Below are 72,089 nucleotides of genomic sequence, written 5' to 3'. Positions count from 1 at the left end.
CATAATCTCACAGTTTTCCAGGGGACAAGTTCAAAATCAAGGTGTCCAAAGGTCATGCTTCTTCTAGTGCTTTGGGCTAAATACTTTCTTGCCTCTTTATACCTTGTGGTGATGACCATTGGTCATTAGCATTCCTTGGCTTGCAGCTGCAGCAATTCAATATGGGCCTCTCTTATCACATTATATTCTCTCTGTGCCTCTACATTTACATAGCCTTCTCCTCTTTTTTAAGAATACCAGTCATATTGGATTAAGACTCACTCTAATGACCTTTAAACTTGGTTGCATTTACAAAGACCTTATTCCTAAAATAAAGTTACATTAACAAGTGTCAGTGTTCGGGACTTCCATGTATCTTTTGGAGAGACACAATTCAACCCAAATACCTTCAGCTGCTCATGCCCATATAGTTTTTTAGTTAAAGATGCCCTAGTGTCTCAGCTTCAGAAGAAATAATAGGAACTGTGAACAATAATTGCTCTTGGCCCAGTCCAAAACCATCCACGGCACACATGTCAACCTTGGTCAAGGGAAGATGCACAGAGAAACCTATAACTGATATAGTAATGAGGAAGAAGATAGACCTATGAAAACATGTCCAGAAGGAAATTGAGAAATTAATGATTGACCCAAATTCTGTGCCTGTCATTGTTGAGGAAAACCAGCTTAATTTCAATCTGAAAATAAATGAAAATTAACTGGCTAATGTTTTACAGCTCATAAAAAATAAAGAAGAATTTGTATTTACTCAGATGTATACTGTGAGGTCAACATTGTTAATTTCAGTCTTTGCTACTGTTACTGTCTCTGAGGCTTGCTTGCCTTGACTTATATTTTAATATAAAATCACAATCTTTAGCTTCGGCGAATAGTTGAAAAAGAATGGGATCCTTCCTTGAGATACGATGGAAAGCTGCAGGGATACAATTTTCTCTTTGAAATTCTTGTGCTATTTTCCCAAAGTGATTTTTGTTTGTTTGTTTGTTTTTGGTACTAGGGATTGGACACAGGGGTGTCTAACCACGGAGCACCATCCCCAAAATATATATATATTTTTTTATTTTGAGATAGGGTCTTGCTAAGTTGCCTAGATTGGCCTTGTCCTTGCCATCCTCCTGTCTCAGCCTCACAAGATGCTGGGATTACAGGTGTGTACCACCATACCCAGCTCCAAAGGTGACTTCTTTATTCTTCTGCAATTGGATTGTGACTTCCTGGGGACAGGACCTTTTAATTCCTATACCTGACACACAGCTCAGTGCCTGAAATATAGACAACACTGAGTTGGCATTAACTGTATGACTAAAAGAACAAACAAATCATTAAATTATCTCTAAAGTTTTATCATGATTGAAAACAGATTGAGAGCCACAGTCAGGATGTTTCTCATGTTCCTATTCTTCCTATTATGGCTGTTCCCGGAATGGTCAGAATGTAATAGACAATAAAAAAAAATGATCTAATAAGGGATATAGTTGCCATAAAATATAAAAGTAGTACAATCATTCCTCTGTATTCATTGAAAATTTGTTAGCAGACCTCTTATGGATCCCCAACTTGGTGAATGCTCAAACTCCTTTTACAAAAATGGTGTAGTGTTTGCCTATAACCTATTTGCATTTTCTCTTGTACTTTAAATGATCTCTAGATTCCTTACAATATCTGATGCAATGTAAGTGTCGTATGTATAGTTGTTATACTGCATTTTTTTAGGGAATAATGTTGAGGCACAAAAAAGTCTGTACACATCTTGTAGAGACACATTTATTTTCAAGTATTTCCCATCTGCTGTTGGTAGAAGCTGCAAATATGGAACTGGGGTACAGAGGACTGAGTCATGAACTACAGAGACGAAGAGCAAGGCCTTGGAGACACAAATTGAATGTATTTGTTTCAAAGGGCACGAATGGGCTAGAAGCAGTTACCTCCATTGTGAAGCTCAACTAGACACAACGCCACGTTTCTCACACTTATTTGACCCACTTGTGTATTTATGATGCTACTTGCTCTTCCTTCACCAATTCCAGTGCAGGTGAACTAACTATGAAGAGGCACTGCCAGGTTATTAAGCGTTTCAGTGTTTCATTCTCTATCCCCAAAGCTCACGCTTGGAACCGAAATATGAGGATTTGACAGTTATTAAACTGCAGAAGAGGCTGTGCTGGCAGGGCACTGGAGGTCAGCTGCCCAGTGGACCTGGCATAGGGGCTCCAGAGTAGGAAAATCGATACACTTAAGAACAAGTGAAGTTAAATGGTTTGCTGTGACCTAGTCTAATACTCCACCAAGCTTTGCTCAAAAGATCATTTTTTCCCTTTCACCTGTCTTCTCTACTTATTTTTTAAAGTCAGTATCTGATATCAGCTTTCTTGGATGTTCATATAAGAAAGTTATACTGCTGGATCAGAGTCAGAGAGAATCATTGATATACTAGGAATATATTTTTCCATTTCTGTCTTCTGAAAGAACAGGTAAAAGAAGAAAAAGACATTACATGACGGAGGAAAGCCTGGGTTACCTGTCAGAGCTTGGAAGGGCAACTGATATTCATTAAATTGCATTAAAGTTGTTACTGCAATCAATTTTCACATCAGCTCCACAATGTAGATTTTGTGGTCTCCTATTTGAAAGCACATGCTCTGCCACAAAATGAGATATGTTTGAGCCTCCTTTTGATCTTGGTTTATTCACTCTGTGCCACGTCTAATGATCCATAGAAAAGCAGAAAGATTTGTGTGCTAAAATAAAAAAATAGTATTTGGTAACTCCTATGTGCATGCTAATTGTGGCTTGTGGGTAGCCTGAGAGTATAAACACATAATCTTTGAGAGGGATATTAGTCAACTTTCCATTACTGTAATAAAATACCTGAGGCAGACTATTTTATCAACAAAAGAGGTTTATTTAGCTTGCAGGTTAGGAGGCTAGAAATGCAAAAAGCATGGTGCAGGCTTTGGTCAGGGTTTCCTTTGATCATATCACTTCATGGTGGGAGTGTGTATATTTTGCATCTCTACAGTCTCTCCTCTTGTCCTTATAAAGCCACCAGGACTCAATTATGGAGGCTCTATACTAATGACCAAATCTCTTTACTTCACCAGAGGTTCCAACTCTAAACAATATAGAAGAATTAAGTTTCCACCCTCTTAATACTATTAGCATAACACTTTGGGGATATGCATTCAGAGGAAAAAAAAACATACTTCAACCACAGTAAATGGCTTTTTTACTTATTCTGGTACCTTCTATTGCTAGTAGAGTACCTGATACCCAATAGACACCTCATGTCAGGTAAACTTCTTGAAATAAAATAAAATAAAATAAATTTTATTTATAAATTAAAATTTATAAATAACATTTGTGAAAGCCCCAAAGAAACCCTTAGAGCTTATTATCCAAATAGGGATAGCATATCTAAATTACAATATTAATAAAGATTTGTCTTTTGAAAGAAAAAACAGTATAAACTAGAGGTTCATGGAAAGCAGTTTCTTCTGAATGAATGTAGGGAATGCTTCATGGAAAAAATGGAAATTAAACTGGCTTTGAAAGGTAAACATGCAATAGACAGAGTTAAAAGATTTGAGGGTAAATGTCTTCTAGACTTTCAACAATGAGGGGCTCATGGGTTTATATTTCCTATGATTCTCGCTGTATGATTGGAGTTGCAGATGTATATAATAAAGTATATCATAAAGTATATAACATATATGTATATAGTAATGAATGTAATGCTTTTCCAAGGGATCTGATTTCCTAAGTCTACTGTAAAAAAGTAATACACATTGGGTGGTTTGAAACAATAGAAATGTATTTTCTCACAATTCTGGAGGCTGGAAGTCCAAAGTCAAGTTGATTGTAGGACCGTCCTCTCTCTGAAGTTTCCACGGAGTAATCTTTTCCAGCTTCTTCCCAGGTTATATTTGTTGCCAGGAATCTTGGCATGACTTGGATTATAGATACATCACGCCAGTCTTTGCCTCCATGTTTGCATTTTTGCCTGGCTTTCCCTGCTGTGTGTCTGTCCCCAGTTTTCTTTTCTTATAAGGATGCTAGTCATTGGATTAGGGCTCGCCATAATCTAGTATAAAATCACTTTAACTTGATTACAGGTACAAAGACCCTATTTCCAAATCGCATGCACAGGTGCCAGATAAAGAGGAATTGGCAATATCCAAGCTAGTACAATCTCCATAGTCATTGGGATAGTAATAGAGAAAGGGTTGAAAGGAAGTCAGTGAGTACCTTTCATGGGGCCTATATGAATTGGGATGCCCGTGTCCTAAATAATTGCAATTTAAGGTCTGTTAAAACATGGCAATATTTTAGTTTTAGTCCTGTTGCTGTTTGGAAGTCACCTCAGCAGACATCTAGATGATCCTCTCTCCCAGTCTACCCTTCTGCTGTTCAGTTGCTCACAGGCTGCTTTAATGGATACTAAATCCTCCCTGCCCTGCAGTCACTAAATTGGGTTCTTAATAGCATCCTATTAATTGTACGAAATAAGAATTTGAAGCAAACCAGATAGTTTTTTTTTTTTTGCATTTTAATTAAATTCACATTGATTTGGAAAAAACAGATTTATTGAGACCTTAACAACCACACAACACACATAACTGAGTTGTTAAGTCTCAATAAATATTTTTGGAAAATCAATTGGCTTTTGATTAACAACATATATCTGTTTTCATAAATCTCAATGAAACAAGCTGTCGAGTATAGATGGACATTTTAATTAAGCTGGGATTCCTTATCCTTATATCTGGCTGCTTTGACCCAGAATTGCTTGCTGCAGCATTTTTATTTGGGAAAAAGGGGGGACAATGTCTATTCATTTGTTTGACAAGAATGAGTGAAGAAAGACATTGTTATTTTTGAATCTTCATGAAGACTGAATAGAAACCTCTTCTCTCTTCAGTCTGTTATGATGGTTGTCTTTTCAATGAAGCCTTCCATGACTACCCAGTGTAAAATACTTTATCATTTTAACCTATGTGATTTCTTCACATATTTCAAGCAATTTAAAATCCTGTCATTTAATTGCATGCTTTCATGTTTGATTCCAGACCACACCTCCAATTGTAAACTCAATCACTGAACCACATCCCCAGACCTTTTGATTTTTGACTTTGCGACAGGGTTTTGCTAAGTTGCTTAGGGCCTCACTAAGTTACTGAGGCTGGCATTGAACTTGCGATCTTCCTACCTCAGCCTCCCGAGCCACTGGGATTACAGGCATGCACCGCTGTGCCCAGCTAGCGAGCACCATGAATGTACCATCTTTGTATTTCTAGAACCAATAAACAGCACCTATCATGTAACTGCCCTTCTTCATCTGCTTTTTATAATATTGTCCTCTATTTAGCATTCAGTGCTGAAATTATTACCAGCTTCCAAGTTTATCTGATTCACTAAAGTATGAGTTAAGTGGTATTTGAATCATCCTGTATTCTATGCTATAGTTCAAGCCTTTAACAGTAGGTCTTGTGCCCAAGGCCAGGTAGGCATCAGTACATATTTGATGAATGGTATAACATGAGTATGAAACAATGGAGCAAAGTCTTTAGTCATAGATTCCCCCAGCTTCTGCCATTCAATCAGAAGGAGGTTCCTCTATCCTCTTGAAACCTGTTATACATACCCAAGTCCACCTTAAGAATACACAGTTATATTTCCTAAAAGCTTGATCTATATCCTTTTGTCTGATATTGATAAACTGTTGACACCTTGCTTTATTGGACATCTAAAAATAAATTGTGCCCAGCACACCATAAATTACTACCTTGGAGTCATTTGTACAATGTCAACACTCTGCAATATGCTGCAGCAATATCCATGAGAGAAGGAAAAAAAAAAGTTTAAAAGGGTTGAAGCCACTATATCTGCAAATCTCTTCTAGGAGACACTAGGCAGATATGAAGAGGAGGTTTGTTTTCATCCAATTTAATAGAGTATAATGTTTTCACTTACAGGGAGTGACTATGAGTTCTTATTTCAAAAGAGCAGAACTGCTCAATCTATAATCTGGTGACAACCTGAGCATGGATTACACTTCAGTTGTTATACTTGGAAACAATTTTATAGTATCTCATTATTTGTGTATAAAACTCTGGAATTAAATATTGTTAGCTTTCATTTACATTGAGCAAACTAAGATTCAAAGAGACAATAGTTCCTGTCTAAAATCACTCAAGGAGCAATGTCTTCAAGCATCCAGATTTGGGACATAGACCTTCTGGTTCTAAATAAAATTCCTTTTACTTTAAATCCTCCTGATGAATGTGATGATATAGTCTGGATTTGCAAATAGATCCTGAAACTGTTAGATATTTATACAGGTTGGTGAAGGTCAGTGCAGGAAGGACAAAGGTCTAGGCCAAGTAGTTGACATCTAGAAATTAATAGATCAAAAAGAAAATCCTCTGAGCTGAATTTATACCCTGTCAAGTAATGTCTGGTCCTCATTAAATAACTGGTATCCCAAGTGGTTAAGTGGATTGCTCAAGTTCATATAACTAATATACGGAAGACCTGGGGTCCAGTCTGGGAAAGACTGTTTAGAATTATCTCATAAGTGCTAGTCATTCATACCAAGAGGAATAGCCCATTTAGCTGAAATTCCAGTCTCCAGTCTCAGTCTCCTTTGGGTTGATAACTGGGCTTGTCATTTGGTTACACTTTTTCCTCTGACATTTCTTTCCCTCATTCCCTTATCTCCATCATCTTGTGATTGACAACCCTGAAAAGATTGTGGAAACGTCTCCCCTTGAGTTTGCTAGCACAATCTACTGCCTGCCTGATATATGTGTCTGTTCAAAATGTGGCACAAATGTTTGGTTAAAGATAATGACCCAGTCTGAAAATGACTGTGATAAAAATGTCATGTAATTTTCCAGGGTGCCTTTGAAGTAAGGCTTACCATATAAATGTGGGAGATTGAGAGAGCCAGCTATTATTTTCTTCCTTGATGAGCACTAAATTATTGTCTTCCTCAGTGCCAATGTAGTGGGCAGTCTCCATGTTGCTAATTTCTTTCCTCTTCTCCTGTGGCTGGGCTGAAGCAATGAGCAAGACCCTACCAAGGTAGCAATTCTCCAGAGCACAGATTTTTTTCATACCCCACTGCTTCAAATACCTGAAAGGACGGAGTTTCAAGTCAAGCAGAACTGTAGTGGAATAACAACTCTAGGCATCCTCATAAGAACTATTACAGCCCATTTGCTTTCCTATAAAAGAGATTCTATTGTAAGGATTACATAAAACAGAATTTACAAAATACCTACAGTATACAATAGTGCTTCTCAATTTAGTTTAAAGCACGATATTTGCAAAAACACGCATTGGGGCCTTGTCCACTGAGATTCTAATTTATTAAATCTGGATTGGTACCCAGGAGTCTATATTTCTAATAAATACTGTAGGTAATTCTATTATGGAGCTGGGATTTTCCGAGAAACTGAAGCAGTAGGAAGACCACCCCCCCACTTCAACCCTATCCTTGTGATCAAGGCAGACATGTCTCTCAAAGTAACAGGAATGAGCTTATTGAAGAGCGACAATGTGCCCCCCGCACTCCAGTTTTGTTGGGGATCCCAAAAGTTTACAGAGAGTATCACTAAGGTCCACCTCTTAACTTTTGACTGACAGCAGGATGACATCAGACTTTCAAATCCTCACTGTCATGGCAACTCTAGATCACCTTGGTCCGTGCTAACAAGTTCTAACTGGATTCTTAACTATACTATTTTTTTATTTTTCATATTTTTTGGTTAGGGTAACTATCCTTATCTCCCAGAGTTTCAGGATCTGGTCACAAAAATCTCCTCCTTTGGGGTAGTGGGTTTCTCTTATCAACATTATTTTGAGCCTGCACTGAACATGTATTTTGCTGAAGAATGTGACATATCCTTACCTCTGAGGCCAGGCGGAGTTGCAGGTAAATTGTTTCTTGGAAAAGAAAGCCTGAGGGGGTCAGCACAGTGGCCCAATTTTGTAGAATTATTCTCAGGTTCCCACCATTCCCATTGATCTGCCCTCTAACAATTCTAGTGCAGGTTAAATAGGACCATACTTCTAAAAACAGAAACATTGAAGGACATAATTATTATAGTGATGCAATGTTATCTGCTGTACTCGATGTGCAAGATGCTGTATGCTCCTGTACTCTGCTCTTGTCATCAGATGTGATACCATGTCCACTAGATGCTCCAGTTTTTCAATTCCCTGATCTTCCTTTCATTGGGCGTTTTCTGAATGTAGTAGAATCCCAGGAGAAAGGCAAGAAGGCCATGTGGGTCAGTGGGAGGAAGGAGAGCCGGCAGGTTTGAATTCATCATCCCACTGGAGATGAATCTTTTATTCTGGGCATTCCAGTAGCAGTTTTCCTCCCAAACTGTGCCTGGTCTTTAGAAGTTACCTGAACTGTCCACCTCAACTGTTAAGCAGCTTTTGCCAGGCAGCTCCAATACCAGCCCCGGGAGGAAGATGCTAGGCTAGAACTCTTCCTTGGTCCGGAAATCTTTTGGAGCCCCAAGTGGTTATAAATAATCCATTTTAGGTTTTATTCAAAAGCCAACTTTGAAGGAAGATAGAAGAAACTTACTGTTTCAAATTTCCTATCTTTAAAATCTCTGAAGGTGAGCAGAGATTTTGAAGAAGAGACAGAGAAGTCAGCCAATAGGCAGGAAGTGTGCACATGTAGATATAGTTAGCCTGTGCCACACAGGAATCAGGAGAGGGGCAAACTTCTCTCTCAGCTTCCTGCCAGCCTATCATGTGGGGGGCTGTAGCCTGTCATGTGGGGGGCCATAGCTCTTCAGCTTCCATTCTCAATGGTGTTCTTAATTCAAAGGGGACTGCCAAATTCAGTCTGTTTTATAGCCTAACCCCCAAGAACCTGTCATGGCTTGTCCAGTGTCTGATGTATTGCTCCCAACTACAGGATACCCACTGTCCTGGAAAAAAAGCTAACATTTTCTCCATGCCAGTCATACCCCTCTTATTTGGGCATCATACAAAACAGCTTCAACATTCTTCTGCTTGGGGTCACGTCTTATACAGGTTTCTGCTTTTTCTTAAACTTTCTGTAGCATTGCAACATTTGAGACCCCGTGTTTTCTTCTTTCCACACCTCAATTCTCTCATTTTCTAAAAAGATTGGTTGGTTTTGCTTAATATTGTTTTGGAAATCACAATGCAAAATTTAAAAACCAGAAAAAATGCCCATTAATATTAATATACTATTATAAACATGATGATTGTTTTTTTCTATCCTATTTGGACAAACAGGCCCAAATGAGTCAAGAATATTCACAGGTCACATTCTCTATATGAGCCTTTTGCTTTTCTTTCCTGGGATCTAATATTTGGTGGGAAATATGCATGGTCTGTTGAAGACAGTAACAATGTTCTCTCTGAAGGTCAAAACTTCTGACTAGTGGCTCAGTCTAATTAGGTTAAGCTTAAGGTGATAATGTGTGGATTGTCAGCAGCGAGAGCAGTCATTCTTATTATTTTTTTTTTCCTAAACTAGTGTCCTTGGAAACAGGCAATTAACATGCTGCAGAAAAGAGCATCCAGATAACTTGAGATTGAATTGAAAGGCTTTCCTTCCCCTGACAGAGCAGAAAGAGAGGTTTTGTACCTGACTTTCCCCTCAAAGTCAGTGATCCATGTAGCACTTCTGATTGGAAAGATGTGAACCTTTCCAATTCTTCATGTACATATAAATGGAGATGCTAAGGAAATTAGTCAGTCTAGCCAAGAAGAACTGAAGGAGAGAGAAATCTTAGCTGCTGTCCAAGGTACCCAGTTGTCTCTGAAGTGTTATAATTTTCACTTTGCTTACTTAGAATCCTGTTTAAAGCACTCAGCAAGATAATATCTAAAAATCAATGCTCTGTTGGTAAAAATTAAAAACTGAAATAATTCCTATTTATTTCATTTAAAATATGCTAAGTCAATCTTTAACATGGGCATCAAGAAACTTTGTCTACATTAAAAATTAATTGGGTCCCACATTCCTTATTTTTATATTTTTTAGTTAAATGATCACAGAAAGGCAAAAACATGGTAAGAATTTGTTAGGAATCAATAGCTATCCTAAAATACATAAGAAGTTTAAGGACTTAAAGTAAAAGAACTAAGCAAACATCATTGGACTTGGCAGCCTGGATTGGACTTTCTGACAAATCTCTCTACATCTCTGGACTTTGATTCTCTTATCAGTAAAACAAAGATGTGAACTAGAAGAATCTTAGATCCTTTATTGGAGTAGACTGAACATTCCCACACACCCCTCAAATTCTTTTTTTTTAATATTTTTTTATTGGTTGTTCAAAACATTACAAAGCTCATGATATATCATCTTTCATACATTTGACTCAATTGGGTTATGAACTCCCATTTTTACCCCAAATACAAATTGCAGAATCACATTGGTTACACACTCACATTTTTACATAATGGCATATTAGTGACTGTTGTATTCTGCTACCTTTCCTATCCCCTACTATCCCCCCTCCCCACCCCTCCCATCATCCCTCTCTACCTCATCTGCTGTTGTTCAATTCTCTCCCTTGTTTCCCCCCCGTTTCCCCTCACATCCTCTTCTATGTAATTTTGTGTAACATTGCACCCCTCAAATTCTTATGCTGAAACCTAATCTCCTATATGATTATTTTTAGAGATGGGGGCCCTTTGAGAAGTGATTAGGTCATGAGAATAGAACCCTCATCAATGGTATGCATACCCTTATTATTAAAGAGATCATAGAGAGCTACCTTACCCTACTTTCCTTGTGAACACCAAGAATTAGAAACTTAGCAGACACTGAATCAGCAGAAACTTTGATCTTAAACCTCTCAGCTTACAGAACTGTGAGAAATAAATTTCTGTTGTTTATAAACCATCCCATTTTTGTGTACTGAAGTGGCAACCCAAATGGACTAAGATACTGTGCACTTTATATGATTTAATAATTCAAAATGGTGCCAAATGAATGAATGTTGAGTGTTTAGTATGTCAGACCAATTAAAAGTACTGTCAGTATACTCATGGAATTTGGAGTCTACATGGGAAACCAGCAGAAAATTACAATATAATTATGAATGAGACAAACTGCCAAGAAAGAAAGGAACTAGTTCTGCGGAAGTATAAAACACAGTGGTCTATCCTATGTCTTAGGATACTGAGAAATTGGCAAAGGAAATGACATGTGAATATACTCAGGAGGTAACTGGGAAAGGCATAGAGGCAGCTGTGTATTTCAGGCAGAGTGAGTGCATTTTCAGGTAGGAAGACAGTATAGTTGATCACTGTTCAGAAGGCTGGAGTAGATGAATCACAAAGCACAACATAGGAAATGGTTGAAGGATGCATAAGCAGAATTTTAGAGTATATCTGTGAAGCATTAAAAAGGCATTAAAATGTTTCAAACTTGATGACCACAGCCATGATCACATTTGTATTTTGTGAAAATCTAGGGAGCTGATGTTTGGAGAATGTATTGGGGTAGGTCATATTGGACATGGAGGGTCCAGTAGGAGCTTATTGTGGTCATCCTGGTAAGAGGGGATGAAAGTTTAATCCCCAAATGATGAGTTCCTTGCTTCTTCTTTTCTTGAAAGAAAGATCTCAGTCTGGAGACACAGAATAAGAATTCATTTAGCAAAGTGAAAGTACACTCCAGAGAACATGGAGTGTTCCACCCCAAGAGAGAGGCAGTCTGGGATTTTCCACATGGCAGTATTTTACATTTTGTCTGAAAACCTCCCTCCTCTTGTACTATGTAATTGGGGAGATTGCCACATTTTCCACTATGAGTTAGCATAACTGTACTGATTTCACCATGTTGAAAAATTTCCCAGTGGTATCTAAGCAAAAAAAGATGGCAGGGGTGGTATCCAAACTGCAATGTGATTGATATTAAAATGAATCCAGAGTCGCCTAGAAGGTGCTCAGTGCTCTGCACATGCTCCAGAGTTGCAAACATCCTTAAGCTGGTTACACGGGATTCTTTCTGGTTTTAAGAAAGTAGTGTCTGGCTCTCCAGGAGGAGGTTTATGGGTAGTTTATGAGTCACCTGAAGTGGAGTGATCCTTCCTCCCTCCAGATAGAGAGAGTTCTAATTTCCCCTGTTTAATTACATACCTGCTCTAACAGTTTGAGAAGGAGGGTAAAAACAAATATAAAGAAAATTGTACAGAATAGAAACATATATAAGTAAAATCATGAGAGAAAGTGGGAATCTCTGATGAGATTTAATTAATTTCCTGGGAATCTTTGAAAGCAACTATTAAGAAGACAATGCTAAATGTTTGATAATACCTCCTCAACATAAAATTTAATGAAAAAGAAATGATAATTTATTGAGCCTCTATCCCTTTAATATGTATTTTGTGAAGGTCTTCTATGTTCATTTTCATGAGTAGATATTACTCAATAGCAAATATTCTTCAATACATACAACAAATGAGAAACGAGACTTTTCATATACACTCTTAAACATACAAATACTTTGACATTCATAACAGAACCTTTGTTAAAAAGCAAAATTTAATTATTTGTCTGATATTACATAAATATTGTATTTTCTTTGAGCTCACTTTCTTTATTGGACGAGGAGTGAAATAAACTAAATATTTGACTTTCCTGCCGCTACATCTCTGCTTTTAAGAATTTTGCCAATTTTCCTTCAAACTCCACACTTGGCCTCTGATTGTTGACCTAGTATAATCACATAGCATAGTAATTATCCATGTGCTTACAACCATCTCTTTTACATTCTGTAGTATTTCTGACTGATAGGCTCTGATCTCTCCAATCACTGAGTACTGAGGAGAGACCTTGATCGCCCTTAGATCCAGAGAAAACCAAAGCTGTTAAAGGGCATGGGCTTCATCTTTCTTTACCAAAGATCTCATTTTCTGAGACAAGCCTGGATCTGCATTTCAATCGGAAGCACACACACACCCATTAATCAGCCAACACAGGAGAATGAGCGCTGGGCTCAGACCATCTCTCTCTCTCTCTTTAGCACACATTACAGTATACCCCTCAGATTTATTTTTATCATTATTCTTTTGTAAAGGAACGTCAAAGCCTAATTTCTCTGTTAATATTGATGTGTTCAAGTTCTTGAAGCCAATTACTTTAGACAGTTAAAGTATTTAACCAATGCTTAGAAAATCTAACATTAGGCTCTGAAAGAGCCTGATGCATGGTGTAAGGCAACCTTTTCATTTAACAATTTTAAGGAGATGTATCATAAATTGTTATTGCAACACTTTGAATAAATTAATTCAGAAACTACCACTCGAGTTTTTATTGAATGAATACTGACAAACAGTTAAATATTATGTTTTCCTTTTCAAAGCAAGGAAATGGGATTAGGTCTATTTTGGTCCTGTGCAGCTCAGCTTCAAGTGTTATTCTAAATGTAACCCATTACTGAGTCCTTCTGACTTTACTTTATAACTATATCTTGGATCCATGCAACTCTTCCATCTCAATTGCCACAATCTTGATTCAACCTGGCATTACTTTCCACCTGACTCCAGCAATAACCTTGTAATTTATCTTTTTACTTTCAGTCTTGAACCTTCCTAACCATTCTCTACATAAAATCAAATCCTTTTCAACGTGCAAGATTCCCTTGCCTAGAATCTTCCGCCAGCTCTCCATTTTTACTAGGATAAAATCTGAGTTTGCCTGGGATCCATTATTTCATTCTCATCATGACATTGCCCACTGTGCATTCACCGTTCCATAGGACTCTGTTGTGCATAAATCCCAACACACAATGTGCCTCCTTGTACCAACAAATCTTTATATGAACTGCTCTATTTACATTTTGTGCAATGTAATAGTTTAAGTATAATGCAAAGCTATAGGGGTACGTTTCAGGCTTAGGAAGGAACTTGGATTCCTAAATAGCAGAACATCTTTAGTTCACAAGTAGAACCTTTGTAATGTTAAAGAATCATGATAGAAAACATGGGGAGTGAAACCAGAAACATGAATATGGACAGATAATAAATACTTTTAGAAGCCATATGAAGGAATAGGCAACAAACACTGGGATCACTGAAATGATTTACCTGAATTAACAACCCAGCTCAATACACCAGCTCCAAGAGAAGTCATATCATTATCAGAAATCTTCATGGTGTGCCTGACATCAGAAGAAGAGTGTCAGGTGTACATGGCTCTCAGAACTCTACCTTGAATCTCTGCAATAGAGGCAGACAGGCAAACTGAGCTATGCAATTTATACCTATGGAACTTGCCTTCATCTGTTGAACCACTCTTTCCTTAAATATAGTGATATAATTCATGCAATAGTATCATTTATCAAATCAATTCAACTAAACTTCCCTTGGAAAATCTTTAAAATCATCCACTATATGGGGTAATTTTTCATATTTTTTCCTAAAAATATTACCAGATATATGTGATCTGATATAATATTAAAGAAAATCCTTTAGCATGCATAACCTTTTACCCACATGCAATATGTGATCCAGCTTTGATACCCCAAAAGGATAGTTAGATTACACCCAATGATTGGGGGTGGGAGGAAATACAATCATTCTGAAGAAAATAGTAGGAATAGGTGTCATCAAGCAGCTCCCGAAAAAATTACCATGTGAGGAGCAGAGACAATAATTACAATAGGATTCAGAGAAGGGTCAGAGAAGGCTTTTAAGGGGATATGAAATTGGATCTGGACCTGAAAAAAACAAGAAAGACTTGAGTGGATGGAGAGCAAGAATCATTCTTGGAACGTGGGTTTGTGTACTGCAATTACCTTCTTAAGTAGATGATAAATTGTCTCTAATGCACAATGAGATTCTCTCTCAGACGAATTATGCAGCCAGCCCTACAGATGGGACTTGTGTAGCTGTCAGGGGGATTTCACAGTCTGAACAAATGATGGGCAGATTAGAATAGGCAGCAGTGAAAAATCTGTTTTCTTGCTAAACTCAAGAAAGGTATCAGACTGGAAAGCTTCGAAGGGAAGTTGAGATTAGAGTGGGAGCAAGTTGTACAGATGTTGTCTGCCCGATATTGATCATTTTACCCCCACATTCCTTCAGTATCCAGGAAAAACACTCTTGAGTAACCAACGTGTACCAAACATCCCCAGCCCTTTTTATTTTATTTTCGAGGAAACCTCTTGCTAAGTTGTAGATGCTAGCCTCAAACTTGTGATCCTCCTGCCTCAGTCTTCCTCGTCCTGGGTCCCTTGCTGCTCTTTCTATTATTTGTCCCCACAGTTTTTTAAAGTAGTGCACTATAGTTGTACATACTGACAGGGTTTTTTGTTAACATATTCACACAGTCATGATATACACAATATCATATTTGGTCAATATAACTTCCAAGTACTTTCTCCCCTCCCTCCTATCCTTCCACCTTTTGGTCCCTTTCCCCTACTGATATCCCTTTGACTTTCATAAGATTTTCCCCACCGCCATCTTTCCTTCCCTTTTCCATTTTAGCTTCCATATTTCTACCTGTGAGAGAAAACATACAAAAGCTGAGCATTCTGAGTTTGACTTATTTCACTTAACATAATGCTCTCTAGTCCCCTGGTATTCTTGATGCTGATCTTAGAGAATTTTCTTTTCATCACTTTTACAATGCAGGTTTTACCTCATGGTTAGCTGGTTACCGTGGGATGATGAATAGAGGCAAAGTCAGTTAATAAACCTCCACTTGAATCCGAGCCTCATCTCTTATTATCTACAACATCTCTTTCTATTTCCCTATCACCTCTGTGAATTTCAGTCTTCTCATCCGCAACATAGAAATAAGAAAATGTCTTCTGTCCATCACACCAGAAGTCAGGCTTCAAAACCTTGAGAGTGCATTGAAGAACCTGGAAAGGTCTTGTAGACTTGCCGTCTGTGCCTTATTTCCAGAGATTCTGAATCAATTCAGCCAATCAGCACTTTCCTCCTACTCCAGTAGTTGTAATTTGCTGCCAATTTGGTGGTTCCTCTCACTTTTTCTCCAGTTTTGATATGGTGACTGGGAAATAAGAGGTATTTCAAAATATTTGTCCCTCAAAGAATCATATAAACAACTTCCAAAACTTAGTAAGACAAACAACCCAAACAAAAAATGGTTGGAATATTTGAACAGATGTATAAATATGAAAAAAGAGAATGCATGAATGGAAAAGAAACATATGAAGAGACACATGATGTAAGTTTTCATGAGATAAATATAAATAAAAACCAGTATGCACAACCTGAGGTGGCTATGGTTTTAAAACAGTGACCATCCATACCAACTGTTGATGAGATTGTGGAAAAACTAGCCTTCCCACACATTGCTGGTTGGAATGTAAAATGGTACAACCACTTTGGGAAACATATTGTCTGTGTCTCAAATAGTTCAGTATTTTTCTACCATGTGACTCAGATATTTCAATACAAGGATTTACCCACGAGAGGAGAATATATGTGTTCTCATAGAGATTTTTATAGAGATGTTCAAAACAAATTTATCTATACTAGACAAACTTGAAGCAAGGTGTATTTCATTCACCAGGTGAATAAATAAACAAATTGTGGTATAGCCTTATAATAGGATCCGACTCACCAATTAAAGGAATTATTAACATACACAACAGTACAAATGGATCTAGAAATAATAATGCTAAATGAAAGATGAAAAAAGTACTATATAATCCCACATATAGGAAACCATATATAACAGAAGTTAATATCAATGGAATTTTAGTAGGCCATAAGGAAATTTGAGGGGAATAATTTATATGTTCCTTAGTAATTATGGTGATGGTTTTGCAGAAGTATTCATATGATGAGGGTGATCAAATTTTATAATTTAAATGCATAACACATTTGTATAGTAAGCAAACCTCAATCAACCTAGATTTTTTTTTTACAAGACAATGACAAAAATACATTTGTGAATGGAGAAATAGAGTCAAAATATAGGTGAAAAGGCTCATACATACCTGCTTATTACAAAGGTTTTCAAACAATTTTTTGAGCCTATCATTTTATCTTTATAAAGATATTATGCATAGGATGGTTTATTGAAGCAGGTATGAGTTGTCTATCACCTAGAAAATAACCTAAAATTTAAGTACAGAAAATGATAATATTAATTATCTCAGCTGAATAGTTGAGTCTGGAATCTTCACACCATGATAGTCCTGGAGTGCAAGGGGTCCTGCTCATTGAAGCTCTTGCTTGTAGAGATTGCTTAGACATATTTCTTAGAGACAAAGGGAAGTGCCCAGAGAGCCTGGCTGTTCCAGTTTGGGTCATCTGAGTCATTCTGGACTAGTAGCACACATATTGGTGAGCACGTCTTCTGAGGATTCTATCTCCAACCTTTGAGTTGCCCCAGTCCATGTCTAATGCAGCAAAAAAAGAGCTCTCTCTATCAATTCTTGTCCAAGTAATAGATTCTTAAGAAAAATAAATGTTGCTTTAAGCCACCACATCTTGTAGTGATGTGTTACACAACATAGATTACAAGAAGATATTTTGGTACCTGGAAGCAGAATGCTGTCATGAAAAAAATCCTAAAGTATATGGTTTGATAACTGGGTGTTCTATAGAAGCTGGAAGAACCTTAGGGACGCAGTTAGTAGAATGGCACAGGGCCTTTGATATGGTGACTGGGAAATAAGAGGTATCTCAAAATATTTATCCCTTAAAGAGTCATATAAACTTCCAAAACTCAATAAGACAAACAACCCAAACAAAAAAAATGGTTGGAATATTTGAACAGATGTATAAATATGAAAAAGAGAATGCATGAATGGAAAAGAAACATATGAAGAGACACATGATATAATTTTTCATGAGAGAAATATAAATAAAAACCAGTATGCACAACCTGAAGTGGCTATGGTTTTAAAACAGTGACCGTCCATACTAACTGTTGATGATATTGTTATATATTAGCAAAATCCTGTTATCAAAATCCTGAGGATCTTCTAGGGATGGTACAAAGGTGTACCCACTAGATAGAGTGCTGTCTGCTAGGTGGCAAGTCATGTGTCCTTTGATTTCAGATCAGATGAAATCAATAGGGCTTCATTAGCAATAGAAATTCTATTCTATGTACAATGTAAAGCCAAAAGCATGTTCAAACAATGGAGTGGAATGCTATAATTTGTGACCAAGGATGATTACTCTCTCTTATTGTGGTGGAGAAGGTTAGTTGTGATGATGCATTGATCTAAGGCATTATCAATGGGGACAGAGAGTATGGATAGGAGAATAGAGATAAAAGGAACAGTTAGGACTTGATGATAAGATGATTGTGTAGCAAAGATAAAAAGTTTCCACTTTTATCTGAGGGATCTTGGGAGACCCAAATAAAATGGTGGGTCTGTAAGTGCTATATAAATAACAAAGCTTTTAAAAAATCATCATGACATTTCATGTCTGCCAACATATCAAGAATTTGAAGCGGGTTTGCTTGACTCTGCTTCCAACTCTGTCCTCTACAGCACAATGCATCTTGTTAAATAGTCTTAATGCATACGTGAATACCCTTCACTGCAGTGCCTGCTTTATGGATGAACGCTGACTATATCTAAATGGTATCTATATTTCCTTTGAATACTGCAAACTGGTATTTGATCATTTCATTTTCCTACAGAAGATGAAACATTATGATTTTCAATAATCCATAAAGGCAGGCATTTGTTTCCTTTGTGAAACTGTACCCTTCAATGATTATTCTTCACATTAATCATCGTAAAAGCAATGCTTAAGGTAATCTCTTTCTTCCTGCAGATAATAAATGTCTGCTGTTGACAGAGAAAGTGTGGAGAGGTGAAATCCAGGGTGAGCTCTGTGTGTTTGTGAGATAAACAACTGTCATGTTCCTAAGAGTGCTATGATCATGCAAGGCCAAAGTTGCCTCTTTACCTAATGATGAAAATAAAACTAATTTTTCTCCAACTGATGATTCAAAAGATTTTGCTGAAGATATCTACCTAGTAATTTATGTTATGAAGCCTAACTTTATTAAATGCCCATGAATTCATAGTTCATGTTGTTAAACACTGAAAAAAGTAGCATCTGAAGTAGCATTGACAGATACTCGACTCTTTAAAATCATCAGTCACTTATTGAGGTATAAAATAGCCTACCTAGTTCTTTCCTATTCAGCAATTACTTGGAAAGCTGGGAATGGAGCCACCATTTGACCCAGCTATTCCCCTTCTTGGTCTATTCCCTAAAGACCTAAAAAGAGCATGCTACAGGGACACTGCTACATCGATGTTCATAGCAGCACAATTCACAATAGCAAGACTGTGGAACCAACCTAGATGCCCTTCAATAGACGAATGGATAAAAAAAATGTGGCATTTATACACAATGGAGTATTACTCTGCATTAAAAAATGACAAAATCATAGAATTTGCAGGGAAATGGATGGCATTAGAGCAGATTATGCTAAGTGAAGCTAGCCAATCCCTAAAAAACAAATGCCAAATGTCTTCTTTGATATAAGGAGAGTAACTAAGAACAGAGTAGGGACGAAGAGCATGAGAAGAAGATTAACATTAAACAGAGATGAGAGGTGGGAGGGAAAGGGAGAGAAAAGGGAAATTGCATGGAAATGGAAGGAGACCCTCAGGGTTATACAAAAGAACATACAAGAGGAAATGAGGGGAAAGGGAAAAATAATACAAGGGGGAGAAATGAAGGTCAGTAGAGGGGGTAGAGAGAGAAGAGGGGTGGGGAGGGGAGGGGAGGGGGGATAGTAGAGGATAGGAAAGGTAGCAGAACATGACAGGCACTAGTATTGCAATATGTAAATCAATGGATGTGTAATTGATGTGATTCTGCAATCTGTATATGGGCTAAAAATGGGAGTTCATAACCCACTTGAATCAAAGTGTGAAAGATGATATATCAAGAACTATGTAATGTTTTGAACAACCAACAATAAAAAAAAAAGAAAAAAAAAACAAATGTGAATCTTAAGGCTGAGTCTAATCTAGGATGTAAAAAAAAAATGCAATTGAACTGTAGATATAGTGAAGAAAAACAACTAACAGTATTACTCATTTTCTAGTACCATTGCTGGGGACATGCTGCAATGGGTGCCCAGCCCACTTGGCAAAGGCATCACAGGTGGCAAATGAGTCTCACTTAGCATTAGTTTTAAACAAAAAGGACAAAGGGGATGCCATATTATAATTTAATGCTCATTTTGATATTGACTTTATCAATGGTTTCTGTAGATTGCTTCATCTAATTCTGATGAAATCTAAGCTAGTTAGGGATCACTATAAATCCTTTTGTCAGAATTTTTAAAACTGAGGTTTAAATGGGATAAATGTGATTCATACATGTCATAAAATTTTCTCATTTTTATAAATATTTCCATCATAGAAGGCAGTTGTGTTTAGTTCCAAGCTCATGTTTTCTCTCTTATACCCAGCTAGAGCATGCATAATGATTTCAGTGAGTTTTTAAATGATATCTCAAAAAGGATTTTTTAGCAATTTTAATGCTAATGTTTTCTTCACAGTACCACACATGCCCCACAAAATTTCTAAGCTCCATGGCCATTTATGTATAATCCTTTTTAAAGAATATATTCCCTGTCTGAAAAACTCACACATTTGAGAAGCAGATTCCACGGCCTAGATCTTCTGGAAATATTTCCCTAATCTCCAGTAGAAGTTTATTGCTGTCCTACGCATATGCCCAGCACACACATGCTAAACATACTGCATCAAATTAACTAATTTTATGAAAAATTGTGTTTCTTCCCAAGCTTTTTTTGGAGATAATTCACAGAAGTGTCCATGTATTGTTTGACTTTGAATTATTAGTATTTAGTAGGATGTTTGGTACATAGTTGTCATTAAATTAGTATGCACTTAATTAATAAATGGATGAGCACAAATATATATAAATTATTAAATTATTTGTTATGTTTTTTATGTAAACATATTTGTACATTTTTTATATTTATATCTTCAGATTTATAGTAGACAAAGAAGATGACTCAACTACACAAAGAAAATGCTAATTTCCAAATAATTAACATAGTCAATAAGAAGTTCAGATACATTCTCCCTTTTATTAAAGTGGGATCATTAATATTGTGACTTAGAACATAATCTGGAAGTCAATACATGCATGCTGTACAAAGACATGAATGCATTTTGACGAAAATATGAGTAGATACATAGATAGGTGCATGAATAAATTAATAAAATTCTTTCATAAGGTAAGATATACAAGTTCTTATTAATCATTACAGATTTCAGACTTATTACACAAATTAATTCACTTTTTCCTTTTGAGAAGCTGAATAATATATAAGGGTCAATGTAGATGAAGAATTAAAATGTTCTTGAGTATTGATAGCAAGGAAATAGCCATGTTTCTTTTCCAACCTGTGGAATATTAAAACTGAAATATTCCAAAATTTGAGGTTCTTTTAGAAAATATGACAAATTAAATAAATACCACTCTGATAGTAAACTAAGTTTCGTGGGAGACCTAGATTAATTTAATGATTAATCATACATTCATCAAAATGTCACACTCCCTAAAAAGTGATCATTCCATTCTATCGACACCTTATTGGTAATTTACTGTATGGTCTATGGTTTTTACATGAGATAAGAATATTTTGTTATGTATTGTGGCACCTGCATATGAAGAAACAATTTGAGAGAAATTAAAAGATGGGCCTGTGACTGCAGAACTTGTAGATATAACAATAGATTCAAAAAGAGGTAAAGGAACAAGAGGGAGGCAGAATGTAACATGCATTATGAGGGTGTTCATAGTAGGCAGGGATTATTATGGCATGAACCTAGAGCATGGAATGAAGGTACCAGGCAAGACTGGGAGGGACATCAAGGCACAAGACTCAACCTATACAAAGCCATGGAGGGATGCACACAAGGGAGAGCTAAGAAACTTCTGGTGTTCTGTTATCTTGAGCACAGGGTGGGCTCATAAATGATCTGAGATGAAGATGGAGAGATACTGGAGACCAGGATTCAGAGCACCTTTTATACCATGGGAGACTTTCATGTTTTACTTTCTTATCAGGAGAAGTCATTGAAAGGCTGTGATCAAATCATATTGGATTTTTAGAAAGATTACTTTGATCGAATTGGTTTCCTGGGAGAAGGAGTAGTGGTAAATTAGACTGTAAGGGAATTGGCTACAAGATATTGTAAAAGGGCAGGTTTAAAAAAGAAAAAAAGAAAGCAGACTGCCAGGAGTAAATATTAAAGACCTGGACTAGGACAGTGGATGAAGGGAGGACAGATGGGACCTAGCTTTAGGAGGTAACTAATATATGAATTAAAATTTTCTTGCATGTTTTTGCAGGAAAAAAGAACTCTAGTATATACCATGGATGGCCACATAAATGGTAGTGAGAACTCTTATTTTAGTGCAAGAAAGGTGAGGGTCAAAAGATAAAGTATCCTACCATTCATTTCAAGATTATAAGCATAAATTTATCCTTTTAAATTAAAAACAATTAGACTATTTCAAAATATTTCTCAATAGTAATCAGATATCTCTGACTCTCCCAAAGGGAGATGATAAATCAAGAAATCTTCCTGTCTTATCTAGTCTTTAATTCTGAAACTCAAATATAATAATGCTTTTGGTATCATTTTTTTTCTAGGTGAATTTTTATGTTCCATCTTTACGAACTGGCCGTTTAAATTATGCACAAGACAGAGATGCCGTCTGTCTTCCATTATTGTTCTGGTGACTGTGCCATCCATTTCTAATCCACTCACTATCATCCTTTTCTCCTAATTTATCCCATCTTAATTTTTGAAACATTGTTTTCCTTCTATCAATTCCAGAAATGGATTCAAGTTCAGATACTAAGTACATATTTTTCAAAATAAATTTTAGTATTGAAAAGAAAACATTATGATTATCATTGAATACTTTGTAATGACAGCAGGAGATATGAAAAGAAAAATCTTGGCCTCCATAATTTCACAAAATAGCTACCAGCATGTTTTACCACATATATCAGTAGCTTTCTAATGTGACCTTACATTCTTTATTATATATCCACCAATAATCATTGACTTGGAAACAGTCACATTTGAGCACAATTATTTCCTTTTCTTCATATATGTGTGTATTTTCAATACTTTCAAGTGAACACAACCAGTTGCTTGATCAGAGTTTTTAGTAGAATTACTGCTTTGGATTTAGGGTGTTTGGCTTGTGTCCCTGCAATGAACAATTTGCTTGCAGAAGGACACCCTAAATTGTTAAGTTCTGTGCAACTTGATGGATAAAGATATGCAAGATAGCTTTAAACTGCCACACTTTATGTCATGCTTTATGAAACAGGCTAGGGCAGTAATTGAAAATCTAACTCATTACACTTCATTTTTTATAAAATGTACAAATGTTCTTTACAACTTTGACATTTTAGTAATCACTTAGGGAAAAAAAATCTTGGGCAAATCATACGGGAAGATAGTTATCTTCCATCCTTAACAAATCTGACTGCTTTGGAAATAATCAACTCATAAATATTTAGCTAATATACACCCAGAGCAATGGATTGTGCAAAATTAAATGCCTCATTGAAACAATTAATTTCAAATGCTATGATTTATTGAGCATACTTTACTGGAAATTTAATAGAAATATGGACTCAATGTAATTTGAGCAGAGGATGTTGCACTGTCTTTGATTTCTGGCCAACATATATTCTTTTCTTACCCTGCAGGTGAACCTCAAGAAAGAGCAAATTTCCAGGAAAGCTCTCTAATTGAATTTGTGGGTCAGAGTTTGATGAGAGGAGGTGATGACCACAGATTTTAAAAAGACTAAATAAATAAATAAACAAAATGAAGTAATCCTTTCATATTTCACAGACCTCCTGCAGTTATGCCCTCAGGGAAGAAAATACCACTTCAGTATAAAAGCTGTTGTCAACCTCAGTCCATTTCAAAAGAATACAGCTCATGCTTCTCAGAGCATCAATAACCAAACAGATCCTCCAGGCATTTCTGAAACATTCAGTTCCGGCAATTTCCCATAAGCGGGCTTGGGCCTGGGCTTGGGTTTTAAGCACAAGTTACATACAGCAGAGGAAGGCAGAATGAGTAGTAGTGAAGACTTGGGAGGGAAAGCTGACGGATGATGGGAATCAAGGAGCAGGAAATGGTGTTGGAGAAGTGCCTACTGAGTGCCTTGGGTTAATCCAATCTATTTGGATTTGCAGTAGAAAGAACACTCAAGGGGGACTCTGCAGACCTGGATTCTAGTTCCAATCAAACTGTTATTGACCTCAGGAAAGTCATTTTGGAGTTTTTTAAGACTCAATTTTCTCATCTATGAAATGAAATGGGACAGATGAGCAAGATAAACTCTTAAGAGTTCTTCCAATTCAGACACTCATTAACTCTAAATTTTTCTTTCTTCATTAAAAAAAAAAGTCATATATCTTCTAAAAAATTCAGACTTAAATACAGCTGACTTTTAATTTCCAAATACTTACTAATGAATGAAAAACCAGGTGCATCTTGTTTTGGGTATTTTTTTTCTTTTGTTTTCCTGATTCAAACACTTTTAAATCAAACCAAGCCCTCTGTCTGATTATAATTTCTGAAACATATTCATCAAAATTCTGAAAGAGTTTCATGTATCCAAAATATTTTAAATCATACTTTCAATCCTTAACCTTCCTCCTCTGGTGAATTTAAATTTTGTGGATATTTAGTATATTTTCCTCCCAATGATGCTCTATATGTGTAATACAAACCCTTTCCTGTCTCTAGAGACTGATAGTCTAAGCATGAGATGCAATCAGTGCCGATTGTATTCCAGAAAGATGCAAAATCCTGAATGTCATAATCCTAAATATTGACTTCCCAAAAGATCAAAATCCCCAGTCTAAAATCCTAAAGTCTGAGTTATCAATCTCGAAAGATTACATCCCATCTATTGAAATCTTAGGAATTCAAGACCCCCAAACCACAATTCTAACTGAAAAAAAAAAAAGCAAGCAAGCAAGAGAGCTAATATATAAAAGGGGTAGAAAGCTAAATTATGGGACAAGGATGAGTGTGTTTTCAGTTGTACGTAGGATTGTTGTATTATGTTAGGAAGAAAAAAATTCCTATAAATCTGGTGAAGCATTATTTGGGGGGTGTCTGTGAGGTGATTGCAGAACAGTTCATGCTTGGGGCAGATTCAGGCACCATCCTATCTACCACAGCTTCGAGAGAAAAAAATATGGAAGATGAGTTGGTGTGTCACTAAGAGGTGGGAGAGAGTTTTCTTCTGCTGTCTTGGACATCAGAACTCTAGGTTTGCTGGCATTTGGGCTCAAGGTCTTAAAACAAAGCCTCCATGATCCTCAGGCTTTCAGACTTGGACTGAGAGCAATAGCATCAACTCCCCTAGTTCTATGTTCTTATTACCTATTTTATTGTGAAATGTGGTCTCTGAGGTAGCTTACGCCACCAGGTCTGAATTCTAATGAGGTAGAAAGAAAAGAGCACTGCTTTCTTAGGCTGTTGGGTATTTTGGTTTTGGCTTTGGGCTTTGGGCTTTGTTGTCATTGTTGTTGTTTTGGTTTGTTTTATTTTTGCAAAATAAGTCATTTGAGCTTAAGAGTTTGGTTCAGTTAGACTATTATTTAAAAATTAGTTTGAAGGGACAACTGTGCAGGAAAAGTTAAACCCAGTCCAAATGCATATTATGATGAGGTCTACACTGTAGAGAAAGAGGGCTTAGATTTGAAGTGGAACCTCTGAGCTGCTGAGCAGAATATACCTCAGAATTGTTGGCCCAAAAGATGGAATTCAGGAATTTTACTCAGCAGTTGTTACTCATATCATTCAAAGGTTGTCTAAGGGCTATTTAAGTCTTTTGCATTTTCAGATCGCACAACAGCTCACAAAAGCCAAACTGGAACTAAAATTTCAGAGAGAGGATTTGAGGCAGGTGTATTACGTGTTCTATACACTGGATACATTAAATGGATTAAAGTAAGTGCTTAATAAGTATTTAGTTATTTTTATGTGCCAGAAATTACGCTATGAATTTTAGTGAAGCTCTGAGGACTGAATGTTCTCATTCAGTAGATAATGATCATGTGACATATAGAGAAGGAGGGCTAAGAAGAAGAGGAAAGAGGTTAGATGACTTGTCAATGTCAGAAGACTGGTAAGTAGTAGAGTCTGATGTAAGCAAACTCACTTAATAACTCAACTGCTTAAACTATTTAGTGTTGTGATTTAAGAGAGGTGGACTAAAGTAATGGAAAATAGCATAACTATTATTGTGTAAGGGGTGTGTGTGTGTGTGTTTGTGTGTGTGTGTGTGTGCGCGCCTGCACATATATTTTCATGCTCTATCATGGATAAGGCCAAAGTGTTAAACTAGAATGCATGTTCAGATTATTAATGCAGAACTTTTCTGTGGGTGTTTGATCAAGTCATATGAACTCTCTAAATATTAATCTCTTCATATGTCATATTCTTATCAAACCATCTTCTTCTGTTCTCAAAATATTCAATAAATATTGCCTTTATATTTATTTTGTGTAACATTTTATATTAGATCAAAGTTTCTCATATTCAGAACCAATGACATACTGAGACATCTAACCTCTTTCCTCTTCTTCTTCTTGTGGGGATGGGGGAATGTCCTGTGTATTGTAAGATGTTTCTCAACATCCCTGACTTCTGCATACCACATGCCAATAGAACATGACTTTCCAGTGTGAAAATCCAATGTATCTCTAGACATTGTCATATATCCACTTATCATGACCCTTTCATCACACTCAAGAACCACCAACATCGAGATAGATGATATTAAGACATCATTATGACTTACATGTGTTCTATGAAGCGTGCACTAAAGAAGTTAGTAGAGCTCTTTTGCTCTTAGGAAGCTAGTACAATTTTTTTTTTTATAGTTTATAGCCAAAGTTATGGACAAAAGGTTGTTTTGTAAAATATCAAAAATTAGATGGAGTCTCAAGAGGTTTCTTAATACTGAATATTTTTCTGCAAAGGTATTAAAACTTTCTCTAATGCATTCAGATCTTTGTCCCTTCATTATTTAATTTTTCCATCTAAAGTTGAATTAACTTGAATCTGTTGTTTCACTTCCATTATTGAGCAAATATGAAAATAATAACAGTTTTTTCAATGAACCATCATAATAAAACCCTGCAAATAAATGACTTCTGTGTTTAGCACACTCCTTAATAAATGGTGGCTATTATCACTCATAATCATTACATCTCTTGAGAGAACAAAATATGATTTTAAAAGCAAGGTCTTCGGCATAGGATTTTAGGTGTTTTCTATTTCTTTTTTTAACTGATGAGTTAGTTGCAGTGTGCTTTTATTCCAGACCAAACTCCAGGGAATTCAATTTGATTCAATACAACAAGTTATCATTAGTTACGTTCTGTTGTAAAGATTAAATGAGCTTGTGTCAGGCACAGTACTAAAGCTTTACATTCACTAAGTAAATCTTGACAAAATGGCAATCATCCTTTGCCTGCTCTTTTTTCTCATTCTGCTTCTATTACAGGCCAGATACTTTGGTAAGTGTTTTTGGAAATTCACAACTATATAAAACCTGGATTTTTACCCAGGGGAGCAACATCATACAAAAGCAATATTTCTCAAATTCTAAGTGGCATATGCATCTACTGAGATTGTGATAAAATGCAGATCCTGGTTTTGTAGGTCTGAGGTCATAGCTGATACTTAGCATTTCCATCAAGATTCATGTGATTCTGTGTCAAGAATGATCCTTGGGGGCTGGAGATGTGGTTCAAGCGGTAGTGCGCTCGCTTGACATGCGCCGGGCGCTGGGTTGGATTCTCAGCACCACATAAAAAAAAATAAAATAAAGATGTTGTGTCCACCGAAAACTAAATAATAAATATTTTAAAAATTCTCTCTCTCTCTCAAAAAAAAAAAAAATGATCCTTGGAGTTGCAAGGGAGTAGGAGACAGTAGGTTTGCCGTGAGGGAGAGGGTAGCAGCTTCTCTAGTTGGAGAGACCAAGAATGGTTTTATAATCTAATCTTCCTGAGGACATAGACCAAATTCAGCTTCTGAAATTTAGTAGGAACTCAATAAATATTCATCTAGTGTACAGATGAGTAAAAGCATTTTGCTGGGTTGAAATTGTGGATAAGGGGTTCAAAAGTATTTCAGATGGAGAGTCAGGGAGGTAACAGATATCAAGGTTCTCAGCATGAGGTCCTCTATATCACCAGCATCTTTTGGAAAAAAAAAAATGTTGGAAATGCAAATTAATCAATCCCACCCAAACCTCCTGAATAACAATTTCAGGGGAGATTGGGCCCAGGGATCTGTGTTTGTACAAGCTCTTCAGTTAAATTTGAGAACCATTGGCTTTTTAAAAAAATATATGACAGCAAAATAAATTACAATTCTTATTACATGTATAGAGCACATTTTTTTTTATATCTCTGGCTGTATAGAAAGTCTATTCACACCAATTCATATCTTTATACATGTACTTTGGACAATAATGATCATCATATTCCACCATCAAGAGAACCATTGGCTTTAAAGAGCAGATACTAATTCATGTTATCTGGAGCCTAGTATGTATGAAGAAGAATAAAGAAGATCTAAATGATCTCAGAGATGTGATTAATATTGCCAGCAGTCTGTTGATTCTTATCATAGGGCTGACAAGACAAAAGGTTATAACCATCCACCCCTGTTTTCAATATACAAAGGAATTAATGTATCCCACATAGATACACTGTTGCCTCAACACATGTGACCAAAATAAAGATACCTATTGAAATCCTGGGAATTTAGATTAGGGATAATTTAGACTTGAAAGCTGAGTACAGCAATATATAAACACTCAAGGCAAATGCTATAAACCAGACATGGCTGAGAGGTTGAAATACTGAATAAAGATTAAAAAAAAAATGTTTCTTTCAGGGATAAATTAAAACATGAAAATATTAGCTCAAATCTTAAAAAGCTGGAAGAGAAATAAAGACATATTGAAATAGGAGACACTGAAATTCTATAATTGTTGGAGTGGCCAGAGAGGATGCTTCCTGATCTTAAGTAGAACTTAAGTTAATGAGGAACACATTGAGCACTGTTCTTCCCCACTCAGATGCCAGGGTTTCCTCTTTATGACAAAGTTGTCAGCAAAGCACACAGTGGATCCTGTAGTAAGGGTCAACTAAGCACTAGCTGTCTCCTTATTAAGTATACGTAGGATTTTGCGGTTTTCTTGAGTTACAAATTCCTTTTTAAATCAAAGCTAAAACAGAATCAGTATTTACATTTCTAAAAATAAAATGTTTCTCAGACTCACAATATGGCTGGAATAGGTACTTTCCAAAGCAACTGGGAATGAGCAAGGGTGGGGTGGAAAACTCTCATATTAAGTCACGAACATCCAGAGTTGTAGTTTCAGTGGGGCTACTGTGTGCTGTAGAATGTTCCCCCCAAGGCCCATGTGTTCAAAACCTGTTCCCCAGCCTCAGGTACTATTTGGTGGTGGTGAAATATTTTAAGAGGTATGGTCTCATAGAAAGAAGTTAGGTCATCACGGGTGTGCCCATGGAGGGGATATCAAGACCCCGGCCTCTTCCTGTCTTTATTTTTTCTTCTCAGCTATCATGAAGTGAGCAGCTTTCTCCACCACATATTCCAGTCATGATGTACTTCCTTGCCACAGACCCAAAGGCCATAAGGCCTGCCAACTATAGCTTGAAACCTCCAAAACTCTTAAAAGAAACCTTTCCTCTTTCTAAGGTATCTTGTTCCTATAAGGGAAAGCTGAGTAACACAGTTGGTGATTTTTGTTGAGAGTTGTTTTCCTTCACTGTTAGCTTGAAATTCCTTACCTTCCTTTGAAGCATCAATGTCAAACATGATAATCCATAAGAAAGTTATTTAAGAGTGTAAATTGCAGTAGTATGGCAGGATTATGTTGAGAAAATTAGTCTAAAACCAATCTTGCCCTTTTCTTCTCTCCTAGACCTCCAGGACTCTGATCCCCTGAATTTTTGCAAAGATTCATAATTCATCCATATAAATATACATACTATAAAACATTACCATTGCTTTTGCAGCTATTTCCCTTGAAATATCTAACTATAAATTTCTTTAAAATGTTCAGGCTATCCGAAACACTAATATCATCCAATAAAAAATAAGTTCTCCATCAACCTGGGAGAAATGTATGATTTATTGATGAAATTGCAGGCTCTCAATTATTTACTTTTTTCTTGTTTATTTACATCTCCTATGCATTTGTTATTTATTGATGAGTAAATGAAAGAACCTGCAGAGTTAACTTTGTCATACACTGTTTGCCTTGGATGAAGACACTGAGCCTTTGTTTCATCGTCAACAATGCAAACAAATTATTTATCTTAATGAAAACTAATAACTATGAATACCTACTGTGTGCAAGTATTCAAGTTTATTAAAATAGAATGTTTTCCAAGCTCATCCTAGGTTAAGATAGGCACTTTTTAAAAAGCTTGTATAGCAGATCATCCAGGCACTTTAACTAAATTACTGGTTTGTTCCTCAATAGCACTGCTAAGTACTCTCCGCTCCCACTTTTGATACAGAGTTTAAGTTCAGAGCTATTGAGTAACTTGTCCAACATTATGCCTTTAGAGTCTTTATTTTTAACCACTACCCTGTGGTTTGCATGGAAATAATGTTATCAGGACACTTTTCATTTGTAGCTTTCTATTTCATGATGTATGTTTTCTCCAGCATAGAGCACACATAGTAGTAACTCAGTAAATGATTATTGAATGAATGTGTTAAACACATATGAGGCTGCCGTCTCTGGGTCCTAGGGGAATGCCAAATTAGGAAACGATTACTCCTGTGATAGAGGGGATTTTCCTAGGAGCACATTGAAGGGAAAAATGAAACCCCAGAGAGGAAGTGAAAGCATTCCATAATTTTTACAACCTATGTGCTGACAGTTACCTCCCCAAATAAAATGGAGTTTGTTCTTTATAACTCAAGATAACACAGATATATGCCCCTTCATTCAATCAACACACCCTTGGGTTGCGAAAGATGGATCAGAGTCAGCCAGGACAGGGAGGAAAAGTCTAAGCAGAGGTTCGGGTTCGGAAGCATCAGTGAATTCAAACTTTCTTATCAAAGTCTGGTTTTGCAAGTGATGGAAAGAAACTTGAAGGATAAGATGACAGATATAATCAAGAAAACGTTATTTGTGATTGGTCAAGAATTTGGAATATACTCTGAAGATAGGGCATTCCAAGACAGAGATGACAACCTCCTGAGTCAGATAGGTGAATAATCACTAAGACCAGAAGAAGTGTAAAGAGTCTATTAAAATGCTTTGAATGAGAGGTGATAGGCTCAGGATAAAGGCAGCATCATCATTAGGAATGGATGGAAATGGTGAGTGTAAAAGACATGAATATATGTTTCATTTTTAAAAAAATGTCTTATGCATAGAGGTGGAGAATAAGGAAATGGCTGATCAAACAGCAAGCTATGCCCCCCAAGATGAAGAGGAATCATGGTTTAATAGCAGACTACTTGGCGTGGTTCCAAATTTAATTTTGTATTCTTTCCTACTGCCTTATGAATCGTCCCTACTTTTTTTCTTGGCAGCATAAGGCAACATGAATTTCAAGCACTAAAATTCAAAACTCAGAAAGGTGGAAGAAATATCACTAACTAGAACTTCCATAAGTTTTAAACTCCTTATAAACATATTTAATTTAGTATTAATAAGATGGTGGTATGGAAATTAAATCCCCCATGATTGTCAGGGAAAAGCACCTATTGAGGTCTAAATATATGAAAGATAAATCTACTTGCAATGTAATTAATTCAAATTTGCAGAACCAATAAGTGTGTGACGACGTTCCTATTATTACATTCCACTCCTGAGGAATGCTCAGGAATTTAATTAGCATTTGCCCATATGACTAAAGAAAATGAGATATTAAGCATGCTATCTAATTAACTAGCTATAGATTTCTTGTTAAACAAATATTAAATGTATAAACACTTGAAACAGACTGGAAATGTGGTCCTAACTAGATATCCATTTACTCATGAGTCTTTAAAAAATAGTAGTTAATTTCAAGAACTAAAAATACAGAGAGGTTTTCAGTGGAATCTTTATACTTTATCCATGTGATCATTTTACTTTTTTTTTAAGTTCACTTAGACCTTTGCCTCCATCTCTCTGTCCAAAACTAGTCTAGATTTTGAACTATGAGATTACATGCATTACCCAAGCAAATCATCACTGTGCTCTGATCAGGTATATTAGGGTGGAAATATCCCCACTTAACAGATATGGCCACTGAAATGTGGACATGTCAATTTGCATAGTGCTACACAGAAAGAAAATGTAATTTGCTTTATCATTGGACCATTGTTAGATAGCTTGTGCACCTACAAAGTAGCCATAATCCATTGATGTAAATTGTATGTTGTTCCTCTATTCAAAACGCCCCAGTGTTTTCCTATACCAAGAAAAGCAAACACTTTAGTTTTTAAAGCTCTTCATTATGTGCCTATGTTAACCTTCCGGTCAATCTCAGAACCATTGCATGTCTTACCTCATCTTCTGCAACCCTCCATTTTATTTGATCTACCTCTGCTCCTGGTGATTTTACTGTTCCGGGTTCTTTCTAGGTAAGCTCCACTATCAGAGATTTTGTATATGTTGATTTTCCTCATTCTTCAGTTACTATCTATCTCTGCTCAAATATTTTCTTATCAGTGAAGACTTCCTTAATCCAGCTCCAATATAAAGCCCCCAAGGCCAGGTCTTCAGACTGTTTATTACTAGTTCTGTAGCATACAAACTAATGGTGCCTAGCACATTGAAAGGTGCTGGATGAACCTTCAATGAATGAATAAAAGAATATTCTGTCAAAATAGCACCTATTTTATGTATAACATAAACATATCACAGTGAATTCCACCTTTATGTATATCTATAAAGAACTAATTTAAAAATAAATAAGTAAATAGAAGGAAGACCAGTAGAAGAAGGAGAACTATGAGACAGAAGAGGGAACAGAAAGTGGAAGTACTGGGGATTAAGATGGAAAACATTATATTCCATGAATAGATGAATGTGTCAAAATGAACTCCACTGTTATGGATAACTATAATGTACTAATGAAAATATAAAAGTAGCATTTCTGCCACCCTAGAAGGTCCCACTTTACCACAATAATACCAATTTGTGCATTTTTCTAACTGGATGTGTTGGTACATAACTATAATCCCAGCAACTCAGGAAGCTGAGGCAGGAGAATTATCAGTTTGAGGCCAGTCTCATAACTTAGCAAGACCCTACATTTTTTTCAAATTTTATGTTGATCAGTATGATATAACACAAAGTTAGAAATAGATCTTCTCTTTGCTTAAATTTTCATTTGTTCATAGCATAACACTTGATGCATATTAATGATAAAATAAATGTCTTGAATCAAGTTACTGTATACTCTCCAAAAATATCTTAACCACATACCATACCTGTCATCTAATTTCTTTTTAAAATTTTTATATCATATTTCTCTAGTTCAAGAGAATTCCAACTTATCAATTTAGTTCAAATATTATCTGACATTATTTAAAAAGAAATTTAGTGAGTCTAAGAATCATTTCTCTATATATCACTAAGTTTTCCATCTGGAAATCAATACCATCCTTTTAGGATAGACTTCTGCATGTTTCATCAAAATGGGGAATCGAGATGTGTAATCACTTAAGACACTTCCAAGGAATGGGTAGGGGCTTCATGAACAATTATGTAGCTCCGCAGATGGTTCTAGAATATTGTCCATTATTTTTTTTTTACCCGTTATCATATTAATACTTTTTTCTTTCTTATAGAATGAAGGTGATTGATTCTCTATTAAAAAGAATGCCAATGTTATGGGAATACAATTTTTTTCTTTTGTATCTCATTGCTTTGCTAATTATCTTGGTATGATAAGGGTGGATAGCAGCTGAGTGGTAGAGAGGGCCAAGGAAAGGGTGTCCTGGATGTTAAGAAAGTGAAATCATTGTCATAAAAGGAATTCCTGATGTAAACTCATGGAAAGAGGAAATAGTAGGGACAATGTCTGTCACATCATCTGAAAGACTGTCTTGGTTAAGAAAGTTGGTTTTTTGTCTTACTTAAGTAAAATAACCCTGCATGTTGTTATATAATGTTTTAAATATAAAAACAGATGATGCTAGTAAGAACTTACATAATAGAGATAACAAGAAAAAATAAAACAGAATTATAGGTCTAACATCTTCTGAGAGCATAGGAAAACACACAGATGGAAACATAAAAATAATAAAAATAATTTGTAATCACATTGGAGAGTGAGCCATGAGAAAGTAAATCAAAATGTGAATATAAAGTTCATTCTAAGTAATTGTAACATGTAGGACCACAAGGCAGATAAAATGGAAGACAAAACATGTTTTAGTGAGCTTCACATATTCAAGTGAATAATGGATGATATTTCCTTGGGAGACTTTGAAAATGTCTGAAACAAAAGTGAAATAGAATCCTTGCAAATTTCCACTGAGCCCTGTTATTCAAGGATACTATAAGAATAATTAATTTGGAGAAATGATGAGTACTTGATATTTATTCTCTAAAGTTTAGTAATCAAATTTGAGTTATGAACACATGCACAGAAAGAGATAAATCAGACACAGAATGATGAGATGACAAAATTTTAATTAACATACATAGGTGAGAGTATATGAAAATTCACTACTTTATTCTCCCAAATTTTCTCTTGCAAAAGTTTCTTTAGAATTCATTCAAAATAACAAATGCATAATAAAAGAGTGGGTTCAAAGATGGTCTTCCTAACTAGTTAGAGAAGAGGACAAGCATTTGTTAATTGTCAATATATTTAATAAAAGTAAATCTAGTTTGGTAATTAATCTCTTTTGCTCTTAGAAATCATCAGGCAAATTTATTTTTCTTCTCTCAAAAATAGGGGATTTTTGCTTTAGTTCCACATGTATATTTTCCAAACTCTTTGAAATATCTATAATTCAGAATATTAGCAACAACCATATTTCCTTTTTTAGCTCATATTTAAATAATGAGCCATGTCAATATTGGTTGAAAAAACATAAAAATTTGATCAACTCAGAGTTTTGTCCTTGAAAACAAAACTATGGCAAAGAAAAGATAAATGACATAATTTGTTCTAACCACACATTGGGGGAGAGTTGGTTAGAACTTACTATAATTCCAGTGGGAATCAGCAAATTCTCTGAGCAATTAAACTACAAACAACAACAACAACAAACATACACACACACACACACACACATACACACACACAAAAAAAAACCCACAGGCAAAGACAGCAAAGGAGGATATTAAATCCAGATTTTTGATAGATGTCTTCTTTCCTTATCCCCTTGATCACCGATTCTATGTGTTTTAAGATTGGGCAAAAGAGAAACCTATATGAATTTTTTTTCTTATTTTTTTAAATAAACTTTTTATTTTTGAATATTTTTAGACATAGATAAACTACAAAGATATTATAGAAAATTTCTTTGCAGTTCTCACCTGAATTTCCCTAACATTATCATCTTATGTAATGGTACACATGTCAAAACTAAGAATGAATATTTGGTGCAATACTTTGAAGTAACTTTAAAACTATTTTTCCCATTATAGCTTTTTTTTTTTTTCCCCATACCAGGATCTCATCTTCACATCCAACATGCCATATTATACTTAATTGTGTCTCCTTAATCTCCCCCAATCTGTGATGGTTTCTCAATGTTTCTTGTTTTTCATGAAGTTAGCAGTTTTGTGGACCTGTAGTCAGGTGTTTTGGACAAAGTCTCTCATTATTCACCATTATTTCATCATTTTATCATTATTTGATTGGGATTGGGATTTTTAGCCTAAGAACCACTGAGGCAGGGTTCTTTTTTTACCATATTACAACAAGGTATATGCTGTTCATATGATTTACCGCTGATGTCCTCAGCCTTTGCAATTTGTTTAAGGGGGTTTGACAGGCTTTTTGCAATACTAAGTCATTCTTTTCCCCTTTTGATACTCTATACTTCATAAGTCACTGATCCCACACCACATTTAAAAGAGGAGGTAAATTAAAGCTCTACTTACCAGAAGGGAAAACATCTCAACATTTTTATCTGGAATTTTTTGGTAAGGATGACTTGCCTATTTCTCTAATTTATTAACTTATTTATTTAGTTAATTATTATCTGTATTCAAGCACAAGTATATATTTAATTTTGGAAGTCATAATACAATAGTACCATGACTTATTTAATTTGTTGAAGTCTTCAAAAATTCACCATGGCCAATGTGTTTAGGTATTGTTCCTCTATCTTTTTGAAAAGTATCAATCTTTCTGGTGGTGGTGTTTTTTTTTTTTTTTTTTTTTTTTTTTTTTACATTCATTGCTTTCTAGTTGTACAAGACTTTCCAGATTTATCCTACATCTTTCTTGTTGTCATTATAGAATCAGTCATTTTTCTAAGGACCACTTACTTGTTCTTTTTATTTCAGCATAGTTCACTTAGTTTTGAAGGCTAAAATGAATCAGTGGCCGTTATTCACTGAAGTTCATTTAGTCATATGCAATGATGGACAGGTAGAGGTGGCAGAGAGTTATAGCTTATCTTTGCTCTCCTCTGCTCTGATTTCCTTTCGGATGCAGTATCCTGTTGAATAGTAGTGGCAGCAGGTCAAGTGCCAGATACTTGTTTGTAGACTCACAGAGCCAACAAGTTCCAACAAATCTTCCAATAAGCTTTCCCTTTGCTATCCCAGAATCTCGACATAGCTAACAAGGGCTTCTCTGAGACTTTAAGTCTCCTTCTGGATGTTCACCTTCTCAGTTTCTTTCAAAATTGTAATGTCCCATTCCTATAGTACCCCCCTTACTCCATAATACACATACCGATTCTTTACCTTTGAGCAGTTTTCCTTTTTCTTTATTTTTATTTTATTTTATTTTATTTTATTTTTTTACCAGAAATGGCTCAGGATGGTGAGAAAAACTGGCCAGAAAGAATAACTGGAAATACTGCCACTGAATTGGCTGCATGAATCCAGTGAGGGTGATGGAGACCCAGAGTGGCAAGGCCTGAGTGGTGACCCCTACCTGTCAGAAACAAGGTGAATGTGATAATCATAATGAGTAGCAGACCAGCTCAAAGACTGGTGAACAGAAGTTTGAATTCAGTGACTGACATCCACCATCACAACTTCCCAAATAATTTCAAGATTTTAACCAGTTCACAAAACCAGAGACCTTTGATAGAAGAAGGGGAAGATGTATTATTTTACCACCAAAATATATATACTGAAAGTGTTACTTCTAGTTTTAACAAAAGTGTCTTATGACTAATTCCAAAGTTGAGTGTTCATTAGGGAAAGAAAAATAACATGATTTTCCAGAGATTTTTTGTTATTTTTAATTATTTTTAATTATTAAATTAATTATTAATTTTAAATTATTAATATTAAATTATTAATATTAAATTATTAATTATTAATTTTAAATATTATTTTTAATTATTTTTAATTATTACTCAATAATAAGAAACACAAAATGACACTGTAGTCTTATTTCAGTTCCTTTCCATGGGCAGAGGAGATGGAGGGACCCTACAAGATGACATGTCTGTTGTGTTCCAGAACTCCTTCCATAGGTATTATTATTTATTATTATTATTATTATTAGTTTTGAATGGATGGTTGAATATAGCTGGCATAATCTCCATATTAATGTCTCTGGAATGCAGGATACCATGGTTAGAAAATAGAAAGTGAAAGCCTCAGAGCTACTTTTTTATACCTTCATAGTAAAGTAGAAGCAGACCTACTTTTCTGAAGTGATTGAAGAGATTGGAAACCCAATTAAAAAAAAAATTCAAGAGTACACGGAATGTGATTCCAACTGCATCTGTTCAATGTTCACATTTGACTCATCCAGAACACAGAGGAATCTGAGACACTAACAATGGATGATCTTAAACCTTATCAGATGGTTACTTCAATTGCAGCTGTGGATTCTTTGCTGGAGTTCTTGTCACTCTAACTCTTAATATTTTGACCATGGTGCTGCTCTTTGTCTTTATGATACCAACTTCTCATTTCATATTTTTTTTTACTACCTGTTTACTACTTATAGAATGCTATACCTTTACTTGCTATATCGTTCTCAGCACAAAAGCTCTTCCCAGTTATACTTCTTTGTACCATCCAATATAACATCGTGACCTGTTTTTCACTCAGGACTGATTATTGAGTAACTATTAGAAAATAGTTGGAGTGCTAGGTTTTCTTACTCATTGTTGCACATACTCTTCCTCACTCTTCTTATCACTGAATTTCTGTTTCTGAACTTACCTATAAAACTGGTGTTGGTCATTAATTTAGCAACAAAATAAATGTAAGACACTTGTTGACACTGAATTCTGTCACAGACAAGGCCATGTAATATCATCTCAATCTCAGACCAACCCTTTGGGGTAAGCATCACTAGTACCCCTCAATTGGCAAGGATACTGTGGAGCCAGGAACTTAAATGACTTGAACAAAAGTGACAGATGCAGATGAGTCTGACCCCAGGGGCTTGCACCCCTGCCTCATTTCCTCTTTAGTAATTTTGGTAAGTTATCCAGCCTTTGGATTCATAAAATACTTCTCGCAAACATTTTCACCTTGGGTTATCACATTTTAGTCTGAAAATTAGGCTGAATACTGAAGAGATTAAATAAATCCTCCTTTAAAGCACACCAACAGGATGGAAAAAAAAAAGAAGGAATAGAATTTCAATTTTTCTCACTGCTGAAACCATCATTTTTGAAGAGGGAATAAATCTATATATAAGAATTGTAGAAAAAGTAGACTAGATATTTAATCCATGTATCCTTGGCCACCACAATCTGGTCAAAACCCTGAATCATACTGAGTCAGGACTCTTGACTCTTCTGGTCTTACAGCTTGGAATCCAGCAGGACCTGGGGAAGTGAGGGCTCTTAAGAACTGCCTCTTTCCTGCCAGCAAGAGAACACCACCAACTCCTTCCCCATCTGAAGGCAGGATTAAAAGAAAAATATACTTTGTCAGAAAGACAGTTCTGAAATATGAAATTTAAAAATTTTTCTACAGTGGAAGATATCTCCTCATGATGGATTCATGAAAAAAAAAATCACATAGGATACACCCAGCCACCCTCCATCCACCTCTATCACCCCCTGCCCTGCCCACTTTAAAATTTTAATTACTTTCTTTGGAGTAATAATCTCCCAACACACACACACACACACACACACACACACACACACACAGATCTCTTGTGTCATGGGGGTGAGGTCTTTTGTTTTGGGTTAATGGCCAACATGGTGGAGCTACTGAAAAGTCAAAGAGGGAAGGCTTTCCCATCACTATTAATTATTACGGACCCTTAATTGCATTCAGTTTGAACCCACTGATGTTTGTGCCCTTACTTGGTCAATGTGTCTTGGAACCATCCACGCTGCACCAAAATTACTGATGGTATATTTATTTTTCATGGATATATGTCCCCCTTTGTTCAATATGGATGGAGCATCTACTATGTAAGGCTTTAGTTGTGCTATGTGTTTGCCATTCCTAATCTCACTTAACTATGGCCTTTAATCCCCAGAATATACAGGTTAGTTTAATTATCACCATTTTGATTATGTTTGTACTTTGGGCCAAACATACTGAACACCTCACTCAGGACTGATTATTGAGTAACTATTAGAAAATTCCAGCCTGACCTGTTTGTGCTTATAATTATTGCCCTCCTTTCCTGTGACTATACTTGATCCCCTGAGGAATAATTGCTAATTCCCTCCTCACAGCTGCCTTAATTCTTTTATACACATCTGTCTTAACAATGTTATTATGAAGATCCCCTACTAGACTGAGAGTTGAAGCAGATTATTTGCTCACTCCTGTATATTCTGCACCTAGTGAAATGTCTGAAACAGTGAATAGAGTGAGTAGTAAAAGCTTCTATTTATTTGGAAGAATTACATATAAAGAATACCTAGTGCTCAGATGTCTAGAGATGACATAAGAGTGATTAATCTTCACTTGTTGCTGGACAAACTGAGGAAAGCTTTTTAAAGCTGGTGGCATTGGAAATTAGCCTTGAAGAATGGATAATGGCAATAACAACCATCTGTAATACTCAGGAAGGTGAGGAAATAAAATAGAGGTAGCCTGTCTTTGAAAGGGCATTTCAGTGCCCTTGTAAAGCAAAAATAAATAAATAAATAATCTTTTTTTTTTTCACAATGCTGAATTTACCAGTGTGTTTGTCCTTGACTTCAGGACTTTGCACATTAGTGTTTATAAAGTGAAATGTTGAAAATCAGAGAGCTGTCAGGAGTGAGGTAGAGAAACAGTGACACCTCTCCTGACCCAGCCTAAACTAGAACACACAGATGGAGAAAAGGACATGCCAATTGTTGGCTCGAATGGTGTGCAATGAACCAGAGAAGATGATCTGGTGCGACAGCTTGGAATGTGTCTGAGTGGATTAGGGACAGAGGTCAAAGGTGGCCACAGAGTGCTTTACCAGCTGACAGTTCCAGAGAGTAGGTCTCCAGCAGAGAGTCCCAGAAGATGCAGGGAAAGGCCATGGGCTCTGCGGGGTAGCCTGTGCCTGCCTCAGGCAGATGGGAAGCCAGGCAGTGGAATCCCAAATATGCTTAATATCTTTGCCTTAGGGCATAATACTTTCAAGTCAAGGCTTTTCTATGGAGAGAAGGGGAGATATCACACCTTTAAATTAGCTAAAGGTATTTACATTTCCACACTATGAAGTAAGAATCTTTATAAAGAAAGCCTAGTGTTTTTCAGTTGCATTTTAAAAAGATGTTGATCTTTTCAAATACTAATCATCTTACCTTCTACAACCTAAGGAACTTATATAAAAAAAATGCTAGTGGAGGAGGACATGAATTTTTAGCAAATTCTGGGGGCAGCAAGTGGTGAATACTTCTATTTGAATGCTATCACAGCAACCTGTCTACTTTTGGCTCCTGTTCAATGATTTATCTTCAACTTTGTGCTTGCACTGAAGTGAAAAATGCTTCCTTCCTTCTCTGCAGTATCCATAGGAACTGTGATTGTTCCATCTCATGCAAATGCTTCAGGATTTAGGAATACATTCCTTTCCATGTGAATAAGTGAAAAAAGTGAAGAAAAAATAAACAAGCAAAAACACACAAACAATAAAAAAACAGGAACAGAGCAACAAACAAACAAAAACACAAAAGTAGAGTAGAGTGGATCATGCATCCTCACACAAGAGGCCTGAACCCTGGATCCGGAGGCTGTGTACAGACGCAGATGCAGGCAAAAAGTCAGGGGCTGCCCTTCCTTTTCAATTCAGTAGACTCACAGTAGCAGCCACTTCAGAAGAATTTGTATTGGTAGTTTATATTTTTGTAAAGTGTATATTTTTTGCTTGCCTCACTGTTTAAAAGAGGGAGGAAAGAAAACAGTCAATCTGAAGATTAACTCTTGAATTCCTATTAATTGTTATGGAAATGCTCTGAAAGCCATTTGAATTCAGTCTTCTGTAATATAACACAGGAGAGTCATCTAGTGCCTCTCTGCTGATTAATTAGTATTGTAAACTGCAATATAGAACATTTATGGGTTTGTGAAAGGACTCAATACATATATGTGTGCTTTAATTTAAAGTTATAGATAACTTTACAAAGTTTGGTGAGCTAACTTTTTCACCCTTCATGTCAGGCATTTGGTTCATTTGCTTTACTAATCATCTGTTTTAGGATTAAAATAGAATGCAGAAGTTTTCTTTAAGCAATTACTATGTTGAATCCAAGATACTTTTGTGAACTAATAGCCTTAAATTAAAAATTCGAAGCTTTCAAAGCATGGATTTGGGATTTATCATGATGTGTAGCTAAAAAAAAAAAAAAAAATGATCCCAAGATTAGTATTTGTGGAAGCCGGAAGAGAGACAGGGAAGAGGAGGGTAGAGCATCATTCAATTCTCTCATTTGATTGATGTCTCCTGTGCTCTCACCATGTTACCTCCTCTTCATGTTCACAATGCCTCCTTTTTAATATATTTCTTATATGCAAGGATTCTGGACCATGGCCGTTCAAAACACTGGCAGAGGAAGAACACTTAATTATACAGCAAAACAAACAACAACAACAACAACAAAAACACAGAAGTAGTGTGGAATATGCATCCTCACACAGTAGAACTTAACCCTGAGTTAGGAGGCTATGTTCTTCAAGCTCACACTGATTCTAAATTACTGGTGCAGACAGTAATTTGCTAGTGATCACACACAGAGTTTTCAGGTAACTGGAATTCAAATCCCCCCTTTTATGGTCCCATCAGCAATCATGTGATGTTTAATGTCTGCCATTTTTGTAATCATTGGAAAGTACTTGGGATGGAGAATTGGTTCCCATTCTCAAGTATCTCTATATTTAGCAGAAGTGAAAAAGCAGCATGATGTTAACAGCATGTGTTCGCACACACCTTTATTTTTCAATGAAAAATCAGATAATATAATAATTTCGTTGAGAGAAGAAGTACAGAAAGAGGAAATGGAACTGGGAAGGAAGGACGTGAAAAGAAAGCATTGCCAAGGACAGAAATGATAGTCTTCTGCCTTGGCTGCGGAATAAATATTTGTAAGAATTTTCGAGCCCCGAAGAGATGGCTACAGAGTTCTTTTTCTCACTTCTGTTGGCAACTCTTCTTTCTCATTCTGCCAAACTCTAACATAGTAATTAAGCCCACAGAGCCCTTCCGTGTGTTACATATGCACCCCTTCCAATAGAGAGTAAAGAAAGCTGCATACCAGGGAGCCCTAGTTCATAACTCAAGGAAACATGTCTCTGTTGTGTTGTCTTGTGCTGGGCATTTCCCTTTTTTTTTTTTTTTTTTGACATTTGCTGGAACAGAGTAAGCCCTGGTGTATAATGGATTTTGTTACATATATCAAATTATGAAATGCACAATTCTTTTTAAATTTCTCTAAAGGGTGCCCTCTCATCATTTTTTATGCATTCTAGGGTTATCATTTGAAATTCAAATGGTTATAGTTACAAAGCTGCTGACTCGTAAAAACAGGAAATCTAGCATATATCAGGAACTGAACACAATGCATGATTTGCTGAACTTTTATGATAATTTCAATAAATTATTGAATTAGCTGTATAGTTTTACAAATATGCTCGAAAAATGTTGAAATGGATATAGCAACGAATAACACTTGTTTTTGGTCTTTTGCCCTACTTGAAAAATAAATTTTTGCTGACAAGCAAGTTTGAGGCAAAGATAGTCATCAAAGAACAATAAAATTTGATTATTTAAATTTTTGCAAGGTCTACTAGAAAAACTAACTTATACTCTTGTTACCAATCTGGATTTCACTCCTTTTCAATATTTGAAATGTGTATTGACCAGCATTTTTTCCATGAGAAATCTTTAAGATTAAATCTAAATTATATGATTCTGCAATCTGTGTATGGGGTGAAGGTGGGAGTTCATAACCCACTTGAATCAAAATGTGGAATATGATATGTCAAGAAATTTGTAATGTTTTGAACAACCAACAATAAAAAAATTAAGAATATAAAAAAAAATCTAAATTATATGCAAAGTAGTTCAGATTGATAGCCTTTTAAAGGATTTCATTTGAACATTAGAAATTGGAATTGGAATAAGACCCAAGATTATCCAATTAGAACTGAGATAGAAATGCATATCAAAGACTATTTAATATTTTGCTGACATCTGTACCATCATTGATTCTATTTATGTAAATATGGACTAATTGAATCATCAAACAAAATTGAGTTGAATCTATCTGTTCCTTCTCATCTAGATATCTGAGCAATTTGCTAGGGGTTGCTATCAATTTGAAGTGTAGATTACTCAGGATCTCAGATTGAGTTTCTTCTCTCCACCTTATCATTTCTCCCCCAACAGGTTTTAAAAGAGACAAAGAGTTAATTTAGCATTATCAGGATAGGGAACCACATTTTCCCTTGGTCTGTGGTCTTGAACTTAATAGACAACTTCTAATACCCACACCCACACCATTGAATAGGAATCTTCCCCTGTATCTTTTAGTTAATGCAGTTCTTCTTTCACCAATATAATACCTCCCAAAATAAACCCAAGACAGCCCCTCTTCTATGCAAGGAACTTTATTCAGTAGTGGAGGTACTTAGAAAAAAACAGAACCACACCTTACCCCAACTAGAATTTGCCATGCATGAAGGGTGAGCATCCTTCTAATCCAATTTATATCTTCATAAATGCAGCTAATCATAATAGGTAAGTGAGCAATATAGAAACATTTATCTAAATTAAGTGGAAGGTTATGTTATATCAGAAGGAAAAAGAATGTCAGAGTCAAGGGTAATAATTATTTAAAGTATTATTTAATGTTATATAATAATAGATTTATTTAAATAAGATCAAATTTGTTGACAGAGCCCTTGACACAAATGGAAGCAGTTGATACAGCTTTTCCATTCATTTTCTTAGGCAATTCTCTCAACAAGTCTGTGAGTTAGGCAAGGAATTATTATTTAGCTACATTTAGTTGAAAATATTTGGGGTCAGGAATTATTCCAAACTCACCTTTAGCAAATGAAAATGGAGGAGCCTATTTAAATTTGAAATTAAAATAAAAAAAAATGAAAAATAACTTCACATAAGCATGTCCCATGCCATATTTTATATAAATATAAAATATGATTCAATTTTGATTTCAAACCCAGAATACTTTCTACCAGGCCACACTGGCTTAAAATGATGACCTTAGACTGTACCAAAGTCTAGCCACAAGGTTATATATAACAAATCAATATGCATAATTTATATAATTAGCAAAGCAAAAGCCATTTTTAAAGTTTGAAAACCAGTGCTCTCTATGTCCAGTGCAGAATTAAAGGTACAGAATAGACCATCTTTCAAAGTGCTCTCTTCAAATCATGATTTCATTACGTGTTTCACTTCTAGTTATGTCAGGTGTTTATGCTCCCCTGCTGTTAACTAATGTAGTTGATTGAAGTAATATAGAATTCGACTGGACAGTATATTAATCACATTTCACACATTTTATTTTTTAAAAGCTTATTTTCAGGAAAACTGAAAATTCTGTTCATAGCACACATTTTGAGTATGTAATACAGGCTCGTATTCACATTTGATACAAGTTTCTCGTCTTTCCTATGTCATTTGCTTTAACATAAAGATCTACATATTGTATCTTACATATTGTACCTTGATGAGAAAGATAAGCTTTGGAGAAAGCAGTATTGTTTAGTGATTGGGATTATAACCAAGGAGTCAGATTAATTACCAAGCCTGACTCCCTCTGATTTCTTATTATGTGCTTTTGGTTTTTTCTTTTTCTTTTTTTTTTTAGCTTCTCTAAGCCTTATATGTTTTGAGTATAAAATAGACATAAAGACAATACTTAGTACAGATTATTTCTTAAAATCCTGTAACAATCCTAAAGGCAAAGTCCCTGGTACACAGGGAGCACTTGAATATGATTACAACTGCCTCTATTTGGTGGAGTAGGTATATTCTTTTTTCTGGAACTTCTCTGTTAAATTCATTCTGCAACATTTTATGTATTTATTTATCCTTTCACTTTATTGGAGTATTTTCCTCCTGGATTCAAGTACTCATTAAATTTTTGGAATACTTCCTCCATTCTGAATTCTCCTTATTTTTAATGCTATTGATAATAGCCAGATAGACTAAAGAGAGCTTTGTGTTTGGGAGCAGGAAACAATAACATTTTTTTTTATGTCCTAAGTTTACTACTGATTATGCATGGCCTTGGGACATTTATCTAAGTCCTCATTTTCATTTTACAGCCTGAGAAACTGCACATGCTATCTTGAAGAACTGATGTGAGTATAAAGGGTAAATTATCTCAGATACGAAGAGTGCCCCATAACAGCAGGTAATATACAACTGAAAGAGAAGAAAGGAAAGGCTAGGGAATGCAACCCTTCCACTAATTTTTCTTGGCCCTCACCATCACTAACAGTCATTTACAAGCTTTGTCTGATAGGAATCAAATAAGCTAACTAATGTATCCTAAGTACCAAATACATAAAAGACACATCTGAATGCCAGTTCCAGCCTTACCCTTTCCTTTCAACTATGGATGCTTTCTCAAAACTTACCTAGCTCAATCTGCATGGCATTACTTCCCCCTGAAGAGTGCACACATCTCAATCTAGGAAAAGGGTTCACTTTTAGAATGTGTCATAGCACATTGTGTTTTCAGTAAGCAGAGGCAAAGCACAGAAGTACTGTGGATGCCTAAGGTGTGGCTGTGACAACAACAATCACTCCAGCAGTGGCATTCAGACCAAGAAAGTGCTTGTCAAGATCAAAATGCTAATCACAGCTTGCTGGGAAAGTTAGCTGTTTCCAGCTGCAGCCAAAGCAGCAGGTTGCTGGAAACAGTGCCACCATATATTAACACCTACTTTTAACCAGATTTTCTGTGCAAGAGATCAGAAAATGGTCAGAAATAAAATCCAGGAAGCAGACTTTGCCTAAATGTGGGAATTGCCACAATTAGCCTTCGAAAATCAATTCTTAGAAGATACTCAAGTGTAATGGAAAGAATTAGGAAAGAGCCAGGCAGAATGGAGTTCAAGCTTCAATAACAGTTTTGCCTCTGTGGGTCTCAGTAACTTCTGTTAAATGAGGATCTTAATATCTGTAACAAATATTTAAAACAAGCTAAGGCATGCATATTGAAGAATTTACTGCTACATAACAAATTGTTCGGATATTAGCACTTTAAAACTACAACCATTTGTTCTTTCATATACTCAGCTCCAATGACGCTGCTTTTTCTTGAAATAAATAACAACATAAAGAGCATTGTCAAGGTACAGATCCCCGGTACTGCCCTCTGGAGAGGCTCTTTTCCAATCCCATAACTTTCACAATGGAAAACATGTTGTATAGACTCTTCCATTTAGGTTTAAATCTTAAAATTGCAGCGTTTAATAAATGTCACTATTTGTATGGATAAAAGAACCTGTGTTGGGAGGTGAAAATTTACTTGTAGATTAAAAACAATAAATAAATGCCCCAAACACTAAATTAAAAGGGGAATTATTAAGGTTAAGAGATGTAGGTAATCTATAGATATAATTTAGTAAATAAGTATTTGTAGAATATATACTTTCAATTGGAAATCTCAATGGAGATTAATGGAATACCCAAAAATATTATGTGTATGTGTGTATTTGCATGCATGTATGTACAAGTTTATTGGCATGTGAGAGGTATTTAGCAAAGAATTCTATAGCTACATGAAAGTCATATTTAAGAGGATATAGCGGATGATCAATATGAAGCATAATTTTTTTTTCTTTAAAAACACAAGAAGATGAGGAAATTATTTCCTTTCAGATGACTTAATTGCAAACATCATTTTTGGAGACCAATGGAAAAAGAAACTTGAAGTCATTTCAGTGCTTTCTAAGAATTTGTATAGCAATCACATGATATGCTTCTTTGGAATGCTCATTTTATGAACTTCAAATATCTATTATCTTTACAATGTCTTTATTGAAAATTCCACAGATATTCTGATGTTCTTCAATGTATGCTAATGACTTGTCTATAGAGAATTAGTCAATACCAAACTGACAAATCATGCAGATTGTTTATTTGATAAACATTCTGCTTCTAATATATTTGTGGAATGGCATTAGAAGCCATGGGCAACACCAAAAAAAAAAAAATTATATGTCTCTCTGACCTTTAGAAGCTTGTAAGCTCCTGTAGGTAAAGTAGATTACTCACTAGTGTCGTAAGGCTTAATATTATATTAAACAGAGGCTTTCATTAACTTCCATATGTTAATGAAGTACTAGAATAGAACTGTCATCATGCTACTATAGAAAACTAGAGAAAATTTTCCTACTTTAAATGTTGTGAACAGAAGACTTATCTATATCTATAGCTATAGTAATTCCTATATACAACTATATTTACAAATAAATCTACATATGAAATATAGCTAAAGTCTTTGTATTTGTATCTTTTCCATTCAGGAACCTGGAGACATATAGTCCGGTAAATCAAGCTACTAGAAAGTAACCTAATCTTGTCATATGGATGGGAAAATATATTCTGTAAAGAAGGTGGCCTTAGAACTATGCCCTCTTGTCTAATCAAGCCATTAACCTGCTCATCCATCCATAAACTGTCTGGCAAACACTATCACCTCCCTCTCTCACTTCCTGAGGAGACTCTCATGCAGATCAAAGTCCTCCCGAAGACCTCAGCCCCTCCTACCCCACAGCAATGCCCAATTTTGGCCAGGTACTGAAATCAATTTGCCTTTGCCTAAACCTCCAGGGGAGATGTCACACAGTGAGTCATTTTCCTGATGCCTGAAATTTTTCCAAATGTGTGACACAGATTCAATATTTCCAAAAACGAAGCATGTGTTTTGGCCATAGTTTTCAGTGAGTTTGAGCTATACAATTTTTGTCAAGAAGTGCCCTTGGGTCCCTTCAGGCTGAAGAATCACTTTGAAGCTGATGGATCATGTTTTCGTTTATTCAATAAACATCGAGTTCCTAAGATGTTTGTGGAATGGCACTTAGAAGCTGTGGGCAACAACACCAAAAAATGTTGTGTAAGATCTGCTCTATAACCTTAAGAAGCTTATAACTCCCGTGGGTAAAATAGGTTCCCTACTAGTATTATGAGGCTTAATAGCATATTAACCTAGCAGAGAGTAGGCATTCAATAACTATTGCAAACATTAATGAAGTACTAGAAGAGAACTGTCATTGCAGTACTATAGAAAGCTAGAGAGAAAGGCATAATAACTTAAATGTTGTGAACAGAAAATATCCTTCTTTTCCATTTCTCTAGTTATTGAAATTCAACAGACCTTCAAGGCTCACCTTAACCGTAAATGTGCAAATGATAAATTCAAGCAGAAGATTCTTTTGCTTGAGTAAAGTAGAAAAGTGGAAAAGGGTGTGATATTTTGGGGACATGATGAACAGATTGTGGGATTAGGGGTGTGGGGGATATCAGGCTGTGTTGGGCCAAATATAGAATTATGAGATAAAGACAGATTGAGAGGCTAGTGTGTGACAATTAAATAACACATTTTCTAACTAAAAAAAAATCATTGAAAACATAGAATGTTATTTCCTTTTGATGACAGTACACTATCAGAGAGAGAGGGAGAGTAGAGATTAAAAGAAATGGAAGCAATCCAGTCTCTTAATTCTCTAAAGGATGGAGTCTAAGGCAGCCCTGGGAGATCTGTCATCATAGTCGTCATGGATTTTCTTCATCTGCACTTGGTCCTCTGTTTGAATAGTTAGGTGGATATTGTCCTTAAAAAATGTATGCCTAATTGAAAAATAAAATACTAGTCTGTAATTGAAATCATTTTATGCAGGTTTTCTTTTCACTTTGTAATTGCTGTGCTTAACAAAAAATTTTTAAAAGCTCTGGGCTCTATCTCTGAGACAGGAGTCCAATCTAAGATCTACCACCTAATATTTCTATGACTTGAGGGAGATCACTTTCGTTAGCTGAGATTCCTTTTTAGGTGAAAGTTGGTGAACTGACATCCAAAGTTTCCTTGGAATATATCTTCTATTCATCTATGATGAATCATTTGATACATTTATCAATTTCTAAAGAAAAAAAAAAAAAAACAAAGACCAGTCTCTTAATTTCTTTTCTAGTATGTTTTTCTCACAATCACTGTTGACTTACATATTTCACAGTCTGTGGGTCTTATGTATTTTATAGAGTTTGAGGAACTATCTGGTAATCTTATACAGTTAATGCTCCTCTAGGAGTATATAGAGTATGTAATGGTTAGTGTAAATTGTCAAATTGATTGGATTAAGAGATGCCAATGATTAAGGGGCTTATGGGTGTGTCAATGAGCGTGTGTCTGAACATGACTGGCATGTGGGATGGCCAACTGACATAGAGACCCTCCCTAAGCATGGGCAGCAGTGTCCAATAGGATGATGGCTTGGATGGAATAAAAGTATGAGCTTGCTTCTTCTTGAATGCATTCATGATTGCTGCTGCAATGGTGTGAGGATATCAGACTCTTCTTTCTTCACTCTTCCAAAGTGGACTCTTCATTCTTCCAGAAGCCTTTGGTCTCAGACTAAGGTTACAGGGTTCATTGATCCTTCTTGTTCTGGGGCTTCAGCCCATTGGACTGTGCAGCCACTGGTTCTTCTAGCTCTCCAGCCTGCAGATGGCCATTGTGGACTACCCAGCTTCTGGTTGGGTAAGCCAACCTAATAAATTCCCCTTTTATAATTATACTTCCTGTTGATTCAGTTATTCTAGAGAACCCTGACTAATACAGACAAAAGTTAGATCCATCACTCATTAATCTTCAGTATAGTATGTCTTGCTCTTAGACTTTCTGGGTTCTTCTTGCTGCTTTCCATACATGAAGAGTCAAACATGGAGCATTTTGGTATTGAAAATACTCATTTGTTTCCCATAGACTGTAGGAGGGTTTTGGCTACCTCGTAGTTATGCACACAAGTTAATGCCCACACTGATTTTAATGGATCAAAGAGTTAAAGTAAAATACTTACTCTGATATAGTGATCTAGTAATCACAGTATATAGGTCTAATTGCACAGCATTGGAAGCTTATAAGAAGAGATTCCTTTGTAGAATTTAATCCAACTTCTTGCCTCTTGCTGTTATTCCTGTAGAGTTATCTGTTAGATAGCACTGATTTAAACTTAAATTTGCAATTTTCTCTTGTGAATTGGCCCCAAGATCAACTTAGCTGGTCCTGAACTTTAAAACCCTGGTCCAGTCTGGGGCAGATATATGACCTTAGGACATATCTGTATAGATAAAGATGTAAATATAGATATATCGATAGACATCTAACTATATGAGATGAGTCAGAAGAGTGATCAATTCATAGTACGGAGATGTTAATAATGTAACTTCTAACATTCATTGTATTTCTGCCTCCTTATCAGCTGCCAGACCTAGTTTCACAAAGTTTCTTATAGCTATATTAGATTAATTGTCCAGGCAAATTTTTATGTGCTGCCATTAATTAAAATTATAAGTGCTCAGTAGTAGTATTGATGAGTATGGATCATACCGTATCTATTTTTAGTTTCTTGAAGATCATCCATCCTATTTTCCATAATGGCTGTACAACTTTATATCCCCCCCCCCATCAGTGCGTAAGGGTTCCCTTTCACTCACAACCTCTCTTCATTTGAACATTACACAATGTATTCATGTATTGACATATCACATAGTACCCCATAAATGTGTACAATAATTATGTCCATTAGATACTTAAAAACCTAAAACTTTGGAAAAAATCATAAATGGTGCTAAGTGTTGCCTAAATATTTCCCATACTTAGAAAATAAATATTTTTTATTAGTATTTTTCTCAGAAAAAATTATGAAGATTAAATAAACTAATGCATCTGAATTTTCGGTGGTTCCATAGGCAAAAATCATGCCCAGTTTTGTCTCTCCAGTTTAAAATTATGTAACGTGCTTCTGCCTTTGTCAGGCAATTTGTGAAGCACTGAAAGTACAGTTCAACATAAAAATAAAAGACACAATAAACCTACTTTCATGAATGTTATAATATTGTAGATAAAGATAATAAATAAGAAAACATGTAAGCAACCAAAATTAACAGGTAATAGTAATAGTTAAATAAACTAACATGATAGAATATAGACAAGTGGTCATACAAGGTCTTCCAGGGGAAATAGAACTTAGTTTGAGATTTGATTGAACTGAAGAGGTAATTCATATGATAATAAAATATAAATACATTTCAAGTAATAGATAGTTTCCCCAAATCATAAGGGAAAACTACACTTGGAGCATTCGAAGACAATAAAGGAGCCATTGTGGCCTAAAAGTAGTAAGAGAAGATAGGGGCTGTGGATAAGATATGGACTGGTAGAATATGAGGTAAGAAAGAGAGGAGGTATTTATGTAAAGTATTTTGGGCAATAATAATAATCCTGGATTTTACTCTAACATGTAAAAAGTAGTGATGAATGAAGATGTCACAGTCTGCTTATATTTTAAAAAGGTGTCAATGGTTCCTAAGAGAAATTACAGGAGATCAAAAACAGAAGAAAGGTGGCTTTTGCTCTAGCACTGGTGGCTTATGGAGATGAATGGAGCTAGAATGTCTGCCATGGAAATGAGAATGACTACCCCAGAACAGCACTATTCAGTAGAACTTGCTGTGAGGATGGAAATGCTCTATATCTGAGGACTCGAAATGTAACCAGCATGACTATGGAATTCACTTTTTAAATTTAATTTGATTTTAATTAACTTAAATTTAATCATGCATGACCAGTGCTTTCCCCATTGATCCGTGCAGCTCTAGAAAGTGACAGATTGAATCCAACTGACATGTCTTCAAAAGTCCATGTTCTTAACCGTAGCCCTGAAGTGCATCACTTAAAAGATGTGAAAGGGTAACTTTTGAGAGGTTTCCTTTATAACTCGTCCCAGCTCCCTGTTCCACTTCAGACACAGAAGAGGTAATCAGCAACACAGAGGGTTCAAATATTACCCCCACAACACTTGCCCACTGTTCATGTTCTTAAGAAGCTCAGGCTGTTTGGCAATTCCTCTCTTGACCATAACATGTAGTATGAAGTGAGAAGGAGGAACATTTTTTCTTTTTAGGGAAAAAAAACAAAAACACTTAGCTGTCCTGGTAATAGGTTTAGTACCAAAGATCTGCTTTAAATTGTGAGGATGTTGCATTGTAAACTGTCTCCTTCCAGTTGATTGATAATTTATGGCATCATTCTAAGTGACAACAAATAGCTTCTCTGGAACAGTAGAAATGCAATTAATTTGTTATAGACTGTCAGTAGTTGTATTGGGGTGTAATCTTTAATGCACTCTTCACGTAAGCCTCTACTGCTAATAATAATAATACAATAGGAACGGAACTTGTCCTTTTTCTCTTAAGGAACAGAATTCATTTGAGTTACATTCTCCTATACTCAGAGTGGGAGTCGCTGCAAGGAAGGCACAGTAAATATCATGGACCTCAAGATTTTCTTTGCTTAGTGCCTGCATCTAGTAAGAACTCAATAAATACTTTAAGAGAAAAATAAAGAAAGAAAGAACAAAATAAGCCCTTTAAAAAATAAAACTTCAGAGTGAATATATTAAAGAGGAGCCTTTTTGTCGAGTCATCTTATTGGTTATTGGATAATCATTCCCATATTTTTCTTAAACATGTTTAAAACACATTTTGAAAAATTTCTACTCTCTCCTAGATGGTTAGTTAATCAGCAATGCAGAGGGTATGAATATTGCCCCCCAACACTTGCCCAATCTTGGTGTTCCTGAGCAACTCAGGCTGTTTGGCAATTCCTCTCTTAACCATAACATGTAGTATGAAGTGAGAAGTAGACACAGTTGGTGGCTCAGCGTAGGTTTTTAGAAAAGCTGTGCAAACTTAGAATATTAGTACGGAAAGAGTGAATGTCCATGTGGGACAAACCTCTCCCCTGTACAAGTAAACAAATTGAGTGTAACAGTTTTGCATGCAACATTGAACCTTTGACTTATTTGAATAATTATTTCTCATGACCAAAAGTTACCTTCATGATCTTTGGAAAAGAGCAAAATTCCAGTTGCAGTATATAGGCAAGAAGCATGATCATTGATCAATTTGGGAGATATCTTTCTTTGATAAAAAATGCAAAATAACTCTAAACATATACAACAAGCTCATAAAATGGATTGCAAAGGAAATTTTCCAACCTACTCCGAGACTATTTAGTACCATTGGACTAAGTCAAAAATCTTATTTTGAGGGAGCCACACCAAAGGCAGAAAAGACATCTTAAACATTGCTTTCTGAAGACTAATCAAATTAAGAAAGCCGAATATCCTGGGGATTCTTGGGAACAGCCATGGATACTAGAGTTCTTCTGAAGGGACACCAAAAGAAAACATGAGTCATTTGGGCTATGTTCTTCCTAGCAATGTTCAGAAAACCTCAAATTTGCCAGTCCAACCAAAAACTGAACCTCTGAAACCGTGTACCAGAATAAGGTTTTCCACATCTAAGTTGTTCTTACCAGATGTTCTGGTCAAAGTGATGCAAAAAACTGACGGAAACAAACTACTTCTCTTGTAAACATGACTAATATTCAAGTCTGTGATGACTGTCTTCTTTGCTGAGCTCTAAACTTCCTGTTCCAGTGAAACATAAATGAAGCATAAAATAGTTTTCTCAAAATGAGTGTCTAAAGCAGTAGTTGATTTCTATTTTCCAAGCATCTTCTTTCCTCAGTCTTCACCCAAAAGAAGGATCATTTACTTAATTGCTTAAGTAACCATTTACATAATTGCTCATATCACAATACCTATTTTTCTTTTTTCTTTTCTTCACCTCCCTGTATCTTATTGCTCATTTGATTGTTCCAACCACCTTTTGAAATCATCCACTCTGCTCAGCTTTGCTACTACCCAGTTCATGCTGCCACTGTTACCAATCTGAACCACTATAGTCATCATAATTTTTATGCCTCTTTCCCTTTAACTTTTTCCGAACCATAAACCATTCCACACATAGTTGATAGAAGGATGATAACAATTGCATTTTTCCTGAAAACAATGTAATCAACTTGTATTGGGCTTTTATTTAAAGTTCAGACTCTACTCCCTGACCACAATGATTGTTTATCACCTGATCATCAAAGACACAAAACTTTTTCTCACTTCAGTTAACTTGGGGATGCCCTGCTGCTAACACTCACCAGAGGTCTGCAATTTGGCTGTCTGATTTCTTTATAGATCTTTATAGATCTTCTCGATAAAACTGCAATTAATAAATCCAATAAAAATGTGAATTCTCCTACATTATATTAGAACATCACCTGTTTATATTTCCTTCTTTGCATTTCTCATACTTGAAAATTATTTTATTCGTTTCAATCCCTCTTAGACTATGTATGTAAATTCCATGGGAATAAGGGAATAATATATCTTGATTTTGCTCTATTTCCAGAACCTAGAACACAGACTGGCACATAATAGGTGCACATTAAATATGTATTTAAAAATTGAAGACGTCTTTGACTATGGAGGTCACTTTAGAATTGCTTTTTCATCTATAATTGACCTTTTTCATTGTGACTCAGGAATCCTCTTGTTTGTCCTCTTCCCAGTGGAATTCTACAAGGACGCAGTCCTCACCTCAGAGATAGATTTATGTGGCTGCTGAGGTTTTGGAGACCCAACACATGTTCTAAACACTGTTCCTTGTGCTCAGTGATTTCACAGTAGCTCTCCAGAGGATGTTTAAAGACTTTCATTCAAACAAATCACCTCACAAATTAATTTGCTAGTCTTAAACTTTATTAATGCTAATTGACTGTATACTGTAAACATGTACAGATGAGTGCTCAGGTTTCTCCCTTGTTCTCTTTATCCACTGAAGCAGTTTTGAAAACCAGCTCTGCAAACATATACACATTCAATAAAGAGCATGGTAGAGCTATCTTTTTCCAGCTGATTGTTTTTTCTTGAGACCAACCAATTAAAAAATCAAAACTCAATGAAAAACTTACACCTACCTAAAATGATGACATTAAAATTCTCTTCACCAGGGAGATGGAGCTCAGAGGTAAAGGACTTGCCTGGCATGTTTTGGTCCTGGTTCATCCTTAGCACTGAAAAAAAAAAAAAAACCATCCCTGCAGATAGTTTTCTCCCAATGAGATCAAGTGAGATACCCAGAAGGACCCAGAAAGACAGCAGTTGACATGATATTTTGGTAATCAGAAATTTTTTGAATAATCACGCCTTATCACAGATCAGCTTGAGCAAAAATGTGGTTCAGCCAAATTGTCTAGTGTCGTCTACTATAAAGTGCAAAACTTATTCAGGGAAAATGCACTTACTTGCTCATTGCTCTCTTTGGCTGAAACATGCACATTTCCTTCAAGTTCAGGGTGCCCGATGGAAGGAAAACTAAGAATAAGGTTAGAAGGTTGAAGAGAATTCTTCATCTCTTAATGGCAGAACAGATTTTCACAAAGATAAACCTCCCATTTTCTCAACATTAGGCATGTCTTAAGAAAGTCTTCTCTTGCAACCTCTCACCAAATCCTCATATGGAATAGCACCCAGCTCTGTTTCAGGACAATGCTATATTTTTGTTATTGTTGTTAATTAAAGTAGAGATAAAATAAATGAGAAATGTTCTCCAAATTTAAGAAAATAATGTTACCTTTTCATCCACTGATGGGCATTTAGGCATATTCCACATCTGGGCCATTGTGAAGGGTGCTGCAAGGAACATGAGAGGACAAATGTCTCTCTGATGTATTGATTTCACTTCCTTTGAAAACATACCTAGTTGGAGGATTGTTCACCTTCATGGGCAATCAGAGTAGAAGTCAAATGGCAAGAAGAGAAGGGGACATAAAGCATCCTCTCCAAGTGTCTTCAGAAGATTTCTTTAATGGGAAGACAACCAAACTACAGCTTACCAAGAAAGCCTCGGTAGTGCCTGCAGTGGTCAAGGCAGGAAGTCTGGAGCTGTTCGGCAGTGTAGTGCTTGCCGGGGGCCATGTGTGCGCATCATGATCAGACAGCTGGCTCCAGGAATAGCATTCAACAGATGCAGTCTGTATGCTCTGATTGTAATGGAGCAGCAGAGTTAATTAATGAAAAGGACTGCTATAAAAAAATGTGAAGGGAAGAGGTGATTAAAGAAGTCAAGATTCTTGAAGTTTGTGTAGGACAAAAGCATGAAACACAGACAGAGAATTACATTCACTGGGGAAGCAGACCAGGCCTCAGGACTGGAGCCAGGAGACATTGTTCTTTTGCTACAGGAGAAAGAACGTGAGATATTCCAGATAAATTGGAACGATTGACACATAAGATAGGACCTGCTGAAGTTCTATGTGGGTTTCAATGCCCATTTAAGCATCTTGATGGATGTCAAATTATTATGAAATACCATCCTGGAACGAACCAGGACTGGTTCGAATTGAACCAGGGTGTGTTCATGTAGTTGGAGGTGAAGGAATGCCACAGTATCATAATCCCTTTGAAAAAGTTGATCTTTATATAAAATTGGATGTGCATTTTCCTGAAAACAACTGGATCAACCCAAACCAGCTTTCTAAACTAGAAGATATTCTGTCATCTAGACCAGAAGTCACTCACATAATTGGAAAAACAGAGGAAGTAAAGCTTCAGGCATCTGATAACACTTGAGGCTCAGGAGGTGGTCAGAGGCGTGAAGCATATAATGATGGCTCTGATGAACAAAGCAGCAGCCATCTTGGACCTAGAGTACAGTGTGCCCATCAGTAACCCTGCAAACAAATCGCACAGATGGATTTTCTTTCCACATTTGCCTGATTTGTTCTCAGTGATCTAGCTGGAGGGTCTGATCAATCCAGGTGTACTGATGGACATCTGTTGGTCTCTGTCTAACTTTTTAAAATTGGTATAGTATCTACAGAGTGCACAATATGAACTCACCTCAAAGCTTTACATCCTCATTTTAACTGTTCTGTAGCAGAATAAAGCACTCAAAAGGAAGCCAGACTCCCTTTCACACATGGGTTATAAGTTTCAGTATCAATAACTGGCCTGGATTTTGATCTGTTTTATGAAGATTTTATGTTTCGTATTTTAAATTCAAATCCCACGTTGTAAAGTTTGTACGATTTGTCCTGAAGCTTTGTGTTTGGCTGCACCTGCATAAGCTGCTACCAATAGAATAAAAAATTTCATACCCTTTATGAAACAACTTAGATGCATGGAAAATGGACTTTATGCAAAATAGGCTTGGGACTCACTGGGAACAATGGAAAAATTTACATTAGCAGTGGTTGTAAAGATTTCTTTTTTCTCCCTTTTTTCTTTCTTTTTTTTTTACCATCTTGTGGAAAGTTTCTGAAACTTGATAATAAAAGAGGAGTTGGTATAATTTATCCATTATGTCACACTTTTAGAAGGAAGGACACATTTTGAACTGCAAAATGCATCCTTAAACTGAAGAATGTATCCTTAATTCTGGTTTTTAAATAACCCTTAAAAATCTATTGGCCTGAAACTTTGACCTTATGCACCTGCACATTTTATAGACAAAGGTTGGTAGAAACAGACTTCATTGACTTCAATTGATGCTTCATAGAGTCAAGGATTTCTAAGTTATGTAATTTCTAAGTCATGATCCTGAGCACTGAGGCTAGACCAGGCCTCGGTATCTCTCCAACACCACCCTCTTTTAAAAATAAGGTAGCAGCAAATCAATAGTAGAACCATGTTTGCATAGAACTTGTTAAAAATGCTCTGGTTTCATTAAACATTAAGCCAATAAATAAATAAATTTTTACTTAATTAATAAAGCCACCTGCAAAGACAAATATCACATGATTTCACTTCTATGTAAAATCTACAACAGATGTTTTCCTTGAAATGGAGAGTTGCATAGTGGTTACCAGAGGCTAGAGAGTGTAGTCTGCAGAAGGAGATGGGAAAAGTTTGATCACCGATACAATGTTATGCTGGGTGTAGTGGTGCATGCCTGCAGTCCCCACAGCTCTGGAGGCTGAGGCACAAGGATTGGGAGTTCAAAGCCAGCCTCAGTAAAAACGTCTCTAAATAAAATACAAAATAGGACTGGGATGTGATTCAGTGGTTAAGTTCCCCCGAGTTCAAACCCTGGTCCCCCCACCCACACACAAAACAGCTTTTATACACAATGGAATATCACTCAGCACTAAAAAAGGACAAAATCATGGCATTTGCAGGTAAATGGATGGTGCTAGAGAAGATAATGCTAAGTGAAGTTTGCCAATCCCAAAAAACAAATTCTGAATGTTTTTTTCTAATCTAAGGGGGGGTGACTCAAAGTGGGGTAGGGAGGGAGAACATGGGAGGAAGACTATTTCTAGATATGGAAGAGGGGCAGGAGGGCAAGGGAGGGGGAAGGGTATTAGCAGGGATGCTGCAATGTGATGGTCATCATTATACAAAATACATGTATGAAGATTTGAATTTGGTGTCAACATACCTTATATACAAACAGAGATATGAAAAATTGTGGTATATATGTGTATTAAGAATTGTAATGCAAAAAAAGAGTACATGTATAATGCCATAATTTGGTGTGAATACACTTTATATACAGAGTTACAAAAAAATGTGCTGTAAATGGGTAATAATGAGTGTCATGCATTCCACTATTGTCATGTATAAAAAAACAGTATAAAGTTACATTTAGATAGGATACATATGTTCAGCTGTCCTACTCCACAGGAGTGTGACTATAGCAAACAAAATTGTACATTTTAGGATACCAAGGACAGAGAATTTTGAATGTTATTCACCACAAAGAAATGATAAATACTTGAGATGATGGATATGATAATTATTCTGCTTAGATCATGTATATATGCATCAAAACATCACACTGTATTTCATAAATCTGTGTAATTATTTTTTGGTTTTTTAAAATAAATAAATAAAACCTGAATAAATGAAAATAATGGACACAAATGGGGGATTTTGAATTTAGTTTTTAAACTTTAATCAATATGTTAATAGTCATTGAGTAAAGAGTCAGGTTATATATACCCAAAATGATTATTTCAAGATTGTGATAACCTCACATTACAGAGAAAGAAAGTGAAGCTGAGTGAAATGTAAACATTTATATCACAAATGAGCATAGATATGTCTGTTTTATGTACTTTTGCTCAGTCGCCTAGTCTAATACACAGTAACAAACTGAATCTATAAGTGTGAAAAATGGAGACGAGAAAAAATGCAGAGGACTGAATAACACTATATCTTGAGTTTTTAAACTTTTTAAGCATATGATAAAATTAGTCCCTATAGCTTAATTTTTTTCTGAATTGTTTTTTCTTTCTTCTCCTTAGTTTTTCGGCAGACACAACATCTTTGTTTGTATGTGGTGCTGAGGATCGAACCTGGGCCGCACGCATGCCAGGCGAGCGCTCTACCGCTTGAGCCACATCCCCAGCCCCTCTTCTCCTTAATTAAAAAAAAATCATAACCCTTCTTCTCCTCCACTTTCAATCTTTACTTTAGCAAATTGCAGTAAAAAAAAAATCGTAGACCACCAGAGATATTTAATATTTATTTACTTTTTACATCTTGGTTTTGGTAAAGATATAAACATATCTTCCACAATTCGTGGTGATGAATAGGTTATCTTTGAAATTAATATTTTGGCATTTTACCTCAAGAAGCTGTGTGTGATTTTAATAATATAACATACTTGTTAAATAAAGCAGTGGTCTGCATTTTGCATAATTATAATTTCTTTCAAATATCTGAAAAAAGTAATATAAAAAACAAAAAGCCATATTAGATATTTATATGTTAAAGATAAGTTATTTTGTCAAACTTTATGAAGCTGAATTAGAACATCCTTACATCACTATCAGTTGGTATATGCGACAATTAAAATTATATATTAGAAAGAACTATTCTTAAGAAAAAATGCTGTAGAAACATCAAAATGTGTTTCACTCCTCAAACTTTAGATTTTGTTTTTGAAATTGAAGATCTTTTTTTTCTTCATTAGGTTGTTTTTCCCCTTCAAAAATGTTTATATATGCATTTTCCAATTTACAGTCAACAGCCACATGAATCTAATCGCACTTGAACTGTGGCTAGTCCAAATTGACATGTGTTATAAGATATAATACCACTGGTTTTCAAACACCTAGTACAAATACTACTTAATTAACAATGTTTATATTGATTATATTCTGAAACAATAGGATTTTACATACTTTGGTTTATATATTTTTAAGATAAAATTTTCTATTATGTATGTGTACTAAGGTACATTTAGAGAATCTTATGTGGCTCATACAGAAAGTGCTCATTTAAACACTCATTTAGAATTGTACTTGGAAGCTACAAAAGTATAATTGCATGTACATATCATATAACAAAACCACCTTCATCTGACAAAAGTAGAATATTAATCTTCATTGTATTCCTACAATATATAATCTGCAGTGTCTACAAGGTATCTTTTGTATATTATTTATTTGAACATTTGTGGAAAAAATGTCCCCAAGATAAAGAGCTATTTTTTTTCTTTCTTAGAATTCTAATGGATATAAACATAATGGGGAAACAATTTATAAATTGAATAAATAATTAGGTTAAAAGTAAATGGTCATGGGCTGGGGTTGTGGCTCACTGGTAGAGTGCTTGCCTAGCATGCGTGAGGCACTGGGTTCAATTCTTAGCACCATATACAAATAAATAAAAATAAAGTCCATTGACAACTAAAAAATTATTTTAAAAAAGGAAATGGTCAGAGGTAGATGAAGAGTAGGGACATCAGACATTAGTCCATTTTGAGACAGAATTTTTTTTGCTTTACAATTCTGTGAGATATTTGATATAAATCACAAGATAGACCCCCCCACCCCCACCACCAAAGAGAGAGAGAGAGAGAGAGAGAGAGAGAGAGAGAGAGAGAGAGACAGAGAATGTCAATACACTATAGTACACTATAGTTTGCGGGGAGGAAGGAAATGCACCTTTTTATTGAAAAATATATTGGTGTTTTGATGTGATTTGTAATCCATGTGGACAGATTATGGTGGCTTTTATTTTCTGCTTATGATTTATATTCCTAAGTAAGTGTATATTTGTGTTTTGTGGTGTTTATGATGAGAGTGCATTAAACTTATTCTCAAATATTTCCTTTAATAATTGTCTTAATCCTAATCAGCAGCTAGTACAGGAATTTACAGGTTCATTTCCCAAATCTGAAACTCATCAAGGGAATATTGTTTCCCTGTAAGCATAGTCCAGACTGTACATCAGAGACTCTGAGAAGGAGACTGAGATGGTATCCACACACTCTAGCTCCCAGATAATTTCTCAATTGTTTCTCCATTGTCATGTATATACACGTCAATGTGGATCCTGACTGTGGGTTCCCATGGGTAAACTGTAATAGAATCTTTGTTGTCTGGATCATGATGGTTTAGGGTACTGCTTCCAGGTAAGAGTGAACCCAAACCTTCTAAGCTATGATGCAAAAGAGTTGTCCAGCTAAATTTCAACAAAAACAGACCTCAGAAGGGTTAAGATGGTCCTTCTGCAAGCAAGATAAAATGAACCCCTGTAGTGTTTTTGATGAAAGGATTCAAGGCCAACGGGGGAATAAAAAGGTTCAAAAGCAGAATAAAAAGAAATGTGGTGCTTTCTATGAGAAATTTGGAAAGGAACTTGTATCTAAATAGGTAAATATATTTTCAAGTAGAAAATATAGATTTCCATGATCATTTGTGTAAGAAAATTGAAAGGGTAAATAAGGAGTCAAAATCATCACAAATAAGACATTTCACTTAGGAACTGTTAATGGAGGTGAAATGCATGGAAAATATCAGAATTGGTTTGCAGTCAGACAAGCAGAGCTCACCAATTATAGGCAGATGCCCCCAAAGGTGCCAAATGTATGAAGTGCTAGAAAAAAGTACCTATCAGAGAACCAAGATGGCTATAAGTGACTTGAAAATGAAAGCTTCTGAGTGGCACTTAAAATTCAAAATGTTTTTTTAGATATTGTCACACAGTGGAAAAAATTGTATCAATACAGATAGAATTTGCTTGTGATATTGGGTTTACAATTTTCAAGCAGTCTTAAGATCCTATGGGCTTAGCTTTCTCAAATCAAGAGTTGGAGTAATTTTCTTCTATCAATTATTGGGATTATTTTAGGACATTCCTAATAAACAGTTAATCTACCTCTCTTCATTTATCCATTAACACATCAATGTTTATAAGATAACCACTATGTGTCAGGTATATTGGCTCTAAAAATATAATATTAAATGAAATAATTTCTGACTTCATGTCAGAACTTGTAAGAAAAAAAAAAACTAATGTTAAATTAGCATTATTATTTTGTGATTGCTGCTGTGGTGATATCAAGAGGGTATGATTGATGCAGTCTTCAAGCTTAGGGAGGACTTCCCTAAGGAAGTGAGCTGCTAGTTCAGATTGAAAATAGAGATTAACCATGGAAAGAGAAATGGTGGTTGGAGGGGCTCCTCTAGGCTGAAAGCAGAGTAACTGTGAAGATCCTAAATCAGGAAGGGGAGAGGTACTGCAAATAATCAAAGAAATGCAATTTGAATAGAAAGAAGACAGAAAGAAAGGGAGGCTCAGGGAAATGGGAAAGGAAATGAAGCAATAGACAGAGAAATGAGGAATATTTTGTGTTATGTACAATGAAATCAGAAAGATTAAACATATTTTTGAAAGATAAAAATCTAAAATTCACCATACAATAATCATCAAAGGCACTGAGCACTTACCAAGTTATTTTTCATCTCTTTTAATGAGTTGATGGCCTATGAAGCTGGGGAAAAAAAATCTGGGTTAATGTCTGTGGAGTACAAGACAGGAAGAGTTAGTTCTACCAAGCTCCAAATAATGCACCGTATGGCCGAAGCATATGTCAACTCTATTCTTGAAAATTCATAAGGTATATCATTGTATTAAAGATTTTAAAATTTTACATACAGAAATACTTTAGAATTTGTGCATCTCATGTCTCCCAAGTATTACATGTATTGTAAATTTTGTGTAACGTTCTCTCTTGAAATGATGAGCTTAGGAATTTGTGAAAACTCTTAAAATGTGTCCATATGATGTTGGGTAGAATATCATAGGGTCTGTGGTTCATAAGGAGACTTTTACTGTATTGAGAGGATGAGTTTTGGATGAGAATATTCAGGATCAGCAATAATACAATGTGCCATATTCTGAAATCCAAGGTTTTGGGGCTGGGGATATAGTTCAGTTGGTGGAGTGCTTCCTAGCATGCACAAAGCCCTGGGTTCAATCCCCAGTAACACACACACACACACACACACACACACACACACACACACCAAGGTTTTAGAAGCACCATCATTCCCTAGCCATAAATGCTAGAATAAGAAGTTTTAAACAAGGCTCTGGTTTCCACAAGACATATTTTGATGACAACGAGTTTATCCATTTAAACTTGCATGGAGTTGGGACTAATTTGGGGGCATGAGAATCAAGTTGAAATCCTTGTGAAACACAGCAGAGCTAAGATGAGTTTGGTGTCTGAAGACACTTGCCACGAACAGAGGGATAACCTCCGCCATTATTTTGGCCACAGGTTTCAGATCCTTTGTAGTCTTGAGGTTCAAGAACCTGCTGATTCTAGTTCCAGAGTCTCTTGAGAAATCCGATCCGTTTTGCCAAAATGTATCTGCACTGGGAATTTGAAAGCATACATGGCTACCAGCTTCATTTTCATGTTGGACCCATTTGAGGAGTGAAATTCATTGCTCCTCATGGAATTCGCAAGAGCACTAACTCACTGTGGTTCCTCAAGCTCTTGGCACAACCCAGATTCTCATGAGTGATCACTTTAAATTATGTTGTGAAGGGACTTGTGATTAAATGAATGAGCACCAGAGTTTGACAACAGTAAATCAGCAAATAATCACAGGCATGGAAAAATATATGAGTGCAATTTCACAATGCCTCATATATCTGCATTCGCCTTGGCAGGCTTCAATACTCCCTGCATCAAACTAGTAGTCATCTTTTATACCTAAGTCACAGGGACAAGAATATTCAACTTTGTTTATTCTTGTACCCACTTAAACCATAGTTGTCACAAATTCTCCATTCAGATGCCTGAGATGTGATGCCAAAGCCCTTCATATAAAACAAATTGTACAAAGTTCTGTTCCATGAAATTTTGCCTGAATTTTTAATATTATGATAATATTTTTTCAGGTGCTATTAAAAACATGTAATATTTTTGATATGCATGCATTTCTTTCAGAAAGATTCATTTATTCCTTAGACAGGCTAATTACATTGTATACAATGTTAGAGATAAATTATATGTGTAGAATGCCATTTCCATGGGGGTGGTTTCTACAGATGACACCATTTCCCTTTTACATGACTATATTTAATTACTTCACTTTATTTTATGGATGAAAAATGTTTAAAACACGTACTAACATGAAAACTATGAACTTGTTCACTGATAATCACCAGTTGCCATTTGAAAAATCTGTGGATATCCTCAAGTTTCATTAACAACATAGGAATAAATAGAATGCAAAACTGACTCGAAATTAAGATTGTGTTTTTTCTTAAAAGTTATTTGAGAATATTGCCAAGATGTATTTCTCATTTCTGTGTTGAAGGATGGGCAAAGAAGGCTCTGGAGCTTCCTGATATTTCCTCCTAGCTCAATGTCATTGACACAAATGAATTAAAAAAAAACAAACCATTATTTTAGTCATGCTAGGATTTTTATTAACTACTTAAATACTTCAGAAATTCCTTAGAACTGCACTTATTCTTCAAAATGAGAGATATGCTATGCATATTTTCAAGTACATATTTGCAGTTTATGAATATACATTCTTTTTTCTCTGAAACACCACTACTGTAAACACAAATTTTCTTATACCTCAAAATACTTTATTCTGTTTCAGACAAGTGTTGGCCCTGCGATCACCTTAAGAAAGTTAATATTTAACTTGCTCATATATCAAAGGGTTTAAAATTTTTAAACATTCTAAAAGTTATTTTATAACTCGAATATGGGCATTTGGCTAGCAAATTCATAGCTAGAAACCCTCTGGATATTGTTACCTCAATTTTTTATTTCATTGCTGCCTCTTAATTTCATTGGACATATATTTAATATCTGGCATTACATATAATGTCAAATTCACAATTAAATTTAGAAAAGTATAATTTTATTCTATAATTTTTTGTGACACGTAAAATTGGTTTGAATAAGTACAATTTGCAATGCACTGCTAATACTAAAGATGCTACAGCAGATGTGTGGGACAGATGTATGTATCATACAAACCTGGAACATAGCATTATGTGTATATGTTTAATGGGAATAATAATAATAAATGATAATGAATAATCAGTCTAAGTGTCTATGGGACTTTATTCATTTATATCCTTTTAAAAGGAAGATCATGGAACACCTGGTGGGAAAATAATGAAGATATAGGTTTAGGAGACATCAGGCAGGTAAACCCAAATCTGAAGAGATGGGTGGATTAAGAGAAACAGCTGAGATCTGCTTAGCTTGGTCAAAAGTCATTGGAGCCATAAACTGGTGAATATACTTATACACTAATGAATTGTTGCAATATGGATTGGGCTACCTTGATAGTGAGAATCTCCTGGGACCACAGTCTTAAGGGCTTTTTACCCCTAGGACTATACCAGCATCTCCCAGTGAAGAATCAAGAAAGATTCCCTCTGGACTCTCCAAAAACAGAGGGGTGAAGGGTGGGAGTAGGAATAGAAATCATTGTGAAATGTCCAGATCCCTTTTAGTATCAAAGACCTATTGTCTTGTGGTAGAGGGAGCACATGGCTAGAGCCTTATCTGAGCTACTGGAAATTGATTTTCCTCACTTTAGTTCCCTGCTACCTTTTCTGTGTGTCCTGAGAGAGAGAAAACCTAGACAACAGATATAAAGACATAAGAAAAAAAAAATAGAAATGCTGTAGCCCAAAGAAACAAAGAGAAGAGAACCTATCCCATTGTAGTTAGAGAACCTGTACCATTGCTCGTTAAGGTCACAACCAAGAGATAGTGAAAGATGAGATTCAATCAGACAATTATAAAATGTTCACCATCTTCAGCAACAACCACACTAACAGGGCATTAATATACATTAATATATGATCATTGTATTATAGGTAAAAGACCTTCAAAAGTAGATAATCTCTGAAGATACATACTTAGAGAATCTCAGAGCCACCAGAGCAAACAAAAAACTATCATCATTACAGGGACATTAAGCTTTTGATACTTATAGTTACAGAAAATGTCACACTGATTCCAAGTCTTAGCCAGACAAATGCAAAAATACCAAAGGTCTATGTATCTAGTCCCAATTACTCAATGCAATTTTTCAAATTTCAACAAAAATATTTCAAGACATGCCAAAGACAAGAAATAAGAAAGTGTTAGGAGATAGAGTAATCATCACAACCAAGTTCAGCTATGACACAGTTATTGAAGTTATCAGGGAAGGAACTTTAAATATCTAAATTTAATATGTTAATGGCCCTAATGAATATAGCAAACTTTTAAAACTCAACAATAAGGGGAAAGAAAAAAAAACATCAAATTTAAAGATTGGTGAACATCTGAAGAGATGCTTCGATAGAGTAAATATAAAGATGGCAAATAATTATATAAAAATGCTCAATACCATATCTCATCAGAGAAATTCAAGTTATAAAATAATGAGTTATCACTGCACACCTAATAGAATGACTACTTTGTTTTAATGCCAGTACCATTATATGTTGAAGATATGAGCAACAGGAATTCTCATTCGCTGATCATGGGAACACAAAATGACACAGGAATTTTGGGATATGGCTTGAAAGTTTGCAGAGAAATTAAGAATACTTTTTGGAAAATTTAATACTCACACTGATATGCCTTACTTGAAAAGGTATTTCCACAGAAAACCTGTTATGTGAGTATTTATATCATCTTTTCCTTTAATCACCCAAACTGTAAGCAATAAGATGTCTTTTAATGGGAAGATGGGCAAATAGCTTTTTGGTAAATGAGTATAATAAGATAACATTTGATGATTAAAAAGTAATGAGAAGAAGCTTTTTCAGTTGAATCAATTCCATTTATTGATTATTGATTTACTTCTTGCACTTCCGGAGTCCTGTTAAAGAAGTTAGTTCCTAAGTTGACATGGTGAAGATTTGGGCCTACTTTTTCTTCTATTAGGTGCAGGGTCTCTGTTCTAGTGCCTAAGTCTTTGATCCACTTTGAGTTTTGTACAGGGTGAGAGATAGGGGTTTGATTTTATTTTGTTACATATGTATTTCATTTTCCCAGCCCCATTTGTTGAAGAGGCTATCTTTTCTCCAATGTATGTTTTTGGTCCTTTTGCCTAGTATGAGATAACTGTATTTATGTGGATTTGTTTCTGTGTCTCTATTCTGTACCATTGGTCTATGTGTCTGTTTTGGTGGCAATACCATGCCATTTTTGTTACTATGGCTGTGTAGTATAGTTTAAGATCTGGTATTGTGATGTCTCCTGCTTCACTTTTCTTGATAAGGATTGCTTTGGCTATTCTGTATCTCTTATTTTTCCCAAAAGAAATATTACTCAGCCTTAAAGAAGAATGAAATTATGGCATTTGCAGATAAATGGATGGAGCAGGAGAATATCATACTAATCGAAATCAGCCAATCCCCCCAAAACAAAGGCCAAATATTTTCTCTGATATATAGATGCTAATTCACAATAAGGGTGGGTGGGGCTAGGGAAAAATAGAGCTACTTTGGATTAGGCAGAGGGGAATGAAGGGAGGGGAGGGCGTATGGGAGTAAGAAGGATAGTGGAATGAATTGGGCATTATTTCCCTGGGTACATATATGATTACATAACTAGTGTGATTCTACATCATGCACAACCATAAGAATAGAAATTATACTCCATTAATGTATGATGTGTCAAAATGCATTCTACTGTCATGCATAACTAATTAGAACAGAATTTTAAAAAGGAATAGATTATCAAGTCACACTAGATGAATCTTGATTTCACATTACCTTTGTGAAAGAAACCAGTGTAAATTGGCTGCATACATAAGATTCCATTATAAAAATATTCAAGAAAAAGCAGTACTTTAGAGACAGCTAATGCATCATTAGTCACTAGGAGGTTTAGGAAGGTTTTGGATGTGGTATAAAGGAGATTGCTAGTGTGGTCAAACTATTTTATATGCTACTGTAAGGATGAAAGCACGGCACAATACTTGTGATCAAAACCCACGAAAGTTTGTAGCCCAAAAAGTGATCATTAACATACACAATATTTTTTAAAAATCACATAGTGGATAAATACTACAGGATAAAGTACTGAATATATTACAGAAACATCCAACTGAATTAAATTTGTATGAGCTACTTCACTAAAGAGTAGAAAATTTGTTGGCTTCAGTAATTTTGTAAATGAATGGAATCCATATGTCAAAAGCAAAAGGAACCAAGCAACTCTAGTTCATAAAGCTGCTTCCATGGGAGTGTGAGTTAATAACTGTGAAGTCACTATACATATACAGTGTAGCGAACAAACAAGTAAATGGGTATGGGATCTTGAGAGAGTCAGGTTTCTTACTGTTGAAGTGGAAGTTTTCAAATAAAAAGTGTATGGAGATGAGCATGACCCTTGTAATGAATTACAGTTGGAGATGTCACTCATGTTTAGCTTAATATAGATTCAGAAGAGTAGATGTAAACATATTTATACATACGTGTATGTAAATGTGCTAGCATTAACACATAATTCCTAGCTCCCTTAGCTGAGAGAACCTAGAAATCATGACACCCAGTAGCAATGGGTATACTTAGTACTGGAATCTTGCTTTCTAATACTGGTGTTGAATAATGCAACTTAAGATCCTTGGGGAAAAAAACAACTGCTGATTCTAGATCTGAGGCAAGAAATATACCAATGATCCTGGAGCATCCTATAGTGCCTAAAGGGAAGATGTACTCCAAAACACCAACAACCAACAATGATGTGATTTTGATAGAGGAACACAGAAGCTAATTTAAAGAGCTCTTGCTGGGCTTGGAGACACATGCCTGTAATCAAAACAGCTCTGGAGGCCGAGACAGAAGGATCACACACTTAAGGCCAGCTTCAGCAACTTAGCAAGGCCCTAGGTGACTCAGTGAGACACTGTTTCAAAAATACAAAATAAAAGGTCTGGGAATATAGCTCAGTGGTTAACACCCCTGGATTTAATACCCTGGTACAAAACAAAACAAAACTCCCAATGGCCCAAGATGGAAAAGTTTGAGGACCCAAATCTCTAAATGGTATTGGATCATAACTCAAAATGTAAAATAATTTAATGTATTTAATATGTATAATAAAATAAATAAATATGAAGTGTATCTAGATATATGTGCATGTATATGTGAGCATAAATAAAAACTCCTCAGTCTATATTGGCATAAATAAGAGATAAAATAAACTGATAGAGAAGAGATAAATCTCCCATGAAAAGCAATTCCAAAAAACTTGTAGGTAGTATACCCTCAGTGAGGTACAGCAGAACTCTGTACTCCTTAAGCTTCAGTTATGTATACCGAATTTCTTCCAAGGAATAGCATATGAAAAAGGAAGAGAAGTAGAGAAATATGATAAATATTGCCTTAACTAGTGGTCATGCTAACATTAGCAGAGCTCACTCACATGGGTAGAATGTACCCTTAATATGATATAAAGGGAATTATATATTACCACTATGATTTTCTTCTTCCAAACCCATAACCACTGTCTATTCATGATAAGAAAATTAGACCCATCCCAATTGAGGGTTTTTCTACAGAACACTTGACTGTTATTAGTTAAAACTGGCAAGGTTATCAAAAACAAGAAAATTTTGAGAAATTGCTACAGCCAAGAGATGCCTAAGGAGACATGATGACTAAATCTAATGACATATTTTAGATGACATCCTGGAATAGAGAAAGTACATTAGGCAAAAAAATAAGAAAACCTCAAAAAATATGTAACTTATTTAATAATAATGCACCAATGTTAATTTATCAGTGATGACACATTAACCATGTTTAAGACATGATATTAATCACAAGAGAATTCAGTTTAATATATACAGAAACTCTCTCTTATAATTCCTCAATTTTTGTATAAGCCTAAAATTATTATAAAATAAAATGATACAAAATGGAGAGAGAGAGAGAGAGAGAGAGAGAGAGAGAGAGAGAGAAAGAGAGAGAGAGAGAGATCATAAAATTAGAAGAAGTTTTCTAGGAAGACTTGTGTCACTAAGCACAGAAAAGAAAACATTTCACATAGAGGGTAAACAACTGTGTCAAATACAGAGAAAGGATAAATGTGCTTTGGGCTAAATTACTGATACATGTTTACACCTACTACTAAAAGGCTTGTAAGTCCAAAACTCCTCTGTGGATCTTAGGGAGTGGGTGCTTTCCTGGTGGGCATAGCACAATTGAAAGATGCTTAAATAAATTAATAACAAATTCATGTTGCTTCAGTTTTTAATGCTGCTTTTAACCATTTTCAGTACTGGTTTATTGATTTCTTGGAAGCCAGGCAAGGTTCATTTGTGTGAATTTGTATGGGTGTCTAACAGCAGAGCGGGCTGCATTGCTTGGGGGAAAGCAGGAAGACAGCACAGTCTGTGCTTTCCAACTGGCAAAATCTGGAGGAACAGAGGAAGAGAATTGCTGGCAGTGGACATGGGGAAACCCTGCCAATTCTTTGGTTGCACAGTTGAAAACTCCATGTGCTTCCTGTCACACAGCAATATTTTCACACCTCTTGTGCCATTAATTAAGCTCTCTTTATCCTCCTGAATTCAGGGAAGGGACCTACATCATTGAATGTTGAGATCCATTTTTAATGGGGGCAAGCATGGGATATATTCAATATTGGATGCTTTCTCCATGTTCATTTTGCACAGTAGAGCTGAATTAGGTGTGAAACTCCACATATATTTTCTCTAGCAATTGATCTCATCAGAGAATTGAACCTTTGGGGGATAGTAATACAGACCATCTATCTAAGACTGGGTCATAAAATTGCATACTTTTTTTCTGTAGAGTTTTATTCTCAAACATCAATTGAGCTGAATAGTTTTAACAGAATTTGACTTGAATAAATGAGTTCTACAAGATGTCAACAGCACTGGGGAATTTCAAAAATTATAGCATGAATGTGTAGACACACAGTAATTTAATTTATGCCCAATCTGGACATTGTAGTCATCATTTTAGTTGGTTGCCAAGATAAACAACAAC

The 72,089-nt window shown here is 35.6% G+C and overlaps 1 pseudogene; it reads left to right on the top strand.

Annotated features, from left to right (window-relative positions):
• Nucleotides 1-56,116: 56,116 nt before the first annotated feature.
• On the top strand, nucleotides 56,117-57,946 carry LOC107144658 (annotated as a pseudogene).
• The last annotated feature ends 14,143 nt before the right edge of the window (nucleotides 57,947-72,089 follow it).

The sequence above is a fragment of the Marmota marmota genome, unplaced genomic scaffold (genome assembly GCF_001458135.2).
Source record: "Marmota marmota marmota unplaced genomic scaffold, marMar, whole genome shotgun sequence".
NCBI lineage: Eukaryota > Metazoa > Chordata > Mammalia > Rodentia > Sciuridae > Marmota > Marmota marmota.
Note: the sequence above shows the minus strand (reverse complement) of the source record. Positions and strands in the feature narration are given on the sequence as shown.